Genomic DNA, 72,089 nt, shown 5'->3' with positions numbered 1-72,089 from the left:
TTTGCGGAGAAGCCTGTGAACACGGCCGACGGGGAACTGCAGTCCCGCCCTGGAAGAGCGACTCTTCCCAGATATTACATTTGGCCCGGATCCGTTTTAAGCCCCTTGCCTCCGTTTCTATCTTAGAGACGTTTTCTGATTGTGAACCAGATCCGTGCCAGATAGAGGTTTCAGCTTAAACATTCTAACTGCCATCAGTTCAGTATTTATATCATTTTACAGATCTGGCCCAGATCACTTTTCCCATAGGTAACCGAAAGACATTAGCTGTGTCTGACACTGATTTGGTCCAGATCTGCAGTATGAATCTGAGCCGATAGCCTACTGTTTTCACATAGGCTACACTGGTGTGGCCCGAATCTGTGATACATATCTGAGCCGACTGCATTTAAAAAAGGGCTAAAAACTGCTCTGGCCCATATCTGCAAAACGGATTTGAGCCAACACTGTTTTGACAGAGACTACCTGATGTGGATGCAAATACTTTTCTCAAACTGTGTGAAGAACTCCGTGGAATAAACATTTTCAAAACAACATGGTTAGCCTACCTAGTCTGCATTTTTTTTTTTCTATCTAGAGCATGAGATAAATGCATTGTCATAAGCTGAGCAATATTGTCAGTGTTTAAAAACTATACAGCAACATTTTGTGATGCTATAAGGTCCGTTACAGCACACACTGTAAAAAAAAGTGTAATTTTACAGGTAATTGTCTGTATTTGTTTACAGATTTTTACCGTTTTGTCATTATTACAGCAAATATCTGTAAAATAAAAGGCTGTAATTTAAAGGTCCACTGTTAAATTTGCAGGTAATAGAGTGCCGAAGTTAAGACGTCATTTTGTAGGACAACCCGGAAGTTAGCGGCGCATGGTTCCCTCGATCGAAAAGCAATGCATTTTCCCCATAGACTTTTGGAAAATCGCAAAAAATAAGATCTGTGTTCAACAAAGAGTTGTGACCCTAACACGTTTTGTCTATCAAGATAATCTTTACAAGTTAATCCAAAATTTATACATTTTGAAGCCTAAATAAAGCCGTCAGATATAAAATGCTAACGGTAGGCTATAAACGGACTACAGCACACCATGGTTGCGGATCAACGTCATCATCAAGCTTCCTCAAACTTTATTTAAAAAACACGCTCGCTCATTATGATCTGCGCTGTGTATGAACCTATTTTTTATGGTATGAACACTTATCCACTTTTTCATGAGAAATATTGCCCATTCGTTTTTTCCAAAAATGTTAGAAACTAATTGTGTTTATGCGTGCCTCTCTGAGATTTTTTTTAATCTTTTGTTAATGTTTTATTTATTTGTTTATTATTTTGTTAGTTTATATAAACCTTAATATTATTTTCTTTGTGATTAAGATTATTATGCCTTATCATTGTGCCCCAAATAAACTTTAAAGATTATCTTTCACTGTATTATGTTTGATTGTATGTTTGCATACCATTTGCTAATTCGCCAGGAAAAAAACGCGCTTTTACCATCTCAGAAGCACTAACGTTATGGCCGTATCAATTTCCAATCTTATGTCCTTTATAGAAAAACCATAGATCGAGGAGAGAACCACTATAAATCTGGACATGAACAGTGCAGCTTAGATGCTGGTTTACTTGCCGGTATATTAAGGGCCAGCATGAGGGACAAGGTTAATCGAGTCTCGGTAAGTAAAACTAGGGAGAGATAGAGGAGTTATAATAGTGTTCTATGTATTTAAGATAACTATATAAATAATCTCTGAACAAGCATAACACAGTTAAATTCCAAAAATTTAATATAATAGTTGTAGGCCTATATAATTATATATGTTGAATTTAAAGAGAATTGTCCAATAGCAAATGCTTATTATATATATTATAATTAAACCATATATGTTCCCTAAATAAACCATATATACTCATTTTGTTAACATTTTCTATATATTTTTACCTGGTAATCCACAAGCCCCAATGTGAGAGCCAGTGTAGTAAATTTTTATCTCACATTCACATTACTGTGAGCTGACTGGAGTGTAGTTACAATAGTATACAAGTAGTATACAATAGTTTAACATTTTATTTGTGTATTTGTCAGACAGGCAACTTACAGTGCATTAAGGCTATACATATCAGCGTGTTCTCTGGGAATGAGCCAAAAGCCAAGTTCACAAATATCAGGGTGCAGGACCCACCCTTTCTATAATTATATCCAAACAAGTTACAATAAAAGTCAATAAACCAGGTATTATTTTTGAATATTTTAATTAAACACATTTCTCAACGTAACGTTAGCGGATCTAATCTATTAAACAGTGGCAAAGTAAACAAGCTTTTAGATATTTTAAGAGAAAGACAAGGTATTTTAGCTGTTGATTTGGTTATGAAAAACGTTTATTCTTGCTACTGCTAGCCTTTTTTACTCCATCTGGCACGAACCCAGAGTCTCCGCTGGGTAACATCGGACGGAAAACGGTAAAACGAGATTTCATTTTCATTCGATGACTTGTGGTTGCATTTCGGGACAAAACAAAAACAACGTTATGTACATTAACTGAAAGGTAAACTTCTAAGAACGCGAAGCTGAACGTGAAGCTGAAACGCGGGCTCGTGAGAGATTTCATGTTTGTCATGATGACGTCTAAGTCCCCGCCAAAAGATGTAGTCCCTTTTAGCAACTTGTTAGCAACCACCGTTTTTAAGACACAAAGTTTAAAAAAATCACAAGCAGCTATTACTGGTGTGTTTTATGTCAAAGATCAAAAAGTGAAAATATTTAGAGGCTTTGTTAACCACAGACCTTATTTCAGGCGATTTAGCAAAAACCCATTCAAAAAACCCATAGACTTTAGGGCGAGGGAACCAGTGCTAAAATGCTAACTCACTTCCGCGTTTTGGCCTACAAAGTGACGTCATAACTTCGGCACTCTATTGCTTGTATTTTGGTTTTACATCAATTTTTACGTTTTTTAAAAGGAACTTGTCTGTATTTTTACAGAGTTATGTGTAATTTTACAGAAATTATTAGGTAATATTTTACAGATTTTTTTCTGTGAAATTAGAAAACAAAGTAAAGAAGGTATAACTGCGGAAATCAGCATCTATTCAATATGTTTTCCTTACAGATTATTAAGCATGTGGGGGTTAAAGTGAGTTTTTTTAAGGTTAAATAATAGTATTTGTACAGTACCCTACATAGGCTACAGTAGGCCTGTATTGAATTATTTTTTATTTCACATTTTATTTTATAGGCCTACTCATTTTGATCATTATTTCATTGTCTTATTCTCCCATAATTTCATGTATATTTTATGAATATTTTTCCAAATCTCCGTTGCTGCACATTCAGGGCTTTGTGTGTGTGTGTGTGTGTGTGTGTGAGTGCGCGCGCGCGATGACGCAGATTCAAATTCGCCGCCATTACTTTTCCGCTGTTTACTCCCGCCCACAAAGGTTAACGTTAGCTGATCAGTCCAGTTTGGGAAAGCGGGAGATTTGAATTCAGTCTACTCTCGTGAAGTGGATTGTGAGATCAACAGTGGTTCAAAGCAATCGTATTCGTCAAGAGCAGCCGTGAGCAGGAGTTCTGTGTTTGTCAGTCAGTCCGTTTGGATTCTTTGGAAATAACGCCCTTTTCAGTGAGCCTTGTTCGTCACAGCGGACATCATGCCAACCGATCACCGGCTGAGGTAAGAGTCTCATTTACTAGCAGTTAGATGTGAACGATATTTTATATTACATTTGTGTTACGTTTACGGTTTTCAAGCTAACGTTAGCATTCTTAAATTATGTTCAGTTAACTGGCGAGAGCTGGAGGGCAAAACACTGATAATGTAGCATCATGCGTCTTTACGTTTTCCATCTGTTTTAAGAAAGATCAGTTGAACCCACATCTCAAAAGACCTAAAACAAGCTTTCGTAGACTTGTTATACATATCAAAGTCCGTTTAATTGTGTATAAAATCGTTGTTAATACGCGATAGTATGTGTCAGTAAATCACTCTTAAATGGCGGGACATTGAGGGAAGAGTGGGTTGAGTTAAATGATTGTTGCACCTGACCATTGATGAGCGTAAAGGAAGAGAGTGATTAAAAAGAGGGGCACAGCGAAGCGTGCGGGGTTCTGAGAAGCGGTGTGTTTTTACTAACGCCGAGCTGCACTCAAGGTTGGGGGGTGGGTGCCGTTCGCACGCTGTTTAGGGCTGCCGGCGGCGAAGATAGTGTAGCGGGCTAAACTGTAGATAAGGCCGGGTAATAGGAGTGCGTTGGGCGCCGCAGCTTTTCAGAAGGGGGGTGCTCCGTTTCCGCTATTGCTCGGAGGCCTCACGAGCGCTGTATTGGTGTTTGCTTTTTCCCCTTGACCAAACAGCGCCAAAGCCTAGACCCGGGGGGAGGGTCTCGGCTCCCGGGAGAGTTAAGTAGCCTATCAAACTTTATATGTGTGTGTGTGTGTGTGTGTGTGTGTTTGTGATTTTAAATCTAGCAGTATAACCATATCATGATGGGTGGGAGGGTTAGAATGAACTAAGTTCGTATGTTGCAGTCTGATGGCGTCTTGGGTGTTAGGTGCACGTGCCTTGCGAATGTGTGCCGTGTCTTGCGGTGGTGATGTGTTTTATAGCTTTTGTATATTTATTGTGTGTATACTAGCTTTTAGATAGTCTATTTATTTGCGGTTTCCTCTGTGTAGCATGCTCCATTGTGGTGTTGTTCGCCCAGGCTACTTAACATAGGTATTTGGGACATTTAGAACCTGACCCAGTCTCTGAAATGTTCGGTAACTGAATGAATTGTTAAATAAAGATTATTGTTTCTAATCCCGTGGTGCTGCTTGCTTTATAGAGTAGATTTCTCTAGCCACAACATTAGCCCCTGAATCAAGGTTTATTACAATAGCATGGGCAATTACGTCAGAATCAAGACTGAACGCTAGCACAGCTGATCAAACGGCGAGCACGGCGGCTGACGTAATGTCTCGTTCCCGCCTCTCAGGGAACCGAGGTTACGATAGTAACCGGAGACGTTCCCTTTCAAGGCGGTCACTTCGACATTACGTCACTGACGTATATGGGAACTGTATAGAATCCCGCCGTGAGCGCAGTGAAGATAAGCCCTGAACGGGGTCAAGCTACACTCCCACGAGAGACAACAGTTCTAAGCCAGCAGCGCCGCTAGGAGCACTCGAACTGATGGCGAAACTAGACCAAGAAACGTCTGTTCCGACCTACCAAGTTGCATATCCAATGCAATGAAGCGAAGGCTGCACTGGAGGGCAGCATAACACCATAAGCACTCAAGCACAAGAGTTAACACAGTGTCGACGGCAATAGCGGTGACAGCTGCATAACCTTATAGCCATACACAGAGTTAACAGAACATTGAAAACTACTGTGTAATGCGGAAACAGCTATGTAACATTATAGTCATAACACAGAGTTAGCAGCAATGGTAACTGCATAATGCAGACTACTGCACAGCTGGTGGTAACAGTTCATGAGTCCATTAATAAAACTCACCGAACCCACGACGCTATAGGCAGTGCATAAAACTTGAACCCCTGGCGAACGTGTTCTGAGAAGACAGCCAGCATACCTATATCCCGTAGGCATTAAACCACATGAAAAGCGTTGAATTCAGTGAGAAGTCTCAGTCCCTAGTACCATCCACCAAGCACACAAACAGCTAGTCAGACTGCTGCCTGGTGGTCCACGTACATCTGCAAAGCCCTAACAGGGCCAACAGCACTCTGAGCATCAGCATCATGTGAGGCTGACGGCTCAGCAGATAAGGCGGGCAGGGATAAATCTGTGCTCTGAACGGTGTAAGCGTCTTCGGAACGCAGTTTGGTATCGGACGGAGAGTGACGCTGCAGTCACTAGGTCCGAGACAACGTAACATCATTCACATAGAATGAGCGTAGGTCTCCAAGTGCTTCGCTGGGGCGAGAGCAGGTGGAAAGGTCCTTCTCAAGGAGATCTCTCAGCACTTATTTGTGTCAAGTGTCTTGCTCAACTAAGGACCCAGCAGCGGACACACAAGAAGGTTCCACAGCTTGGGGCTGGGGTGACAATCGTGCTGATCGCCTGTATTAGCAAGACCTTCTTGAGGGGGATTGTCATGGGGGAGCCCCATAACTCTCTCAGGTCCGTGAACCGGGGATGATAGGCCAGCAAGGGGGTCACGAGGAAACTGACACTCCCTTGTAGAACATAGTCCGATGTTCTATAGCCGATGTACAGAAGTGCAATTTAACACATAGCTGAATGTACATAAACACAGTGCCATTGGCCGTAGCGACAACAACTGTGAATATAGACCCTTTTACAGTTGGTAAACATGGTGACGTATTTGTGTGGGCGGGGCTTAGCTGGAGGCAGAAAGATCCCTCTGGCCGCTTCACTAACGCTAGTTTGCAAGTTTTGTTAGCTTGTTTTTTAACAATGACTGGAGAAAATCCGATTTTGTCTTAATGTGCAAGGTCACTCACTGTCCAGGACCGCGATTGTTATTTGCAAAAGTTAATTTTAACGGACGGAACCAGATGACCGTACACGCTCAGTCAATGGACGATCTGACAGGATTAACGTTAAAGCTACCTCCGGTTGAGTGGCCTGACTTCTACACCTACCCGATAGAGAAACCGAGGGTAAAGAGATACTGAGGGCATATATATATATTTAGATGCCTATAACTATGTGCTGAATGGTCATGTAAAGGTTCGTGTGGTACGATCCGCAGTTCTGCCTAGCCAGCGCCAAGAAGATGACAATGTAAAGAGTGACACTACGGTGCAATTTTAATGATATGAATATTTTCTAGAAATAAAAATTCCAGATATAGCATACTCATTTTTCATTGATTCTTGCACCCAACAACACAACAAGATGACATTTAATAATAAAAATAATAATTTAAGCTCCTTATTATGTAGCCGAATCTGTGCTGGTTTGTATTGGCCGCCTCCAGTTTTCCGTTTGTTTTGCCTCCAGCTAGCGCCGTGACGTAACTGTGACGTCGGCGCAAAAGGGGTCTATACGCAGTTAGATAATAGCCCCATAATAGCATAGCACCTCAGAAGTACACAAACACAGTCGTAGCCGTAGCTAGAACTGTGAGTATACGAGTTAGTACAGAATAGCCAGTTGCAGTGAAGGAAACAGGGCAACATAACAGCGTAGCACATGTACGTAACAGCATCGGTCGCTGTAGCGCCAACTATACGCAGTAGCTCAATATAGGCACTGAAGGATACGGGGCAACACCGCAGCATGAACACATCCATGTGCAATAATGCAGCGCAGGTCGCCGTATCGACAGAGACTGTGAATATGCACAGTTCGACTGGGATAGCTAGCTGCACTATATACTAGGGGTGTAACGGTACGTGTATTCGTACCGGACCGTTTCGGTACAGGGCTTTCGGTTCGGTGCACGTGTGTACCGAATGACTGAATGCAATATTTTGTGTGCGGAACATAGGTACGTTTTCGTGTTTCCACACGAACATATTAAGTGGCGGAAGTCTCCGCGTTCAGCGCAAATCCCGCCCTGCAGCTGATTCTGATGTTTTACCAGTGTTTTACCCGTCGTCACTGTAACCTAAACCAATGAAATAGACTGCAGGGCGAAAAAAAGCTTTTCCGCTCCGTGTGCGCCGCCGCACTCTCCGTTCCGTGTGTGTGTGTGTGTCGGCCCGCTGCGCTCTCTGCTCAATGTTCGAGTCCGTGTTTGCGCTGCGCGTTCTGCTCTGTCGTTAACGGCCCAAACACTCCAATCATGTACCGATCACGCACTGGAAAAGCAAAGTCTGCTCAAATAAGGTGAAATTTCTCAGTAGTAGACTTCTGTTTGCTGAGCTGATATAGTTATGCTGGCAACAATGGTAAAATGACCTGCTCTGATCACATGCTCTGGTAATAATAGCTTTGTACTATAGCTTTGGACTATATTTTATTTTGATAATTAGTAAAAAAGTGAAGAAAAAAAATCTTAAATTGATTATGTTGATTGATTATTGAAAAATAATAATACATTGATATATTTATGTTTAATATTATTTTAATATAGGGCTATTTTCTGTTCCTTTTTTCCCCGTGTTTCATTTAATTAGGTGATTATAAGTTTAATTATTGATGATTACAAGCTTGGAGGAATTGCAATTAATTACAGCAAATTGTGCAATTAATTAGTTCTTTTTTTTATCGATTCCCAGCCTTCATTTTTAAATATGAGCAGGCCTACAAGCTGGGATTGGTAATGCTGCACTGTAATCATAGTTATTTATTTATATTTTTCATTATATTTTATTATGTGATATTGGTTTGAGACTGAGAGTATTTTATTTAGTGGAGAACTTTGCAGCAGTATTTTATTTCTTATTCTTTTTTTATTTTATATCTATTTTATTATATTTTATTAAAAAGTGTAAACAAATTGTTAAAAAAAGTTTATAGTAATAAACAACCTGCAGTTTAATGTTTGCATTTCTTTCCCTTACTGTACCGAAAATAAACCGAACCGTGACTTTAAAACCGAGGTACGTACCGAACCGTGATTTTTGTGTACACCCCTACTATATACAGGGTAACATGACAGCATAACACAAGTGCGTAAGAATAGTGCATCCATGTATGTATATAACGCAGCGTAAGTCACCGTAGCTGAGATGCACAGTTAGATCAGGATGGCTAGCTGCACTGAAGGAAACAGGGCAGCATTACAGCCTAACACATCCGTGCACGTACATATATCCAGAAACTATGAATATGCACGGTTAGATTAGGATAGCTAGTTTTGCACTGAAGGAACAGGGCAACAAAATAGCAAAAACACGTCCTTGTACGTACATAAGTGCAATGTAGTCGCTGTAGCGACAGAACTGTGAATATGCACAGTTAGATAGGACAGCTGGTTGTTGCACTGAAGGATAGGGGGCAACATAACAGCATAACACATCAGTGCGCACATTTAAAACGTGTGTATAATGCAGCGCAAGTCGTCGAAGCGACCGAAACTGCATGCATATGCGCAGTTCAAACACAATGGTCAGTTACGCTGAGGGCAACATAACAGCATAACGCTTCAGTGTGTATACACAGATGCAGCGCAAGTCGCCGTAGCGACGACTGTGACTATGCACAGATAGATAGGATAGCTAGTTGCACTGAAGGATACAGGGCAACGTGATAACAGTTACATTGATGTGTACAAAGCACAGCGTCAGAGGCATAGCGACATCGACTGTGAATACGTAGTTAATCAGAATAGTCGGTTACACTGAGGATACAGGGCAATATATAACGGCATAAATCATAGACGCATATCAATGTACATAACACAGCGTCAGTGGCAGCGCACAACAACTGTGAATACACAGTAATCAGAGTAGCCAGTTGCACTGAAGGAACAGGGCAATGTATAGCGGCGTAATTGTAACACATATCAGTGCGTAGTGTGTAACACAGCGTCAGTTGCATCGCGCAACAACTGTGAATACGTAGTAGTCAGAATAGCCATTTGCACCGAAGGATACAGGGCAATATACAACGGCAAAATTCATAACACATATCAGTGTGTAGTCTGTACGCGCAACAACTATGAATACATACTGTGTAGTAATCAGAATAGCCATTGCACTGAATGATACAGGGCAATATATAATGGCATAAATCATTATAAGAGTGCGGTGTGTACGTAACACAGCGTCAGTTGCATCGCACAACAACTGTGAATACGTACTGAGTAGTAATCAGAATAGCCATTGCACTGAATGATACAGGGCAATATATAATGGCATAAATCATTACACATAACAGAGTGCGGTATGTACATAACACAGCGTCAGTTGCATCGCGCAACAACCGTGAATGCGTAGTGGTCAGAATAGCCATTGCACTGAAGGATACAGGGCAATATACGGCAAATTCAGAACACATATCAGTGTGTAGTGTGTACGTAAACTAGACATGTGCCAGTATTCGGTAATGCGATAAATCGCGGTAATGAATATGCACGATATTGTTATCGCGGGCACTTCAAAATACCGTGAAAAATAATAGATCAGAATTTATATTTATAGAACGCGCATTAGCTTATTTTCCATCAACCACTTAAACACTGCGTATATGCTGCGCAAAACACGTGCGCACTCTGATGTAAACAATCCCCACATGTAGAAGCACTGTGAGCATGCGGCAGTGCGCACTCTAGTCTAATGTAAACAATCCTCACAAGGAGAAGAAGCATGGCGGAAGGAGGAACGCTGCCGACGATTTATCCATAGACAGTAAAATAAAGGATTTACCCCCCTTCTAAAAGCAGGGCTGTCAACTCTACGCATTCAGCTTGAGACTCACGCAATTTACACTTCTCACACGCTCTCGCGCCACACATCCATTTTCTTACGCAGAGAAAAATCGCGGAGCAAAGGACACTGACACCGACAGACTAGACAGAGCAGGTTACTTTTGATATGGAAAAAAATTCTCAGGTTCTGTCCATTTTATTATGAAATTCAGACGATAAATACCGTTTTGGCGCTTGTAAATGTGACGTGACCGATCGCTGTAACGCCTCAGTTCAAGTAAACCGATCATTTGTTACTTTTTATTTAAAGATACAGTACAACTTACTGAAAGGTATTTATGCCTCATACATAATATCGATCAATCAGTGTTTTTCAACCACGAAAAGAGGTCAATAAAACTGCAGGTGAACAATTATGCTGCCCTACAAAGGCAAAAGACCTTAAGTCGCTAGAGTGTGGAACTGAGAAAAATGACTTTAAAGATTTTTAGTTGTCCCGTCAAATTAATTATAGGTAGGACACTGGAAATCTGGCAAATAGATGTTTTAGTAATGGAAATTATATACATAAAAAAATCTTGAGGTCAAACTTGACTTTTGACCACTATTTTAAAGTTACTGTACTCTGCCTTTGTATTGTCAGCAAAAAGTGAGAAGTCATGCCAAGGCAAAAGGCAGTAACTTCCACATTATCAATATTTGGTTGCTGATCACCATTAACAAAATCATTATAGCAACACCTGTATAAAATTTAGTGATCATGGCATTTATTTTGTATGATTTACAATTATTTATAGCCATCTACTTATTGCTAGCATGGGCTTTGGTTGCATTCTGATGGCATTATTAATACATTTGACATGACAAAATACCTCCATAGATGTATTAGTCCAGCATTGGCTCGACCGTGTTTAGGGCGGGGCTGAAGGCGCCGGCGAAGTTTTGGCACTCTGCCAGCTAGATGCACGAGTGTTTCAACCAGGTCCTGTACCCGAACTGAGTGAGGCGGGGCTTTAATTCTTGGTTGTATTCATCTGATACGGCAATGTGTAACGTTTTTCTGTCAACTCTGCATAATTCTTCGCGATCGATATAGCACGTTTGTCGACGGCGGGTTCAGACCATATCAAATGTTTTGACCGCAACTGTGCAGGACAAAGCTCTGAGGACATCAGAAGTTAGAGGGACTGATAAGCGTACAATCTGGTAGGTAGCATTATCTGATAGAACACCGGCACAGTAACTTCATATTGACGCGCGGCTAAACAAAGGCAGAGTACCGTAACTCCATTTCGAGCGTTCCAAAACAAAGCCAAAGAGCGGTAACTGATGTTACGGTGTTCTGCCTTTGTTTCTCATGGGCTTTTGGAAGTTACTGTTAAGACAATTCATTATTTTCTCGAAAAAACAACGGAATTGATTCAAGATACTTATCCACATGATAAAGGAGGTCTTGAATGTGCCAAAAATATAAATAACTCATTTTCGACCAAAAACGAAGTTACGGTCTTTTGCCTTTGCACGGCAGTATGTCACAGAACGTTACATTTACCTCAGGAAAGCCATTTAATGACCAACACGTTATTGACTAGAAAAAAATAGCTATAGAGAGGACTCAGGAGTATTTTGCTAAATATGTGCACTATATTACATTTGTAGTATATTTTTACTTGTCATAATTGTTATTATAATGAAAACCAAATTATATTTAATTTAATTAAATTTTTAACCTTTAATAATACCAGCTGACAGGACTCTCTGTATGTTTACAGCATTATGTGAGATATATTTTTTCTAGAGAAATATTAACATGTAGGCTATCTACTGTAGCCTACCTAATATTTATCCAAAGAGTCAATATTGAATCAAGATTGAAATCAAATCCCAAGAATTGAATTGAAATCGTGAAAATTGTGTAAAATTCTGTTTAGTTACCAAATGTTTTGACAATCACAATTACACCTATTGTGATGCAAGTTGTTTTTTTCTACATCCCCTCCCAATCCATCCGTTTCTCTTGAGCAATTAAAATATTGTGATAATACCGTATACCGTGATAAAAGCTCAATCAATTAATCGCAGCATGAAAATTTGATACCGGCACATGCCTAACGTAAACACAGCGTCAGTTGCATCGCGCAACAACTGTGAATACATACTGTGTAGTAATCAGAATAGCCATTTGCGCTGAAAAATACAGGGCAATATATAGTGGCATAAATCCTAACACATAACAGTGTGTCGTGTATACGTAACACAGAGTCAGTTGCATCACACAACAACTGTGTCTTCGTAGTAGTCAGAATAGCCATTGCACTGAAGGATACAGGGCAATATACAACGGCAAAATTCATAGCACATATAGTTTGTAGTGTACACATAGGCTAAACACAGCGTTAGTTGCATCGCACAACAACTGTGAATACGTACTGTGTAGCAATCAGAATAGCCATTTGCGCTGAAAAATACAGGGCAATATATAGTGGCATAAATCCTAACACATAACAGTGCGTAGTGTGTAACACAGCGTCAGTTGCATCACACAACAACTGTGTCTTCGTAGTAATCAGATTAGCCAATTGCACTGAAGGATACAGGGCAATATCGCGGCATAAGCATAACACACACATCAGTGTACATAATCACAGCGTCAGTGGCAGCACAACAACTGTGAATGTTGTAATCAGAATAGCCATTTGCACTGAAGGATACAGGGCAAAATATAACGGCACAAATCATAGCACATATAGTGTGCAGTGAGTACATAAACACAGCGTCAGTGGCGAAGCGACAACAACTGTGAATACGTAGTTGAATGGCCAGTTGCCCTGAAGGATACAGGGCAAAATATAACGGCACAAATCATAGCACATAAAGTGAGCAGTGTGTACATAAACACAGCGTCAGTGGCGTAGCGACAACAACTGTGAATATGTAGTTAAATCAGCATGGCCATTTGCACTGAAGGATACAGGGCAACATCAGCTGTAAGCACATCAAAATGTAATGTTACGTAGGCCCAGCGTCAACAGCATAAGCGGTAACGACTGCGCAACAACACTCACTGGATTGCGGCTGTGCACTTCCATTGTCAGAGAGGGGCGGCTAGAGACCTCTATGCTAGAGATCTATAGCATCCGTACTTTCCCTTTTAGACACGGAGCCATGGCCTTTGCCTCGTCTCTCTAGACGCGCGTCTTGCGCACGACTACCAAAGGACGCCGTGGAAGACGGAGTCTTTCTTGAAGTAGCCTGGCTGAGATACCGGGCTAAAGTATTCCTTATCAACAGGGCCTATCGCGTCGAGTCCTTCTAGCGTGCCCGCGAAGAGGACCGGAGTGGCGACGGGCAGCGTACTCGTCCTAGGGCGGGAGAGGGCCCACCAGCGGCCTGCTGGCGGCAGTGGGCCTCATCTCCGCTGATGCCCGGGTTTATTCCCCTGAGGGCGCGCACTGTCCAGCACATGCCCGTCGTGAGTGCGGCCTCGGTTGATCCTTGTTAGGGTAGAGCGAGTCGATAGGACCCGCACATATCTGGCATGTAAGTTAGCAGCCATCGGATGCGGGGAGGAAATATGCTGAGTAACCTCTATTGCAACTTCCACGATGACTTCAGATAAGACTTCTAGCGTGAAGAAAGAGATTCTGACGTAATTGTCGCGCCCATGCTATTTATACTGCCCGCGGACCGGTCATTATTTGCATGTTTCGTGTCAATTGGCCAGCTGTCTCCAGCTGGCGTTAGCCTATAAGATTTCAGTGAAAATGAGGAGGAAGGGAGTTCCCATATACGTCAGTGACGTCGAAGTGACCGCCTTGAAAGGGAACCATAGTTAATTTTCGTAAGGGTTAACATGGCTATCTCAAGACTGGTAAGAAAACGAATTCAGTAAATACTGTACTTGTTGATGATACAGGAAAGCACATGAGACTAGAATATGAACACAACATGATAAACTGCAAATTCTGGCTGCATCTGCTTGCCAACACGTAGCTATAGAATGCATATGTGCATATATTAGGCTTATAAAATAAAAGTTGATAGAATGTTTGTGTTCTGATGAAGAAATTAACGTATCTACATTTTGGATGACCTGGGGTCACCATAGTAGCCTTTTTCATAGGATACTTTTGATCATTGGTTTGAAAATTGCATTGATCCAGATGAACAGACAGTTACACCCCTAACGTTAGGTGTCTTGTCTCAAAACATCACTGTTAGCCTTTCCTGCTCAGCTTCCAGATCATAGTCAGGTTTTGCATTGTCTCAGTGGAACATATTCTTACATGTGTAAATGTAATACTGAGTTGTTAATTTTTTTTTTTTTTTTTTGTGATTTCAGGTCAAGTGGAAAGCAGAATGATCATGGCAAACAAGGTATGGGAAGAAGTAATTTAAAATATCATAATGGCCGAGTCTTCTGATTCCATATGATTGCACTAAAAGTGGCAGAAAATTTAATTAGTTTTATACTATATTTTCCCATATATTAGGGCTGGGTGATATGGCCTAAAAATAAAATCTCAGATTTTATTTTTTTTAATTCGATTTCCGTTTTTTTTCCGATTTTCCCCCCTACTTATTAAGGAAAGCAATAAGTACAAACGGCAGACAACTTAAAGCAAATTTTAGCTGTATTTAAATTTAAAGCAATACAGTGATATTTTTACATGTTCTAAATTATATACTAAGCTTGTATTTCCTATCATTCACGTATCTTGATGTTCAGTGTTTGTTTAAAGCTACACTGTGTAACTTTTTTAGTTGATTCTTAGCAAAAAACACTTAGTTCTTTCAAAAATATATGTGCTCATTAATGTATATTTACTTCTTTCAAGTAATAAAGTATTCTCTTAAGTTTATAATCTGCCATTGAAAGTACATACGGGTGAGGGGTTCGAATGCGGGTCGCCATGTTGCCCCTCCATCTTGAAACTACATTAGCCAAAGTGGGTCATGCCTGTAAATTCAAGCTTCGCCTTTTGCGTTTTTCACTCAGTGACACCGTGACGAATGCGAGGGGGAGATTACTCGCGAGATCTCGAGTGCCGGCAGATTTGAAAGATAGTGTGGTGTGTGTGTGTGTGTGTACTCACATTTGAAAGAGAGAATTAAAACGTCAACGCGACAGGCAAATCAGCAAGACCATAGTCAACATTGGAGTAACTTTTCCCAGATGGAAAGAGCTCATGAGGAGAAGATTTTAAAACGGACGCCGAGGTTGCCTGCTTAATTCATTTGTGTAAATTCGAAGTTTTATAGTTGCTTGTCTAACCATAGCATGGTTGTGCATAACGCCAGAACGACCTATAACTTCATCCTCGCGTCAATGGTGAAAAAGTATTGTTTACCTTGTAACATAAATCTGTGCTGCGACGGATCACAGGTGATGAATAGTTTTAAAGGCACAATTTTTTAAGCTATATAAAAAAAGGACACTGTAAATTTTAGTTATTTTTAATTGCTTTTACTTTGTACACATTGTAATGTTAGCCTAATCTGATTATGCTGGGATAGCCGATTCCAAGGGTGACGTTTACCTCCTGACATCTGTCCTGTAGTTTTATTCATTTTAGACGTATTGTTTATTATTGTCATGGACGAAGTCGATAACTGGAAGCCATGTTAATCTTGGAATAATACGGCCACCGTAGGAGTTAAAACGCCCTCGGAATTGAGAGGAACAGAAACTAATATTCACTGGGTAGTCATATACAATTTCACCGCTAGATGGGGGTAAAAATCACACAGTGTAGCTTTAATGAGTAATACTGTAAATGTGCAGGTATGCCGTACTTGTACGTTTAGTTAATTTAACAGAAATGAACTGTACATTTGCTATTATTAAGTACTTAAATAGAGATTGGTCAAAGTTGTGAAACGATCTGCAAAAATTAAAACTGTAAATATACAAACTTTGTATTTGAATTTATGTACTTACAGGTGCTGGTCATAAAATTAGAATATCATCAAAAAGTTGATTTATTTCAAGAATTCAACTTAACAGGTGAAATTAATATATTATATAGACTCATTACATGCAAATTGGGATATTTCAAGCCTTTATTTGTTATAATTTTGATGATTATGGCTTACAGCTTATGAAACCAAGAAATCAAAATCCCAGAAAATTAGAATATTGCATGAAATCACACAGTAATTACACAATAATATCATGGTTATTGAACCAGGTTTGGGTTATTTTGGCAGTATGGGCCGGTGCAAATCCTGCTGGAAAATGAAGGAAGCATGAAGTGCTCTGAACATGTCCTGGTAGACGGCTGCGTTGACTCTGGATTTAATAAAGCACAGTGGACCAAAGTCCTCTTTTCTGATGAGAGCAAATTTTGCATCTCATTTGGAAACCAAGGTCCCAGAGTGTGGAGGAAGAATGGAGAGGCACACAATCCAAGATGCTTGAAGTCCAGTGTGAAGTTTCCACAGTCTGTGATGGTTTGGGGTGCGATGTCATCGGCTGGTGTTGGTCCACTGTGTTTTCTGAGGTCCAAGGTCAACACAGCTGTCTACCAGGAAGTTTTAGAGCACTTCATGCTTCCTGCTGCTGACCAACTTTATGGAGATGCAGATTTCATTTTCCAACAGGACTTGGCAACTGCACACAGTGCCAAAGCTTCCAGTACCTGGTTTAAGGACCATGGTATCCCTGTTCTTAATTGGCCAGCAAACTCGCCTGACCTTAACCCTATAGAAAATATATGGGGTATTGTGAAGAGGAAGATGCGATACGCCAGACCCAACAATGCAGAAGAGCTGAAGGCCACGATCAGAGCAACCTGGGCTCTCATAACACCTGAGCACTGCCACAGACTGATCGACTCCATGCCACGCCGCATTGCTGCAGTAATTCAGGCAAAAGGAGCCCTAACTAAGTATTGAGTGCTGTACATGCTCATACTTTTCATGTTCATACTTTTCAGTTGGCCATCATTTCTAAAAATCCTTTTTTTGTATTGGTCTAAAGTAATATTCTAATTTTCTGGGATTTTAATTTCTTGGTTTCACAAGCTGTAAGCCATAATCATCAAAATTATAACAAATAAAGGCTTTAAATATCTCAGTTTGCATGTATAATATATTATATAATATATATAGTCTATATAATATATTAGTTTCACCTGTTAAGTTGAATTCTTGAAATAAATCAACTTTTTGATGATATTCTAATTTTATGACCAGCACCTGTATTGCATTTTTATTCATAACTTCATAGTTATTTTACACAGAAAAACTATATATTAAAAGATAATTACTGTAGATAGACAGAGCATTATTATAAAAGAACTTTATGTATGCCTAGGTAGCATAGGTTACTATGATACCCTAACTGACAAAAATGCCGAAAATAAGGCAAAAGGACAATCCAGTGGTGATTTAAGCGGAATCGTAACACATCCGGCGCAGCTCCGGTAGGCGGAATCGTTTCACGCACCTGTTACGCATCTGTAACGGGATGATCAGGCGGTGCTGGATCGGCGCTGGCACATATCCGCAACAACCCCTAAAAACAGACCAGAAACGGCTTTGGCCCGATGTGCGTTTGGACTCAGGAACGAGTCCGTGAGGCGGATGCGGGACAGACCCGGCTCTATCGTTTTGCGGTTGCGGCCCTGTTCCGTTACAGCGTCCAGTGGCTATCTGGGTTGGCCTTAGCGCGAGCCTTTCCCCCGGTTTTACCTCTTCCACTCATTGCGGTTTATGTTTGTTTACGATTTGAGACTGGGGAACAAATACCAAATACAATGCAGTGGCCAGTTGTGAAGTGACTTATAAAAGACAGCGTGACAGTCTCCTATTGGCTGAAATCTGAAAACATTCCCAGCCATTCAGTGATCTTCCCTCTGAACAGAAGAAATTCCAGATCCATTGTTATCTGAAGATTGGAGTGAAAACTTAATAGAAAGGAATCCCAACTCAATGTTTCTTACAGAGGTGGAAGAAAAAGAAATAATAGAAATTGTAAACAATTTTAAATACAAAACATCTACTGATTGCAATTGTTACGCTCCACGCGTGTTTTGTGTTTTGTTTTCATTGATCTGTGCACGTTAGTGTACTTCACACGTGTTGGCTGTTGTGCTCATTATCTCTTCTCTGTCTCTAGCTCACTCGCTCTGCTCGCAGGTTGCTGTGATTGGCCGAGTCGGACGTCAGTCATCATTAAGGCGGCGCTTGAGAGCCAATCGGAGGCCGTCCAGCTGGTTCAAAAGGATGGCGTGTTCATGCTCTCTCTCGATCGCGAACTGAGCTCTTTGTAGTGGAATGAGTTTTCTTTAGTGGACTGAGCTCTTTGTAGTGGAATGAGTTTTCGGTAGTGAATCGAGTTTTTGTCTCTGCCCGCGTCTGAGTTGTGCTAGGTGCTTTGTTCTTTGTACTGTGTTGTCTACCTTTTCATTTGCTCTGATATATCGAGCAACAGCTGATTTAGTGGGAAGAGAACGCATGTCAGTATATCGCGATATACACTGCACACGTAGCAGATGATTGTCTAGACACACTATAAGAAGTGAGCGCCACTTAATGTATTTTCTGTTTTATTAGGTAGTTTAATTAGGGTGGCGGATGCGCTGAAGATTTCGGTTTATTTTCTACATTTTGCTTTGGTTAGATTAGGTTTAGATTAAGGATTGTTTTGTTATATTTTGTTCTTTCCTTTGGCGCTGCTTTTGTTCTTTTCCCATTTATTGTTTGTTTACATTATTGCATTGTAGTACACATTATTGTTGTTACTGGATCTAGTGGCTTTGTCTTTATGTGTGAATAAAGATCCAGTCATTTTTCTCTAAATTTTGTCATGTTCTTCCACCTCATTTCACATCCAGCAGTACGTTCAGGGCCGTCGCTAGTGGAGTGAAAGGTGGTGACAATTATAGGGGCCCCCACTGCCCAGTGGGCCCCACAAAATCCAGCAGCTGTACTATATAGGCCCCTGTTGTATGAATAATTCTAATATTTCTATTAGTTGTATGCCTGAGATTTTTTTTTTTTTTTTTTTTTTTCAAATCTTTTTTTTAATTCTCAAGTATTTCAGCAGACAATTCTTTTACCAAAGAATTTTCACACAAGTAAATTACAAAACAAAGAAATTTAAGAATTACAGAGAATTTCCCCCCACCCCCACCCCACATATCAACAGGAAGGGTATACTTAACATAAGCATCTAAATAGAAATGCATCTACACAACCACTGCATGCATATACATACTCTCACATACCGCACCTACACACATATACATATACATACATATGCACACGCACACATATGTGTACACACACATCCATTTGTACACAAAGTATACATATACACATAAAAAAAAACAATAATAAAAAAAAAAAAAAAAAAAAAAAAAAAAAACTCTATAATGGAATACTTTTGATCACGCTAACCCTCAAGGTACGCTTTATTTTTTTTTTTTTTTTTTTTTTTTAGTTTCTTCTTTCTGCTGGACAACTAACGTTATAAGTGATATATTTTCGTATAGGCTATTATATGTTTGGATTTAGCCTACTGGGCAGTTTATATTAAATGGAAAATGAGGGATTCTAAGAAATAAAATGAAATATTATGCATATAATGATTAACTTTTTTCTTTATTTATATTATTTTTTTTTTATTTTTTTTTTATTATAACTATTCATATGAATTAAGTCCCTGCAATGGAGCAGTTGCTGGGTTGGGAAGGTGATGATATCACCAGTACGTGAAGTGTTTGATCGATCTGCATTTCTTTAGGAAGGCAGACACATAGATCAGGATAGGGTTGCTGTTAATGAAATATCAGGGTAACTTGTTTGGTTTTGATAAGGGTTTTTTGTTTTTTTTATTCTTATTCTTTTTTTTTTTTTTTTTTTTTTTTTTTTTTTTTTTTTTCATTGTTTCTCTGTGTTTACTGTTGTTGAATGGTGATATTTTATTTAACTTGAGTTTGGCTATAGGACCACAATTAAGATATGAATAGCTCTATACAGTATAAATATATGACATGGAATGTTAATGGGTTAAATCAAACTTTGAAAAGGAAAAAAATTCTTAATTTTCTGTATAAGCAGAGTGTTGATTTCATTTTCTTACAAGAGACTCACTTAACAGTAGCAGACCATGTTAAATTAGGGTGCCAATGGAAAGGGCAGATTTTCTTTTCTTCATTTTCTTCTCAAGCAAGAGGGGTTGCTACACTGATTAGTAATAAAGTACAATTTCAACAGGACAGAGTAATTAAAGATAAAGCGGGCCGCTTTGTTATAGTAAGGGGTTATGTAGCCTCAGAACCAATAGTTTTGGTAAATGTTTATGGACCAAATTTTGATGAACCACAATTTTTCTACAACTTGTTCTTGAATTTAAATTACCCCTCCTCCGAACTTATAATTGGTGGTGATCTGAATTTGACCCTGGGTATATTAGATAGATCGGCTACTAATAGGTTTTCACATACAGCTGCAGCTAAGGTATTAATACAAGAAATGGCCTACCATAATCTTATTGATATTTGGAGGGCTCGTAATGAAAATGAAAGGAAATACTCTTTTTACTCTCACAAGTATAATAGCTACTCTAGAATAGACCATTTTTATATATACTCTGGGAAGCAACATCTTGTATCATTTTGTGATTACTTACCAAGAGTAATCACTGACCACTCTCCGCTAGTGATGCTTGTTAAGTATGGACAAACTGCTGGGAAGAAGCGGTGGAGATTCAGTAACTACCTTCTCAATGATTTAGAATATATTGACATTATTAATACCAACATTGAGATCTTTTTAGAACTGAATAAAAACACTGCCTCCATATTAGTTATCTGGGACTGTTTGAAAGCTTTTTTAAGAGGCTTAACTATTTCATATACATCGAGGAAACGTAAACAGAATGAATGGAAATTAAGTTCCTTAGAGCTGGCTATTTCTACTCTGGAAAAAAAACATATAGAAACTCAGGATGATAAATATCTACTACAGTTAAAAACTAAAAGGCTTGAATATGATATTATTATTAGCCATAAAGCAGAGAATGCTCTTTTAAGAACTAAAGCGCAATATTATGAACATGGAGAAAAGTCTGGTTCTTTACTTGCTTGGCAGATTAGAAGGGATGATGCTAGTAAATTAATCCCCTCAATTAAACAAAAAGATGGTTCGATAACTAGGGACCCACAGCTAATTAATACTGCCTTTGCAGAGTTCTATAGGTCCCTATACTCCTCTCAGGGGACTAACCTAGCTTCAATAAAAATGTTCTTAAACTCCCTATCCGTACCTGTTATATCGGAGGAGGATAAGGTAAGCTTAGAAGTTGATATTACTGAGGAGGAGGTTCAAAGGGCACTATGCAGTCTGTCAGGTGGTAAAGCCCCTGGGCAGGATGGATTCCCTATTGATTTTTATAGAAAGTTTCTACCAAAGCTTCTATGTCCCTTGGTAGAAATGTATAAGGAGACTTTATATAATGGGAAATTACCAGATACATTAGAACAAGCACTGATTATCATGTTACCCAAACCAGGGAAGGAAGGTAATCTATGTGGCTCCTATAGACCAATTTCTTTATTAAATACGGACTATAAAATTTTAGCTAAAGTTATTGCAAATAGATTGGCTTCCCTTATACCTGAACTGGTGGCTATGGATCAAACTGGGTTTGTCGTTAACCGTTCTCCTTATGATAATATCCGAAGGTTCTACAATATTACTCATTTCTCAAAAAAAATTAATGTACCTGTCTTAGCTGTCTCTTTGGACGCGGAAAAAGCTTTTGACCGTGTCGAATGGAGTTTTTTATTCTGTGTTCTAGAGAAAATGAATTTTGGTCCTAGATTTATGGCGTTGATTAAAACTCTGTATCAATATCCAAAGGCATCAATTCTTACAAACTTCGATACCTCTTCTCAATTCCCACTTACAAGAGGAACCCGACAAGGGTGTCCCCTCTCGCCTCTTCTTTTTACTTTGGTAATCGAACTGTTAGCTATTGCAATACGATCAAACCCACAGATCCATGGAGTTGTAGTCGGAAATGATGAACATACCATTTCATTATATGCTGATGATATAATGCTTTTTTTAACCAGGCCTGATTCATCTCTCCCTGCACTGGCCGATATATTAGAGGCATATGGTTCTATTTCGGGGTATAAGGTAAACAGTATAAAGAGTGTTATCATGCCTCTTAATTCCTGTGCAGACGTTATGCCTCAATTAAATGTACCATTTTCATGGAATGATACTAGCTTAACATATCTTGGCCTACAAATTTCAAATAAGTTAGACCAGATATTTACGCTAAATTATGTCCCTTTGATGAAGGTGATGGGGCAAGAGTTAGATAGATGGAAAACACTGCCCATCTCACTAATAGGTAGAGTAAACTGTATTAAAATGAGTGTACTCCCCAGGTTTCTTTATTTATTTAGGACTCTCCCTTGTCATGTCCCTCAATTTTTTTTTAAGCACTTAAATAGCTTAATAACAAAATTTCTGTGGCAGGGTAAGCCAGCAAGAATAAAATTGAAAGTCCTCTGTTTGAACCCATGTGAGGGAGGACTCGGTCTCCCTGACTTTTATTTATATTATTTAGCAGCACAATCAATGGTCATATGGGCCTGGCAAATTAATAGACACAACCCCCCATCTTGGAGACAAATAGAGCAACATCAATTAGCAGATATTACTCTTTCTAGCTTGCCTTATATCCCTTATGTGCATACCTTTAAAAGAACTCTTAATAATCCCTTTGTTCTACAGGGGTGTAAAATTTGGTCTGATATTAGGAAAAGGACTAAAAACCTTCAAAAAATATACACAGATACCCCTTTTTACGCTAATCCGACATTACCCAAGATATTAAAAGATGAATTGTGCTTGTTATGGTATAGAAAAGGTATTTGTGTATTTGGTGACCTATTTGACAAAGGGTCATTATTACCCTTTGAACAGTTAAAGTTAAAATTTTCTCTGGAATCCAAGCACTTTTTTAAGTATCTACAGGTTAGAGATTATATTAGAGTTCAGCAAGGAGGTAAATTGTTATCTCTTTACCCTCTGGAATTAGACACCTTTATTGTGGGTAAAGATATAAAGAAATTTGTTTCAACTATGTATAAAATGTTGCTGAAGCTTTCTGTTTGTGGCCCAGTGGGGGCCAAGCTGAAATGGGAGCAAGACCTGGGGGTTGATTTTAAAGAGGAACAATGGGAAGCAATCTGTCAAAAGAGTCAGACATTTTCATTTAACAGTCGTCATAGACTGCAGCAATTTAATTTGATTCATCGAGTGTATTATACACCGCAGCGTCTAAATAAAATGAACTCTGACCTTTCAGCACTATGTCCCCGATGTAAAACACAGACTGGGTCTCTTATTCATATGTTTTGGTCATGCTCCCATTTGGATGACCTTTGGAAAGCTGTTAAAGATACTATTGAAAAAGTTATTGGTTCTGACTTGGCTTTAAATCCAAGACTGGTTCTACTTGGAGATGAATCTATGTTACCTCGATATTCTTTCTACAATATTAGATTTGTTAAAATGGCTTTGATGGCTGTTAACAAGTGTATCGCACTGAAATGGAAAAGTGTTACACCCCCATGCTTCAATATGTGGTTGAATGAAATCATGTCCTATATTCCACCGGAAAGAATCATGTATAATTTGAAAAAGAACTCGATGGCCTTTGACGAGGTATGGGGAAAATTTATTCTTTTAATGAGAAACTCTGACGGTATGCCTGAGATTTAAAGGAAAACCACAAAAACATGCAATTTGGTTAAATAATTTTTCCAAATATTCTCTTACCTCCCTATAAATGGTTTAGTCCGATCTAAAGTATTAATTATTCAGTCAGTGACAAACATCAGATGGACCCAATAAAATTGTAAGTCCCACCCCAGCCATGAACAGAACCAATCAGAGTTGAGGCGGCAGTGTCAGAAGTTAACCATGAACTTGCTGGAAGAGCAGGTCATTGACTGACTGAAGATTTCGGGGAAAAGAAAACATAAATCAGGGAACCAGAAACGCTATGAAAAGAATGAGAGGGAGGCCAGGAGAGTTGATGTATCCCAGTCGATCAAGACGTTCTTAAAGACAGGTTGTATTGTTATTTCGCCGGGAATAAGAAAACTACCGTCTACAGCCTGCCGACGAGGCTATTGTCACTCTTCATTATCGATGCGCACCAAAGTCGACCGAATGAGTACGTGTTCAAAATCCCTGTCTTTTTACACTATTGTAAAATGTATGACTTTATTTTTTTAAATTTGACTGCATTCTTGTCAATTTATAAATGTTTACTTTTTGATTTATGAATTATAACAGACTGTTTCCCTGATGGGGAAAAAAAACATTATTTTGCTGTTACATTTTTAAAATTGGTTTTATTATTATTTAACAATTTATTTTTATTAGTTGTCATTTTTATATAAATTTAACTTTTAAAATAAAGGTTTTACAACAACATCACCTTCTTCTGTTATATGTGGGCCTCCATGCTCATCTATTGTACAGTATATGATATTGGTGGAGGGTGGTGGGGTTCCACATCAATATTTTTTCAGGGGGCCCCTAATCCTCTAGCTACGGCCCGGAGTACGTTAATATGTAAATGTTACGGTACATTCCCTAGACTCTAAAAGTTCGAAACAGCAATGAAGTTGATATGAAAATTGTGAAAAGGGTAACTTTAATTGAGGGGATCTCTAAACCAATAACATATATCTGTAATGGCGAAAGTTGTTCCGTTGTACAAAACTGGGGATAGACACAAGTTCACAAATTACAGGCCTATTTCTTTATTACCACAATTTTCCAATAGATTAGACAAATTTTTAGATAAACAAAAATACTTTCTGACAATCAATACGGATTTAGATCAGATAGTTCAACATGGCATTAATTGATTCAATTGAGGAAATCACAAACGCTTTAGAACACAAACAGTAGCCTATACAGTTGGAGTTTTCATCGATCTTAAAAAAGCTTTTGACACAAACAATCATAACATATTAATTAATAAATTGGAACGGTATGGGATCAGGGGCGTAGTATTGCACTGGGTGAAAAGTTATTTAAGAGATAGGAAACAATTTGTGAAGTTGGGGGAATACGCATCGTCTTGCTTGGACATTACTTGTGGCGTCCCCCAGGGGTCAGTTCTGGGTCCAAAATTATTTCTATTAGGCTATATATAAATGATATATGCAAAGTTACAAAGACAGTAAAACTAGTTCTTTTTGCAGATGATACAAATATTTTTTGTTCTGGGGGGAATTTACAGGAGCTAGTGGAGACTATTACTTCTGCAATGTATAAATTAAAAAGATGGTTTGATAGAAATAAATTTCATGTTCATTTCATGTCCAACTTCATGTTATTTGGTAACTGTAAAGAGAGTATACAAGTCCTGATACAGGTAGATGGGGTGGACATAGAACGGGTTAATGAAAATAAGTTTCTTGGGGTGATAATAGATGACAAAATATGTTGGACATCTCACATAAAATATGTACACAATAAACTTTCAAGAAGTATTTCAATATTGAACAAAGCGAAACATGTTCTGAACTACAAATCACTTCACATTCTTTACTGTGCGCTGATATTACCATATCTAAACTACTGTGCGGAGGTTTGGGGTAATACTTACGGATGCAGACTATTATCTGTATTTATGTTGCAAAAAAGAGCCATAAGGATGATTCATGGTGCCGGTTATAGAGATCACACAAATGTATTATTTTTAAAATCAAAGATATTGAATTATACTGATCTGGTTTATATTCAAACAGCACAAATAATGTATAAAGCAAAAACTAACCTACTCCCTGGCAATATTCAACAACTGTTTTTTAATAGAGAAGGGAGATATAATATTAGGGGTGAGTGCAACTTTAAACAATTATATGTCCGTACAACATTAAAAATGTCCAATATCAACATTAAAAATGTCCAAGTCTGACTCAGTTTAAAAAGCGCTGTAAAAATATGGTATTTGCAAGGTACAGAGAGGAAGAAGGTCATTGATTAGGTGACAGTTCATTTATGTATTTTCATTTTATTTTTATTATTATTATTTTTATGCAATTTATTATTTATGATGTATATAAACATAGGTAAATATGTATGTTTTTTTTGTGTGTGTGTGTGTGTGTGGAGACAAATAGATCAAGATGTTCGGCCAACCGGTTAATTATGACCGCCGCTAGCGTAGCTAGCGAAAGCGGTCATATAGGGATTGTCAAAGTTTTTTTTTTTTTTTTTTCCCGTCACCTTACTGAATTTTTCGTCAACGATACCAGGGACACCGAAACACCGGGGAACATGAAATTTGGTGGGCATGTAGCCCCACTAGACTTCTAAGGAAAAATTTCGTTTGGTCCCCGGGGGCCACTCCCCCCCCGCGCTGGGCCCCCCCAAAACTTAAAAAAATGCAGTTTTTCCTAAATAACTACCTGAACCGTGGCACCGAGGATGAAGAAATTTTTATGGTATGTTGGTCTACTAGACTTTTACGGAAAAATTTCGTTTGGTCCCCGGGGGCCACTTCCCCCCCCGCGCTGGGCCCCCCGTAAATATTTCGTCAACGATACCAGGGACACCGAAGCACCGGGGAACATGAAATTTGGTGGGCATGTAGCCCCACTAGACTTCTACAGAAAAATTTCGTTTGGTCCCCGGGGGCCACTCCCCCCCCGCGCTGGGCCCCCCCAAACCCCAAAAAATGCAGTTTTTCCTAAATAACTACCTGAACCGTGGCACCGAGGATGAAGACATTTTTATGGTATGTTGGTCTACTAGACTTTTACGGAAAAATTTCGTTTGGTCCCCGGAGGCCACTTCCCCCCCCTGCGCTGGGGCCCCCGTAAATTTTTCGTCAATGATACCAGGGACACCGAAACACCGGGGAACATGAAATTTGGTGGGCATGTAGCCCCACTAGACTTCTACGGAAAAATTTCGTTTGGTCCCCGGGGGCCACTCCCCCCCCCCGTGCTGGGCCCCCCTTAACCCAAAAAAATGCAGTTTTTCCTAAATAACTACCTGAACCGTGGCACAGAGGATGAAGAAATTTTTATGGTATGTTGGTCTACTAGACTTTTACGGAAAAATTTTGTTTGGTCCCCGGGGGCCACTTCCCCCCCGCGCTGGGGCCCCCTTAAATTTTTCGTCAACGATACCAGGGACACCGAAACACCGGGGAACATGAAATTTGGTGGGCATGTAGCCCCACTAGACTTCTAAGGAAAAATTTCGTTTGGTCCCCGGGGGCCACTCCCCCCCCCGCGCTGGGCCCCCCCAAACCCAGAAAAATCCAGTTTTTCCTAAATAACTACCTGAACCGTGGCACCGAGGATGAATATATTTGTATGGTATGTTGGTCTACTAGACTTTTACGGAAAAATTTAGTTTGGTCCCCGGGGGCCACTCCCCCCCTGCGCTGGGGCCCCCGTAAATTTTTCGTCAACGATACCAGGGACACCGAAACACCGGGGAACATGAAATTTGGTGGGCATGTAGCCCCACTAGACTTCTAAGGAAAAATTTCGTTTGGTCCCCGGGGGCCACTCCCCCCCCCGTGCTGGGCCCCCCCAAAACCAAAAAAATGCAGTTTTTCCTAAATAACTACCTGAACCGTGGCACCGAGGATGAAGACATTTTTATGGTATGTTGGTCTACTAGACTTTTACGGAAAAATTTCGTTTGGTCCCCGGGGGCCACTTCCCCCCCCGCGCTGGGGCCCCCGTAAATTTTTCGTCAACGATACCAGGGACACCGAAGCACCGGGGAACATGAAATTTGGTGGGCATGTAGCCCCACTACACTTCTACGGAAAAATTTCGTTTGGTCCCCGGGGGCCACTCCCCCCCCGCGCTGGGCCCCCCCAAACCCAAAAAAATGCAGTTTTTCCTAAATAACTACCTGAACCGTGGCACCGAGGATGAAGAAATTTTTATGGTATGTTGGTCTACTAGACTTTTACGGAAAAATTTCGTTTGGTCCCCGGGGGCCACTTCCCCCCCCTGCGCTGGGGCCCCGTAAATTTTTCGTCAACGATACCAGGGACACTGAAACACCGGGGAACATGAAATTTGGTGGGCATGTAGCCCCACTAGACTTCTACGGAAAAATTTTGTTTGGTCCCCGGGGGCCACTCACCCCCCCCCCCCCCCCGCGCTGGGCCCCCCCAAACCCAAAAAAATGCAGTTTTTCTTAAATAACTACCTGAACCGTGGCACCGAGGATGAAGAAATTTTTATGGTATGTTGCTCCTAAGGGCCCACATCAACCTAGCCCATAATCACTCATTTGTGATTTGCGCCCCTCCCATAAAAAATGAAAATGCAATATTATTCTGCTTTAATCGCCCCTATCTTAAGTGGAGATGTTCAGAACTCTACCATATTTCATGTGTATGATTAACTTGACATCCTCTGGGGGTATCCTCTGCTAAGTTTTGTAGAATTTCATCCATGGGGGGGGGGGGGGGGGTATAAAATAAATTCATTTATGTGCACATTTAGTGACTGTACACTCATCGGCCTGTAGATGGTGCTGTTGAGCGAAGGGTTGCTGGTTTAGGATGATACTGTCACACACACACATGCAGGAATACAAACAAACGCAAGCATGCACACACACTGACATCCACACGCACAGACACACACCCATACACACACATACAAATCTACATGCACAGACACACACACACAAACACACACGCGCACACATGTACGCACACATACATACACGCACAGACACACACACACACACACACACAGACACACACATACACAAACACACACACATACACACACACACACACACACACACACACACACACACACACACACAGACAGACATGCACATACTATTACTTTTTTTAGGTATATACATAAACACGCAATACAGCCAAATTACTCCACGTCATTTATTTTTGTGGAAAGCCAGTGCAGGCCTGAGCGGCGGTCATATTTTGTACCGCGATGCGGTACATCTAGTTATAAAAAAGTAGTGGAGAAGGGGTAGGATTGAATAAGCTTATGCTTCTTCCTATTCCTTTTCGGACATTTATAAGTTAAAATTGTTTTCTTGTTTTTTTTTACAAAAATCATATAAATAAATAAAATCATTATTACTATGATTTTTTTTTTTTTGTTGTTGTTGTTGTTGTTGTTGTTTTTTGTAGTTTTGGAGGTTTTTTTTGTAGGGTTTTTTTTTCCGTCTCTTTTACATGTTCGAAATAAAGCTTTTTCATTCATTCATTCATTCATTCATTCATTCATTCATTCATTCATTCATTCATTCATTCAACACCAAACCCCCTTCTGCTGCTGACACTCAAACACGTCACGCTGTAGTATCATTTAATGCCGTCTTCCTTTTAAAGGGGGACTTTATTTTGATAATGTTGATGATAATGATGATGATAATGATAAAAATGTGTGATTACAAGTTAAACTTCGGTCATTAAGCATAATAGCTTTAGTTTAATTTCATAAATATGTAAACTTATGTATAATATGTAAACTTATGTATAATATACATTTAGGTATATTATACATAACTTGTATATACATACATTGTATACATAATTACATACATTGTATACCAGTAACTTTATAGCAGAAGTCACGGTATGTTGTGGGTTGTTTCCAAAAGCAGACGTTCTTATATAGTGGGTCTAACTTTTCAGAGGCCATGGGTGGGAGAAAACTGAAATTAGATTCACAGCAAAACACATCACTTACATTTTCACATGTTGCAGAATCTTCTTTCGGCTCACTGAAGATGTAGTCACTTTAGCAGCTGCTTGTAGAGCGAATATAACTGTTAAAGTCTTTAGTTTAAGAGGTCTTGATAAAAAGTTATAAACCTTCTGATTAAATCTTTTTTTTTTTTGGACGAAATTGATCGACTCAGCAGCCAATCAGCGTTCAGGCGAACATCTCCAACCCACAGTCTTTCAGCTGAACCTATGTATTATAATATAATTACATGCACATAATGTGTGGTTTCACCATAGACAGTAAAAGAAATGGACACAGCGACCCCATTGGATTCAACGGAGAAAAATTAAGTCAATTAGAAGCTCTCACTTCCTGATGGTCGCGCAACGACGTGAGCAACCCGTCTGTCTTCTAGTAGCTGTGCCAAGAGAAATCTGAATCATTCCCTTCAGAAACTTGCAGAGACAGAGAGTGTGAGTAGGAGCTGTCCATGAGCTAGGAGCAGGAGCAGCTTTTGCTAAGTATTCTGATTAATTATTTTGTCATTTTGCCTCCACGTCCCCCCGATTGCCCGCGAGCTTCTCCTCCTGTCCATACGGTAATTTCTCTACTGTGCGACAGAGAGTCACGTGGTTATGACGCAATCGTTAGCCTATTTTTACAAAAACTGCTTCTACGGGGGCCATAATGTAAGCTACAAGGTAATGGAGCCTTTTATACATTTTCGTGTTTCTTTAAAAATAAATAATGGACAAATGGAGTCTTTAAACGCCTCAGATGTAAAGTTATTCGCTGTCAAAGTGACACCAAAATGAATGGGAGTCAATGGAATGCTAACAGCAGGTGAGGGTCCGCTAATCAATGGCGGCGCCAGGGGGAAGCTTCAGTTTTTTCTGAAACATTACCCCCCTGGGTTTCACTGGTGTTGTGTGTCAATGCAAAGTAAGTAGTCCTACATTATATTTGATCCTTTTAGCAATTATATGTACTTGACTTGTCTAATATATAGTTTTGCCGTTATTGTGCCTTGGCTTGTAAGGCTAATGATAGGAGATCGTAACGTCTTTAGAATGATGTTGTATTGTAGCCTATATATTATTGTCATGCTTTGATGTTTATATTGATGTGTGTGTGTGTGTGTGTGTGTGTGTGTGTGTGTGTGTGTGTGTGTGTGTGTGTGTGTGTGTGTGTGTGTGTGTGTGTGTGTGTGTGTATTGATGATGTATATTTCATCTGTGTTTTGGTGTAATTTAATTGCAAAAGTATTTGTTCTTGAGGTACATTATACAGTTGTAAACAACTTAATGCGCATGAAGCCCAGACAGATTCACAGACAGAAAAACTGTTTATGGTTTACTCTAATGTATGACACAGCAAGTTTGTTTCTCTTTAATTATTAATCTCATGTCTGTATTTCTTTAAATATTCATCATGTGTCTATTTTAAAACACTTATTAGTCTGTGTAAGTGGCCACTGGAGGCCGCTAGAGGTAATGCATTCACAGTCAGGTCATTCATGTGACTGGGTTGGAGGCTGTGAGTCCAGGATCCTGTATGGCTGATCAACAGTTTGCTCTTGCCTGATTTCTCTCATCTCAGAAGCTCAGGGTCATATTTCAGAGACCTTCAAGCTAGCGGCTAATTCAGGAAAGCAGCAAGTCTAAAGTTTGCACCCTTGGTGAGCGGAGTGAGGTGTGTATTATTTGGCTCCATGTGTAAGAGACTGAAAGGCTTTAAGGATGTAAAATGTCTATATTGACTGTTACTGGAAATTGTTTTGTTGTGTATCTTGTACCAGGAAAGCTGCATGTGTTAAGTGAGAAAATTGTTGTTTTATGTCTTGTTATTTTTAATGTGCATTGCACATATCCACAAAAGCATGATGATGCACTGTAAAAGAGGTGATGATTTATTTGTAAATTTGTGTCATGCCAAAGGTTCATTAACAAGCTATTTGTGTGTTTACTTCTAGTTTTCACGGTTCTCATGCTGATTCTAGAAGAATAAAAAATGATTGCACCCATTAGAGACTCTCTGCCATTATTAATGCCATTAAGCCAAGGACTGCTACATTATGTTTATACCTACCTACATTTTCTTTTTTTCCCTTCTTCTTTTATTATTATTATTATTATTATTATTTATGGGAAAAACCACATATATATAGGCTATACCCCCATAAGGGAAACTGCTAATATCTGAGATATGTGGTGACAAAAAAACGGGTTATTCTCAAATATCTACTGACCAAGTCTCTTTCCGGACACCCGGAAGTTTCAAACTTAACCGGCAATTTACTTAAAGACGATTGTGCTTTCAACAGCCAACCTATTTCTTCAGGCCTAATAATAGAGTTGAGCTCATAGTCGTGGTTTGACTTCTGCTCTGTTTCTGCTCTGTGGTTTTAACCAGAGTAGTGGAAACTTTTATGAATGTTCTGCATCTTTAGTTTCATAAACCTCAAAATATCATCACAAGATCAAAGATTCAAAGAATTCTGTGTCATTTTCATTGACTTCCCTTTTTTAGAAATCCAACACCATGTTAATTCTTCTCTAAAAGGAGGGCAGTGAGAAAGGGTTGTTTAGAAGTGATGAGAGATGTCACTTCTTAACTGCCCTTTACCACTACTATCCTTTTAGAGAATACATAAACATGGCTTTAACCCTCTAATGGCATGAATTTTTATTTTGTGAGGGAAAAAAGTTCACTTGGGGGTCCCTGATAATATATTCAACATAAAATGTGTCCAACCAATCACAAACATCAAACAATCAAATAAACAAAAAAAGTGGCTGCTCCTAATATCTGGAATAGTCTACCAATTCATGTAAGGAAAGCTCAGACTATTGAAACATTCAAGTCCCTGCTTAAGACGCATTACTATGCTTTGGCCTTCAATTCTAGTTGAGCTTTGATATCTTGACCTGTTGGTTAATTTGTTTGTACTTTATGTGATATTGTATGTATAATTTTTATTTGTATTTTTCTTGTGAAGCACGTTGGTCAATTATGATTGTTTTTAAATGTGCTATATAAATAAATTGAACTGAACTGAACTGAACAAACTACTACTAATTGTATATAATACCTCATGTATAAATGTTTCTCACATTTCATATACATATATAAACAAAATACACATGCACATGCATACACACATTACTTTACTGACTGACCCCTGACCCCCTAACTGACCCCTGACCTCCCAACTGTCTCTCAAGCCTGATTCAGGGATCCTCTCTTCCTGACTCTCCTCAAGCTCACTGTCAGAGGGATTGACCCGATCATGTTCCTTCCGCCCATAAAATATTCTTGTGTCCAATTCCTGTAAGTATGAACACTGACTATTGGTGCGTTCAAGTCATGTCAGAAAGATGGTATTTACGAGTTGAACGCACATGAACTGCACCACAAAGTCGTAATTACGAGTGGGAAGCAATGGCGGAAACAAATTGTTTTCAATCATAAATGTATTTCTGAATACTGACAGTATACAATGTAGTTTGTATGCATTATGTGTATTGTTAAAGAAGAAGAGATATAACGTTTACTACTACTACTACTGCTGCTGCTGCTGCTGCTTCTACTACTACTACTACTACTGCTGCTGCTGCTGCTGCTGCTGCTACTACTACTACTACTACTGCTGCTGCTGCTGCTGCTGCTGCTACTACTACTACTACTGCTGCTGCTGCTGCTGCTGCTACTACTGCTGCTGCTGCTTCTACTACTACTACTACTACTGCTGCTGCTGCTGCTACTACTACTACTACTACTGCTGCTGCTGCTGCTGCTGCTGCTACTACTACTACTACTACTGCTGCTGCTGCTGCTGCTACTACTGCTGCTGCTGCTTCTACTACTACAACTACTACTGCTGCTGCAACTACTACTACTGCTGCTGCTGCAACTACTACTACTGCTGCTGCTGCAACTACTACTGCTGCTGCTGCTACTACTACAACTACTGCTGCTGCTGCTGCTGCTACTACTACTGCTGCTGCTGCTGCTGCTACTACTACTGCTGCTGCTGCTGCTGCTACTAATGCTGCTGCTGCTACTACTACTGCTGCTGCTGCTGCTGCTGCTACTACTACTACTGCTGCTGCTGCTGCTACTACTGCGACTGCTGCTGCTGCTGCTGCTGCTACTACTACTACTGCTGCTACTACTACTACTACTGCTGCTGCTACTACTACTACTGCTGCTGCTGCTACTACTACTGCTGCTGCTGCTGCTACTACTGCGACTGCTGCTGCTGCTGCTGCTGCTACTACTACTACTGCTGCTACTACTACTACTGCTACTGCTGCTGCTGCTGCTGCTGCTGCTACTACTACTACTGCTGCTGCTACTGCTGCTGCTACTGCTGCTGCTACTACTGCTGCTGCTGCTGCTACTACTACTACTACTACTACTACTGTTACTGCTGCTGCTGTTACTACTACTACTGCTGCTGCTGCTGCTGCTGCTGCCGCTACTACTACTACTGCTGCTGCTGCTGCTACTACTACTACTGCTGCTGCTGCTGCTGCTGCTACTACTACTACTACTACTACTACTACTACTACTACTACTACTATTATTAATAATAATAATAATAATAATAATAATAATAATAATAATAATAATAGCTAGATTAAAAAGTTTGTTGAGACAAACTTTAAGTTGGCTTGAGAAAGTTTGGACCAGAACGTTTGGAAAAAAATAAATTAGTTTGAAGTTTAAATTTTAAATTAGTTTAAATTAGTTCAAGTTTAAATGAAAGTTTAAATTAGGTGGTTGCTAGGATGTTCTGGGTGGTTGCTATGGTGTTGCTAGGCAGCTGCTAGGGTATTCTGAGTGGTTGCTAGGGCGTTGATAGGTGGTTGCTTGGGTGTTCTGGGTGGTTGCTGTGCTGTTAGGCAGTTGCTAGGGTGTTCTGGGTGGTTGCCATGGTGTTGCTAGGCAGTTGCTAGGGTATTCTAAATGGTTGCTAGGTGGTTGCTAGGGTTTTCTGGGTGGTTTTTAGGCAGTTGCTAGGGTATTCTGGGTGGTTGCTGTGCTGTTAGGCGGTTGCTAGGGTGTTCTGGGTGGTTGCTATGGTGTTGCTAGGTGCTTGCTAAGGAAATTTGGGTGGTTGCTAGGGCGTTCCTGGCGGTTGCCAGGGTGTTGCTAGGCGGTTATACACACACATACATACACTAACTCACTCACTCACACACACACACACACACACACACACACACACACACACACACACACACAGACACGCACACACACAAGCTCACTAACTCACACACACACACAAACACACGCTCACACTCATTTCACCGAACAGACGAGTCAGCTGATATTATATATCTTTTTATTATTATTATTATTATTAAAACAAATAAAATAAATAAGGAGCAGTGTGAGGTCCAAAAAGGTAGTTTGCTGCCTGAGAGCAACATCATGCCATCTTGTTGTGGACAATTATCAGTTCATTTGTACATATGAGTTCATATTGAGTCTCTTATAATTTGAAATGAATATAGTAAAAGATAAGTGAAATATTTTATAATGAATATCTTTGTTTACTTTCTTAGAAACAATCACACTGGGCTTTAAATGTTGAAAATTGCAGCAAATTATGTGAAATAGGATGAAAACACTTTCATGATGTAGATTTTTATCTCATATTACAGAAAGAACGATTTTAATGTAACCCTTTTCGTCTGTGTGCTCCCCCAAATGTCTCTGCGTTGTGTTTGAATGATGGTTGAATGAGGAGGACACCAAGTTCGTGGTCGTCACAGCAGTGAAGCTTTATTCATTAGGCTGTATTTATTTGCATCAGCCACTCTGCAGCACACGGCGACATCTTTTCACAAGGAAAATAGAACTAAATTAAACAACAGCTCCACCCATGCGAGGAAGGGCTGACACAGTGAAACACTCGTAGAACACAGCTCTCCCCCAAGGCCGGGAGAAACATCTTACATCTTCCCCACATTAATAAAATAAAAAAGGATGGAAAATATGCAGATTCTGCCAGATTTGAATGACATTAGATTACTTGTTTATTCAATCCTCATGTAAAACAAGCTTTATTAAACAAACAAGCTATTTCAAATGCATCCACTTTATTAGCAACAGGGATTGTGATGTTGACTGCAGATCGCTGGTCGACAGCTTGTGTGTTTCAGGGTCCTAATGTTCTCCAGATTCAGGGTCTGTTAACACACATTAAGGAAACTTTGTTAAAGGTCAGGACTCATTTTCCAAAAGGGCCTATTAACTTTATTAACTTACTACTACTAACCCTAACCCTAACTTAAAGAAGCTCTGGCCTTTTGTGATTCTGTTTCTCCAACCATTTCTTCAGTTCCATCGAGTCGAGGCCTGTTATACTGAGAGCCGAAGCGCTGAGGAACAGAAAACTCCTTTGACCAGCAGCATTTGAGTTTTTATGGAACAACACTTTATGATATAAAAGGCTGTATATTTCATTCACTGATATGTTGTAGAGTTACATTAGACACACATTAGATGTCATGTGGTGATTTCACTTTAATCACTGTCTGTCTTCTGTGTGTGACTGTGTGAACGAACACAATAACAGTGAGAACAATCTCCATCAGAACTGATCTGGAAAATATGATTTTCAAGTAGATGAACAGAGCTGTGACAACTTGAATAAATTAGTAGCTAAATATCTTAGACTGGATCTCTCTTTTCTTTATCTGTGTATTTCTGTGTAGAGTTTTGTCTCCTCCTCCCTCGTCTCTTCTTTCAAACACAGGAAGTGTGTGTTTTAACACTCAGCGCTGTTAACACAGTCTATTAATGTGACAGTATGGGCTCCTGTGCACTGCCTCTCATCTGTGAGTATTTGATCATATTCTTTACTATCTTCTGTTTTCTGTTCCTAATGCATTGTATTCAGCTGAAGATGGGATATAATAATGATTGTTGTGTATGAATCCACAGTCTCACTGCTTATTGTATTATTTATTGATCAGATCATATGTGATGATGTTACGTGTTGATCAGATAAAGAGGTTTATGATGCATTTATCTGTGTGATGATGCGTGTGAAAGATGGAGGCAATGTGTGCATGTATTTTTGCTTTGATGTTGTAACATTTTTCTTCCTATTTCACGTAGTTGAGATAACCCATACAGAAAAAAAAAATATTGAAATATATTTTAAAGTGTCAAAAATATATGTGGCATATATTCCAAATACACTGAAATATATTTGCATTGTTGTTCACTTATATTTATCATTTTGAAATATATTCTGAAATATAACAAAAATATATGATGTTAAGTGTGAAATACATTTACATTTATAACATGTAATGTAAAATATATGACAAAATATATGGTCATAAAATGTTTAGCTTGCTAAAGAAGGGTCGAAAATGTATTTTTATCATAGTAATTCCTCTACTTTTCCCCTATACACAACAGTAGGCTACCATATTTCACTACTGTATTATGACACACAGCTATAATAAATACTGTACTTACATTTAAATGACTGCAATGTAAAATGACAGATAGTTGCTTTCCTAGGACTATTAGGCCATATTAGGTGGCACGTACCTAACACTAAGTGCAATTATTAGATTTATTGTTGTGTTTTATTGACATCTTTCCTGAAGTCATTTAAATATTGAAAATATGCACAATATTTATGATGCAAGTATAACAGTGACACTCCAACTGTGAAGTGTTTGTTTGTGAAAATGTTAACTTTTTAAATTTCAAAATATATTTCAACTGAAACAATTTGCAAAAGTTAAAACATATATGAACATATATGTTGTTAGTAAATATATTGACATATAAATATATTCACATAGGCTATTTAACTAAAATATATTTATTGGGCCAATTTCGAATATTTGCATATATTCCAAAACTATATTTCAAATATATTTCTTTTGTGTATGGGATCAGATGTATTTGTGTTGATGTGAGTTAGTGTTGAATGATGCTGTATCTTTAAATGATCTCTCCATCAGAGACTCAGAGAGTTTGAGAGACCGAACACACACTCATCTTCTCTATCACTTCTCTTTCTCTCTGACTCTCTCTCATTGAGAAATAACTGCAAAATTAATTTGGACAATTAAATTTCATTGTCATTCTATGGACAAACAGTTTATCAAACAAAGTAGAGCTTTTCTCAGAGCTAACTTCTCTTTTCTGAGACACGTTTCAGTTTTTTTTTAACCAGTTCGCCTGAACTTCATATTTAGTTGTTGTGTGAAGTCAGTTCACACGTGTGTCAGAATAACCACAGGTTTCCAGAACAAGTTCATGACGTCGACATATGAACATGTTCCACCAATGCTTGACAATCAGGAAGTATCTCAGACTTTTGTTGTCCTTTTAATCATATTTATTTATTCATATTTTGCAAAGCTAATACATTTTATTTTGACAAATGTCTTGATTGAAAACTGTGCTTGAGCTTTATTTATTTAAATAGCAAATATATTGATACATGTTTAATGTGGTTTAAGGGCTTTTTCACACTAGTTTGTTTGAGAGACTGCGAGCGGTCAACACATTAACATACTGTGGTCAGAATATGGTTTGTTTTTGGGTCCTTTTAGGAGGAACTGAGATCATTTAGTGTTGACATATGAATTATTTCTGATGAGGCTCTTGAAGTGCTGAAACACACGAGGTGTGAAAATACTCTTAGACCAGAAGCACGAGGTCACTTGCAGCAGCTTTTCTTTCTGGTTGTGGTTAATTTCAGCTGTAGGCTAACACTATATCCACATTATTTTACTATAAAGTCACAATTAGGGGTGTGCATGAATATTCAAAACTGTTATTACTTTTCAAAAAAGAAAACACAAACATACAAAAAAGGAAAATTCGAAGTGAATCCTTGATAATTACCAAGCACCAAAAAAATTAAATTAAAAGTAAATTAAAGTGTACTATATGTGAAACACTAAGTGTCCAAATTATTTTTGCAGCCACTATAAAGTCACAATGAAGCTGATGGTGCTGACGTCAAACAGGAAGTGATGTCGTGTGTCTCAAGCACTTTGTCCTGATTTGGTTCTGAAGCTTGTTTTGCTCCAGTGAAGAATCAGTGATGTGAAAAAAATAAAAATACAAAACTTAAAAAAACAAACACAAAACAAGAGAACAAGAAGAACTATGAAGACAGTTACAGAAATACACTATCACATTTATTGATGAGTATAATGTCATATAATGTTGTATGTTGTGAAGCTCAGTGGTTCAAACTTCTGCTTTATTGTTGAGCATCAGTGAATCAGTGAATCAAACAGTGAATCAGTGAATCGACTCTCGTATCAGTTCACGAGTCCTGTGACGTCATCGTGTGTGACGATGTTAAATGGTCACTTTGTAAAGATGAGATGAGAGTAATGGCGGCAGATGTGTTGGGTGGTTTGTCAGGCTCCACTCCAATACTTTCTACTAACTCCTTTTTTCAAATAGTTACTGGTTTAAGAACAAAACAAAGAAACCAGTTAAATAATAATTATAGAGATGAAGGAAATGTTTGCGTACTTCTTCTGTTGTTGCCACTTGGACAACACCTAAGCGCAAACAAACAGTTGTCCCAGGCTGACAACCATCAGTCAGTAAATACGAATGGATTACCGAGATTAAACTTCTTTGGACATGGATACTTTGTCATCTACTCGATCACCAAACAATCTGATCACCCCCGTCGCGGCATGCCGAGCAAACAAAACATTGCCATTTGCTCGAACATCAAACAAATTGAGCTCACCTGTTGGCGCAGTCATTTTCGTGAATAATAACCGGTTATTCTAGTAATTTTACGGAGGAAAAAACATACAGACATCACTCGGTATTCTGTTGGACCGGAACCACCTTTATTAGCATATATCCATTTATGGAAAGCAGGTCACATTCACGTGACACAAGCGAGCAGTATGAGGGCACACATTACAAACTTTAACATCCCCACTTGTCCTCATACTGTTTAGATTATCATTATAACAACATAACACATGAACAGTCTTGTATTTCTCTTGTGCTACATTTACATGCCAAACATAAGACTTTTGAACTTTTCAAGTTTAAACTTTGTTACTGGTTTAGTCATAACATCAGCCACCATTTCTTCAGTGGGGCAATACTCAATTGTCACTTTACCATCACTGAGTGCTGATCGAATGAAATGATACTTTATATCTACATGCTTGCATCTTTGTCGACACACTGGGTTCTTTGACAGAGCAATAGCACCTTGGTTATCTTCAAAGATTTGTACTGGCTCAAACAGACAACCATTTTCCATGCCATTCAACAACTGTACAAGATACATGCTTTCCTGTGTGGCTGCTGCTAGTGCCATGTATTCAGCTTCACATGTAGACAAAGCAACTGTGGACTGTTTCTTTGACTTCCAGGAAATTAGAGGACCATTTTGAGTAAGACTAAAACAGTATCCTGTCGTACTCCGCCTGTCATTTAGATCTGATGCCCAATCAGCATCACTGTATGCCACAAGTTTGAGATTTTCCTCTCTTTTCTTGTAACATAGTTCATGATCAATTGTACCTTTTAAGTACCTCATCACGTTTCACTGTAGACCAGTGTTGTTCATTTGGATCAGACAGATATTGCGACAATTTACTGATAATCCAACTTAGATCAGGTCTGGTACATGTCATCAGATAGATTAAACTACCCACTGCCTCACGATACCTTTCAGGATCAACAGGATCATCATCACTGTTGTAGTCAAGCTTTTGCTCACATGGTGTTGACCTGGGTTTACAGTCTGACATATTGAATCTCTCTAGTACCTTTAAAATGTACCTTTTCTGATTCATTTTTACGTACCCTTCAGTCTGATGAAAATCAATTCCTAGAAAATATTTTAATTTTCCCAGATCTTTCATTTTGAATCTCGCTGTCAGCATCTCTTTCACACAATTCAGTGAATCATTGTTACTAGCAGCAATGATCAGATCATCAACCCAGATAACAACAATCACTCTCTCCTTTTCAGTATGTTTACTGTACACACAGTGGTCAGCTGAATTCTGAACAAAATCATTTTCACTGAGGTAGTCGTGTAAAATTTTGTTCCAATTTCTACCTGACTGTTTTAGCCCATACAGTGACTTGTTCAGTTTACAGACTAGTTTCTCACCTATATCTGACTTCACTTCAAATCCTTCTGGCTGTTCCATGTAAATCTCAAAGTCAATTGGGGCATGCAGATAGGCCGTTTTTACATCCATCTGGTGGAGTTCAAGATCATTTTGTGCTGCTATTTGCATCAAGGCACGTACTGAAGTGATATTTGCTGTTGGTGAGAAAGTCTCTTTGTAATCTACCCCCATCACTTGACTATAGCCTTTAGCAACATATCTGGCCTTGTACGTTTCAGTCTCATCTGCATTGTTTTTGACAGCATAGACCCATCTACCCCCCACTGCATGTTTACCTTCAGGTAGCGTAGTTAGAGTAAATGTGTCATTTTCCTCAAGGGAATTAATTTCCTCTTTCATGGCCCTAGCCCACATCTGTGACTCACTTGAACTCATAGCATCCTTGAATGTTTGTGGTACACCACACACTCTGTAACAGAAGTCCACATTAGTCAGAATCTGGTCATCACATTCCACATCAGAAACATAATCAGACAAATATTGAGGAGCTCTCCTGTTTCTCTGAGGATAACGCATACTGTGATCAACTACCTCTGTCTGAGCACATTGCTGATTTTTAGTCTCATTTTATGGTTTATGAGTCTCTTCTGGGATCTGATCAGTCACATTTTCTTTTGACTGGGAGGATACATATCTTTGCCCATGGAAATCATCATCTGACATTGAAATGTCAGTCTGTGTCTGGTGTTCTGTAACACACTTTGTTACAAATCTCACAAGCCTGTGCTTGAGAACTTTTCCTGTGTCTGGATAATAGACCAGGTATGCAGGGCTGTTTTTGTCATACCCTACAAAGATCCCTTTTTCACATCGTGCATCTAATTTCTTTTTGTCCTGCTTGTATGCATAACATGCTGAACCAAAAACTCTCATTTTTGAAAGATCAGGTTTTCTCCCTGTCAGTGCATAGTATGGGGTTTGCCGTATTCTGCCATTGTAGCACCTGTTGCGAATTACTGCAGCAGTCATTACAGCATACGTCCACAACATCTTGGGTAGATTGCTCTCTAAGATCATACATCTTGCCATTTCAAATAGCGTTCTCCAATTTCTCTCAGCAGTCCCATTTTGATGGGGTGAGTAAGGTGCTGAGGTCTCATGTCGAATACAGTTCTTACTTAATAGAGACTGAAACTCTTTTGCCATAAATTCTGTGCCATTGTCTGATCTAACACACTTTATAGTCCCATAAGGGGCTGAATCAGCGAGGAACTTTTCAGTAGCTTTCACAGTGTCACTCTTAGCTTTTAGAAAATACACGAACACTGAACCCGAGTAGTCATCAGTAAATGCTAGTGCATACTTGAAACCGTCTTTAGCTACTGGGTCGATAGGACCAGCTAGATCTGTGTGCACTAGTTCAAGTGCAGCCTTAGCTCGTGTGTCAGGTTCCCTGTTTCTGCCCTGAACAAATTTACCTTGTGTGCAAACCTCACAGTTTAGGTTAGATTTGTCAGTCTTATTCTTACCCTTGATTTTCATTCCCTCAACTACATCTTGCAATTTGGAAACATCATCATAATTGCAGTGGCCGAGGATCTGATGCCAGGTTTGAATGTCATAACATCCGTTACAACTATCATTGTCCTCGTTGACAGTGTTCAGATAGTACAGTCTGTTGTATTCTTGAATGTGAAATTTAGTACCGCTCTTGTGAATGAGTTCATCACATCCTTGTTGAAAGTTGATCGAAGCTCCATTCGTCGTTGCAGCTTTAACAGAAAAGATGTCCTGCGGGTACGATGGAATGTACAACGCGCTCCTCAGCGTCGTCTTCACCTGTTGTCCCTCGTTGTCAATCAGACACACCTCCGCATCTCCTCGTTTCAACGCCACTCCGCTCGCTCTGGTCCCGTCAGCCAACTCAATGTAGTGTTTCTCCGGCTGGAATTTGTCATCAAACTTTTTGAATTTTTCAATGTCTGTAATAATGTGCGATGTCGCACCAGTGTCGACCATTAGTCCCTTTCGTTGCACACTGTAGAATTGGCAGTCACTCGCTCTAAAGACAAATGTGTGTTCGTCGTTGTCCTCTTTGTCAGCGGCTTGTTTAACATTGTCTCTCTTTTTGCGTCTGCAATTTTCATCTTTGTGCGTCGAGCTTTTACAGTAATTGCACCACAGTCTTTTGTGATTTTGGTTCGGGCAAGCACGGGCCTTGTGCCCCTTTTGACCGCAGTTATAGCACGTAAAGTCAGAGTCTGCTGACGTTAGTCGTTCTCTTCCCCTCTGTTGCGGAGCTGAGGCACTCGCTCTCATCACGTTATCATCACTCGCGCTGGTGTGGAACTTTTCCGTACTTTCAAAACTCCTCAGCTTGGTTTTGAACTCTGCAAACGTTATGTTTTCATCACTTTGTGTGATATGGATGGCGAACGGTTTAAACGAGTCTGGCAAACCTTTCAAAATCATCGCAATTAACAGTCCATCACTGAGACTCTCTTCGGCATTTCTCAGAGCTGTGATTGCGGTTTCTGCTCGAATAATATAATCCGTGATGCTCTCATTTGCCATTTTCTGCAGCGACGTTAACTCTGTGTACAGGCTGATTATTCGCGGTTTTCCTTTACCAGCATAATAACCTCTCAAAATCTGCAGAGCTTTCCTACCGTCGTCCGCTGCATCTCTCATTACAAGAGACAAACTTTTGTCATCCAAGTATTGAATAAGCTCAGCATATGCTTCCTCGTTTTTATCGTCATCATCCTCTTCCTCATCACGCGCGGGAGGCTCTGATAAAATGGTGTCCTTTAGGCCTAGCAAACGCAGGTGGCCTAGAAATTTTGTCTCCCAAAGTTCGTAACTTTTCTCATCTCCGTCGAAATACAATCTACTCCATCGGTTACCTACTTCTCTTCTGGGCCCATAACCTGTTGGCGCAGTCATTTTCGTGAATAATAACCGGTTATTCTAGTAATTTTACGGAGGAAAAAACATACAGACATCACTCGGTATTCTGTTGGACCGGAACCACCTTTATTAGCATATATCCATTTATGGAAAGCAGGTCACATTCACGTGACACAAGCGAGCAGTATGAGGGCACACATTACAAACTTTAACATCACCCATCGCGGCACGCTGAGAAAGCGGGATTACCAGAGAGGATGCAATTGGCGTGATTTCGGTGTTCTCTTGACTTTGATTTTGCTGTCTGGGGACGTACAATTGAATGCAGGCCCATTTGCTGTTGGCCTTTGCCCGGAGGGTGCACCGGCGGGTGGATTGCGCGTGCAGCGGCTGACCTCCGGACGGACGTCTTCCCCGAGGTAACAGGAATTCCATACGGAGACAGTATCCAATCCACAGGCGTAACTATCGGTAAGCAGGGTAAACGGTTGCTTACGGGCCCGGACCAATCAGGGGCCCGCCCGCGTTACTGGAAGATATTGATTGACAGCCGGGTCCCCCTATCGCATTTGACTACTTTTAGTCTGATCGCATTTTATTTTTTTGCGAATAGATTTGAATAAATAATGACAACAACATATTTGACTGATCATTAAATAAATGTTTGAAACGAACAATGATGAATTTGGTGTAATTTGTTTCCAATTGGGACTGAGGAATCCCCGGGTGAACATGCGCATTGCGTGCAAAACAGTAAAAAACGTTGAACTTGAGACCGATATGGAGTCGTCAAATTTTAAACACAAAAGTGGCTTTCAAAAGCGCAAACGAAAAGAGGAATTTGATAAATTAATTAATAAATTAACAAAAATAGGAATAGGAAGCTTCTTTAAAAAGATGACACAGGGGGAGATCGAGATTGAGATAGAGCAAGAGAGTGAAGCGAGTAAAACACCTGAAACGACCGTTGGTATATGATATCTTAAGGATATGATCGACAACTTCGCACAGAGGAAAGCCTGGAAAATGCAGCTATAATGTAAGCGAGCATCTCTTTTTATGTATTTGGACCTAGGCCTATGTGTATATAGCAGTGACAGTAACAGTAACATTGTGTTATTATGGGGGGAGTACTAGGCCTATTCTATGTTAGAGACACTCTGAAATGTAATGAAATCAAACTGGATACACCATTAGAATGTTTGGCTTTAAATGTTGAATTATCCCCTAAGATGAATTTTAACATTAGTGCTGTATAACCCACCATCACATGATGTCTCATTTTATGAGAATTTAGACAAAATTTTTAAATATGTAAATACTCGCACCGAATCTGTTTTTCTTGGTGATTTTAATATTAACTGGCTAGAGAAAAAAACTAAAGAGACTGTTGTCAAAACACAGTCTTCATCAGATGATTAAAGGTCCAACAAGGATCACACGAGCGAGTAAAACTATGATAGATCTGATAGTTACTAACAGACCACAGAGAATCATTAGAACTTATAATTTACTAACAGGGCTCTCTGATCACAATATGACCATGGTTGTACGGAAACTCACTAAACAGTGTTTACCCAAATTTACGAACGAAAGTAAACAAGGGAACTTGGGTATACCCAAAAATAAGTTGACACAAGTTAAAAATGATTTAGATCATTTAGATTGGATTTGGAATAATGTTTTACAATCGAATGATTTAGAAAATTGTTGTAACTCTCTGATGAAAAACCTTACAAATCTGGTTGTGAAATATAGTAAGACATTCAAAGGCACGCAACGAAAAGCCTCCTTACCATGGCTGAACAATGTGAACCACAACATACTCTTGAATAAACTTACCACCTTCAACTTCTCTGAACATGCTATCGGCTGGTTTGCATCATATCGGCTGGAGCATAGAGAGCAACGTGTTAAAATAAACACCGAACTCTCAACATCATTACAATCCACAATGGGTATTCCACAGGGCTCCATTTTGGGGCCTCTGCTCTTTAGTCTATATATAAATGACTTACCTACATGCTGTCAGCCAGCCAACTGCCAAATGTATGCTGACGATACAGTAATTTATGCTTCAGCTAGGACACCAACTATAGTAGCAGTGACCAAGGAAATGGAGGGTAGGCTATATCCCAATGGCTTAAAGAAAATCATCCGACGCTTAACGTCAAAAAGACGGTATCTATGTGCTTCTCAATTAGAGGAAAAGCTAAATGTACTATTAAAATAGATCAAGAAGCCGTTGAGGAATTTAAAATTTTAGGTATTATTCTGGATTCCCAACTCAAATTCAATATACACATTAACAAACTCTGTAAGACTGTTCGGACAAACCTAAACTGTTTTAGAATGATTAGGCATCATATACCTGTCAAAGCAGATTTGCTGTTTTTTCATGCTATGATACTTTCTCATTTATCTTATTGTGTTACTGTATGGGGCCAAGCCTCTCAGACAACAGTCAAACCCATCATGTCATTATACAAACAAGCACTGAAAATAATGGATCAGAAACCAATTATGTGGCATCACTGTTTGATTGTACAGAAATACAAGCTTTTAAATTTTGACAGTTTTATTAAGTTCTCTTTTCTTAAGCTGATTTTTAAATGCACAAATAATCTAGCTCCAGCCGTACTCTGTCCTTTTGTGACAAAAATAAACACAAGGAGAGTTGCCACTAGGAGAGCAGCCGGTGGCAACTGCATAGCAGAGGGGCGCAAAACCACTTTTGGCCAGTCAAGTTTTTCGGAATGATTTACCAACGGAAATAAAAACAGAAACCGACCTGAAAACATCTAATAGAAAGGTGAAACACTGGCTGAAAGAAAATCAAATATGTGGACATTGAGTCATTTTTGTTGTAATGTATTGTCTGTGCTGGATGTGATGTGTTGTTTTGTGTAATGTGGTCGGGATTGTGTAAAATTGTTAATGTTAGTGTTTATAAGGTTTATATTTTTGCATGATTGTGTAATTTACACTATGTAGTTTTTTACAAATTATATATTTGGTATATGTTTTTAGAAAGGCCTGACCAGGGACTGGGGTTGCAAATTAGCCTATTGGCTAGAAATCTTTTATGCAACACATTTACACATTTTGTTATGGCTTTGCCTATGATAATTATGTATGTAATAATGTGCGCTGCATTGTCCCTGATAAATAAATAATACAAAAAAAAAAAATGCTGGACAATAATCCATCAGTTCTCCTGAATGAGCATCACAAAAGAAATACACTTTCAGTTCATGTAGAATAAACTCTAGACATGTTTCAGTGTGTGATTTACATTGTGTTGAATGAATGGAAAAGCTTCATATCTGTTTCTTCTGCTTTTAGTGCTGATGTCCCTCGTTCACTCTGGACTCGGTCAAGGTACTGTCCGTTACTGCAGTACATTTTAGTTTATAACTAATGTGAATTGTGTTGTAGTCGTTTATTTGTCTTCATGTCTACATCAGGATCCCTCATATGTCTGTTTGCTGATGTTTTATGTCCATGTTTTGCATATTTCACAGAATCATCTGACTGTAGTTCCTTATGCTGCAAAACATTACAGAAATCTGCTATTTATTCAATCAAACAGTCTTCAGTTGTAAAGTAGTTCAGTCAGACATTGATTTCAAAAGATCATAATCCACTGTATAAAACAGAAATGAGTTTTGCACAGTGAGTTTTATTTGCATGTTTCTGAGTTTTTGCTGCAATATTAATTATTGACTGTGTGCCATTGAGATCTTGAGCACCAATGCTTTATTCACTCAGTGTGGTTTGGTTGGAAGGGCTGGAAGAGAAAAGGGCTTGAGAACAGACAGACAGAAGTTAGTCAGTTCAGTTCAGTTCTTTAAACACTCAGACTGTAAACAGCATCATCTACTGGTCAGAACTGGAAGATCAATAATACAAGGACATGCAGACTGGATACAAATATCAGCTTCATTTAGTTTTTACCAACACATACATTTTTGACGTAATCATTACAATTTACAAGCAAACTAGATTTTTAATTTAAGTGTTTTTCTCCTGATGAAGTTTTGAGTTCATGACAGAGATCTTGATACTGTGATGCTTTTCAATATTTACTTCTGTGTTTCTCAGGAAAACCTGTAATGAAGGTGAAGCCAGATCAGCCTGTGTTCATAGGAGAGAGAGTCACTCTCACATGTGACATACAGGGAGGAGGAGACATTCAGAGATACAGCTGGATTAGAGATGGAGACACTGTCTATCCATATACTCCAACAGCAGAGTTCAGTTTCACAGCTGATGTGTCTCTCAGTGGTAAATACAGTTGTAGAGGAGAGACATCATACTCATGGACAGACTTCAGTGATGCTGTTACACTGACTGTATCAGGTGAGTCTTCATATTCACATCTGTTTATTGATTATTTAAAGTAATATTTCAACACTTACATTCTTCAGCCACATCTTTTCTCCTAATAGGACTGAAGTCATTCAGTAACTGCACACATCTTGTGTGTGTGTGTGTGTGTGTGTGTGTGTGTGTGTGTGTGTGTGTGTGTGTCTGTGTGTGTGTGTTGCATGTTTTGTGGAGGTTTTGGTGTATTATAAAATCATGCAAATTGTGACTTTCCAGTGTTATAGGCGTCTCGATCTTTAATTTATGTGTGTCTCCGTCTTTGATTTAGTCACTGTCACTATGGTTACAGGAGATATTCATGAGTATCATGAGAATAGAAAAGGACTCGAGCGAGTTCAGTTCTGATGAGTTTTGGACTGAAGTCAGAGAGAATGACGTGATTTACAGATTATTAGTGTTGAAGTCAAAACCACGAACCCAGACCAGAGTGTTTTCACAGATTACACATTTTTGTTCTAAGAACATTTTAAAACATTTTGTTTTGGTGATGGAAACTTTAAAGTGTCCATTTTTCTCAGTGCTAGTGGAGGTTTTTTTTTTTTTTTTTTGGAAGGTTAGCAGCATGATGTTCCTAATTTGTATTAACAACTCAAAAGTCCTCCTCAAAAAACCTTTACTAATTAATCCAACAGGGAAAGTTATAGTGACGTGATACACAGCAAAATCCTCAGTGTTGAAAGAAATGTCTAAATGGGTCCAAGAGTGTTATAGATGAAGAAACTACAGTTTTTGTGCTAATTTTGAGAACATTATTAAAGATCAGATAACATTGAACAAATATTTTATTAAAGTTACTGGAATTTTTGTTCATAACTTTGAGAGATCCTTAACGTTAGCCAAAGTTATGATAACGTTCCCCGTTAGCTGGTTATGGTTGTGGTAAAAGTATATTCATCATAAAAGCTCAACACAAAATGCACACATCCAGCGGGCAAAACAAACTCAGTGAGGATCTCAACCACAGAAACTGCCAAAGGGAAGAGAAAGCTGCACACCACAGCTCCAATAATAGAAACATGTATCTCATGTTCTCAATGGCCATTAGACTCAACACTTCACCTGTGCTGAAAACATGAAATACATATATTTACATTATTTTTTAAACTTTGTTACAAACTGTGGTTTGCCAACTTTCTCTTCCTTTTTGCAAAAGTATATTTATCATCATATGACCAAGACCAGTGTAATGTATTTCTGTCACAGAATGGCTCCATGAACTAAATCCCTCTGGAAACCGTTGGTCAAATGCTTTGCTCAAAGACACAATAGTGATGGTTAAAATTCATTCACTGCAGGGTTTATACCAGCAACATTCCCATTTACAACCAGTGTTAACAACCGAAGGTCCTTCTGAACAATCAGTTTTATTCCCTGAAAGAGATGTTTGAGTCTTTATGTTTCTGTGTTTCTTCTCAGATTTACCCACATCTACAGTGACTGTGACACCAGACAGACCTGTATTCACTGGAGAAACAGTCAATCTGAAGTGTGTGATAAACTCTGATCACAGTGACTGGAGATATGAGTGGTTTAAAGACAGTGTAATATTACAGAAGTCTGATTATCGTTACACTGTAAACAGAGACACTCTCACTATCAGAGGAGCTACTGAGTCTGATCAGGGTTGGTACTGGTGTAAAGGACAGATAGATGGAAGACCAAACTCATCAACATCAAGATCTGCTGTTTCTCTCTCTGTGAAGGGTGAGTTCAACATCATTGTCCTCATAAACTCTCTCTCCTATTTATGATCACAAATACAATTGAGCCTCAGATCGTTCACACTAATAATGCGGTTCTCACTCCTCTTTTGAAGGGTTAATTCTGCTTAATTCTCTCACAGATTGACGTGTTCTTGTGTTCAAAACAGATTGAGAAAGACAGAACTGAACGCAGAGCTCTTAAAACCTACTGTAATAGTTAAAGTATTTAAACACCATCATAAAAACACTGCGCTCATTATACATGATATTAACTAAAATACTTCCAAAAACATATTATTGTATTTAATTTATTAAATTGCTGCCTGCACTTACTGGAAATCTGTGAATCTTTGCACAAATGCTGTGCTTCAGACTGACTGAGCGATACAGTTCATCTCTATTTTGAGGCTTTCAATCTGTTTAATTCTTTGTGTTCAAACTTGAAGGAGCAAAACTGAATGAAACTGAATGCAGAGATCTGAAAATACATGTTAAAGCTGAAGTATTTTACTTGAAGTGTGATCTTATAACGGATAAAGACGTCTGTCTGACGCATGTGAACACAGACCTGAGAAACAGCTGAAAAATTACAGTGTTATTGGCCGCGTTATTTAAAAGTATTTGTACATATTTCCATAGATATATTTCTGTGCACTTACTGAAGTTTTTATACAAATGCAGCTTTTCTTTGATTTTCAGGTGATCCTGTCGTCGTTCTGTCTCTGATTATGAATGTTGAAATTTTGTGTTGGATGAAATTAATCTTAGTTAATATATTAAAAAAATCTAAAGAAGAAAAATATACAGATTTGGAACGACATGAGGGAGATTAAATTATGACAGTATTATTATTTTCAGGTGAGATAATGAAAGTTAATTATTATTAATATAAATAATATATTATTTTTAATATATTTATAATGTGCTGATTGCTATAATAATGAGATGGTGAACTTTTAGAGTTCAAAAAGGACACAAAAACACCATAAATTTATCATAAAATAAGTCCAATTACTCAGAAATCATGACTAAGAAGAGTATTTTAGTCTCCATCATCCTGTCCAGAAACACAGTTTAGAAATAAAACACACAGTCTCTGTTTACTGACAGTTTACAGTCATCTCTGATCACTGATGTTCTGCAGAAGAAAATAAACTAAATAAGCTCTAAAAGTTCTCAGAGGAATTTGAATGAAACTATTTAGTTGACATTAAATATTGACATATTTGTCTTTCTTCTCAGGTTTACCCACATCTACAGTGACTGTGACACCAGACAGTCGTGTATTCACTGGAGAAACAGTCAATCTGAAGTGTGAGATAGAGACTTACAGTGACTGGATCTGGAGAACTGAGCGGACATATAGTCCAAATTACTGGTCAGATCCCTGGAGATCTGAGTGGTATAAAGGCAGTGTAAAGTTACAGACGTCTGATCGTTACACTGTAAACAGAGGCACTCTCACTATCAGAGGAGCTACTGAGTCTGATCAGGGTCAGTACTGGTGTAAAGGACAGAGAGATAGAAGACCAAACTCTTCAACATCAAGCTCTCTTTATCTCTCTGTGAAGGGTGAGTTCAACATCATTGTCCTCATAAAAACTTTCACTACAATCTTTCCACTGATGTCTGTGAGAATGGGATGCGCTCGACAATCTTGTGCGTCTCGTAAGAGCAATATAGACGTGACTATATTTCGTTTAATATTCCAATAATTAGACATTTACTTCAGATGACATTCTATTGTATTTTATTTATTTTTTTAACCAGCTTTTGTATCCCCATTATACTCTCTGTTGTCAGGTTCTTTGGACAAAAACACTGAACACACTGTACACACTCTACACACACTGCATTGTATCGGTTGTTGGTATTGGAGCATTTTTATGAGTATGAATATGAGAGCGCAGTATCGGCCGACACCAAATAAATGTTCAGTGATATCATCCAAAGATTTTTTCACTATATTGTTGATATGACAACTAGTAAATACACTAAGGCCACATCCACACCAAACCAGAGTTTTCCCAATCCAATCTTTTTTCCCTCGTTCTAAAAAAAAAAATACCATAAACACGACGTCCTCTAAAGAAATATTTGCGTACGCACGAAACCGACTCAAAACGCTGTAGTTCACATTCCAGACCAGTGTGTGGCGCTGTAATTCTGCCACAGAGATACACTAAAACGGAGAAGACTTGGAGCATGTGCATAAACCTTGTGTGCTGTATACAATAATAATAGGCTCAGTAGTTTCTTCTTTATTTTATTTATTTATTTATTTATTTTTACTAATAGCTTTATTGAACAATATAAACAACCATAAATGGCCTGGCACAAAATATAAAATGACTTAATCAGACAACAGACAAGCATCATAAGAAATAAAATATAAAGAAAAAATATAAAGAAATAAAACAAAAATACATTCAAGTGAATAGTAAATAAAGAAATAAGAAATAAGAGGCTCAGCAGCTTCTGCAACACGAACACGTGGGGTGATGACATCATCGTTTCACAAAATACACGGATTGGCTGTACACACGAAAACGCAAGTGTGTCGCTTTCAGATTTATCCACTCTGGGACCCGGTTTAAAAAAATAGCGGTTTCAGGCTCGCAAAAGGCCGGATCCGTAAGATTTACGTAGGCTATACAGATGAACGCGTCTCCGTGTGTACGGGCTCTAAGTTTCGTCATGCTGGCATGTGTGGAAAGTTTTAAACCGTGTGTATTACAACTAGCTCTGCGTTAGTTTGTGCGTTAGTTTGTGCCTCGCTCACCCCATCCTCCAGACATGTTCCAGACATGTTCAGACATGTTCAGTTCATTCATGAGCTGCTGCCCTTCAGATTATCCCCTTCCGGAACAAAAATATATGGGAATATACTGCAAAATATAATGCAATATATTACATAATACATGTCCATATATGGGAAACTAGTGCTTATATTTTTCAATACACTGCAATATATGCATTGACCATATGGTGATATATTAATACCAGTAGCGGGCGCTGCATTTCACACCAAACCTTCAGTGGTGTCCCAGCTGAATCAATCCACCTCTTAATACACTTTTAATAGTGTATCGCACTGACTCTATAATGGTTGTGAAATTGCTGTTTTATTTTGCACCGGCAGTTATAGGGTTAATGCGGTGAGTTCGGAGAAGGCCGGATAGTATGGAAGCTTATGGGTAGCAATATTCAATTTGAAATGCAATATGTAAAATGGCAATGCATTTCTGTATTTAAATTTTAATTTTCCCATACATTTGTGCAACGTTTGGTGCAAAATGAAAATGAAAATTCAATTATAAAATTTACATTTGCCATTTCATACACTAGTTTTAATATGTACATTGAATACATATTTTAATGCTTTTAATAAGTTGCAAAATTAATATTAAAGGGGACGTATCATGCTAAATCCACTTTTTTAGCCCTTAAATGCATTTTGTTGTATAATTGGAGTGTTTAGAAGTACAGAAAATTTGAAATTATTCTCTTCAGGTGCTTCGTTGATATCTTTATATTCTGTTTTGGTCATATTTTTCAACCTGTTCCGATTTTGCTGTTATCTATGACGTTTTTTGAACTATTACGTCACAGTATTTGCAGCGGAACTGCCACATAAGGAAATTGACTTCCGGCCCACCACTTCGAGCAATCCGCCATTTTTATTTCTCGCTGCAGTTTTGTAGTCCAAGCTAAAGGATGCAGAAGTTACGAGAGGGTAAGTTAAAATGTTCGGTTGTTGGATGTAGTAACCCACACGCTTCATTACACCGTCTAATCTAGATGAACTGCCGCGCTTGTGACAGGGCCATAGACTGTAACAAATAGGACAGGGCACATGTTTAACTGAAAGAACGAGCAGAGAGAGAGAGACCCCGGTCGCGCGCGCACACTCTCTCTCTTCGGAGCAAGGCGAAAGTGTAAACAAGACTTTACCGTCTCCAAACTAGACGCTGTCTTGCTCTCTCTCCCTCGCACATATTAATCAAAATAAATCGACACGGTGGTAAAAGGTCGGAAGACCAAAGTTTCATGTGTAAATACAGTAACACACCATTGCGATACATCCATATGAAGACGTTGTTCTGCAGGTTCGTCGTCTTCATTTTCATCTCGCTCCGGCTCCAACTCTGGCTCGAACATGTAAGGCTGGCTGGACAAGTCTTCCATTGTTGACATTTTGTTAATAACGTGTGAATAAAACGTTTCTGTGCCACTAGATAATCTTATCTCTGCTATCAAACTACAAAAATGGCCGAACGGGGTGGAGTTGAACCGAGTGTCACCGCTACAACCTGGGGAGGGGGCGGGGTATGAAGTGTCTCAATTGTATTTAAAGAGACCGCACCAAAACGAGTTGCTCTCAGACGCACATCAGAAAAGGGGTAGAAAAGGGGCCTGTGGAGCTATAATAATGAGGAATTCAGACCCAAGCATTGCAGTTCCGCTTTATATAGACTACAAATGTATGATTTATATGTAAAAAGGAACAATTTAAAAGCATGATATGTCTCCTTTAAAATGTATTGCAGAAATGATTAGATATGTTTAACATGTTCAAGCAAAAACTGTGGCAAAATTGTAATTTAAATGTTATTTTTTCTTAATTGCATTTACACTCACAGTTAAGACACTTGCGATTGTATTTCCATTAAGTGTCACGCAATGAATATAGCAAAATTCAATGTGCAATTTGAAAATGCATTCTGAGCCGATCACGTGCCCGTTCCGCCCTGTCACTCACTGCGTGAAGGCAGGGCAACAGGTAAACATACGCCGCTATGGTGCGTATTTTGAGGTGTTGGAAGGAAATTGGCCCCGCCACCAACCCAATGCATTGTCATTTTGCATATTACATTTCAAATTGAATATTGCTACCCATAAGCTTCCATAGAATAGAGAAACGAGCGAGTGAGTTTGGCTTGAGTGTTTGTGTTCAGTTGTTCTGTTGTTCTTCAGACATTACAATAGTATTAATGTTTGGAAATAAATAAATAAATAAATTAAGAAGAATATCATATTCAGCTCTGAAAAAAAAAAACGGGGAGAAAAATAAGCATTATACTCACCCAAACTACTGATTATTTTTACATATTTTTTAGATACTAGTATTGATTAGGCCAGTGATTCTCAACCGGTGGGCCGTGGGCCTCGGAGTGCCATCTGGTGGGCTGTGTAGGCAGTGGTAGACTACCCCCAAATTAATTTTTATTTTATTTTTTAATTGACAAATCTTGTTATTTTCTAATTATCTGATTGTTCTTATGTATTTATATGATCCAAAACACTCAAGTTAAGTTAAGATGCATTATTTAAAAGCTCATTTATGTTTAAATATCACAACACCAATCACGTCACAACGTCAGATTGACCGCTTGTTCGATCAGATGCGGTAACATTACTTTACTGTAATATGGATCGTGTTCTGAAAAGCAGATGTGGGAGTGCAAGCAAAAGCTTCGAAGTGTGTGGTGAGAAAATACAACGCTGAATAGGCTACATTAGGCTTTATAAGGGCAGGTACTGAGACTAATATATATTACAAAAGTTTATGGTTTATCAGTTTATGGCGACCAATATTTTAATTTTTAATGCGTTAAATACACGTGAAATATGCGTTAAATACGTGTTGTTTGCGCGTGACAAATCAGTGCGTTAAATACACGTTTAATACATGTGAAATATACCTGTTATACCTGTCCTGACCAACAAGCTCTAATTCTAATCCTGTAAGTCTTAAATACTTATATATAAAGTCTTAAATACCATATTAAATACTTTAAGTCTTTAAATTCATTGAAATTGATAATATCACCTGTGTACCTACTGTTTGTCTGATGAGTGCCCAATCTCTGAACAAAAAGGTTTCAATAAGCGCCGCCTGCTTGCGACAGCTGTAAATGTTAGCAGAACAAAAGCTCATGTTGTTTTCCAAAGACAGATATTGATAACAATGATCTGTATCTTAATCCTGCATTGATTACTTACCTCCAATGTAACTGATTTTCCCACACAAATGTCAATGTTTTGATGTTAAAGTCCGCGTGAACCGGAAGTTGCAAACGACTTTTCTCCAGTGTTGTGACATATTTCCCAGTGAAAAGGAATATTGAATAGAGGGCAGGGTTTTACTCTAGCGCTCCTCCTCTCCATCTCTCACTCATAACAGACTGACGGTTTGAGGGGAGTGGTTAAGCGTTTCCCAAACCAAGCTGTCAAACCTACATCATTAGAGAAGGAACGCCATTCCAGACCGGAAGTAACTTTTCAGACTTTGATTAAAGATTATGACGGCAAACAATTTTTTTCTGTGTATTAACTTGCACGGATTAATTTTTCACCACAAGACTAGTAATATGCGCTAACAAAGTAAATAAGGTCAATTTTGATTTCAGTTGGACTGTAAAGCTAGAATTTCCACTAATGTGTTTATTTACAAAAAGGCATGAGTGGAGAAAAACAAGGCAATTTTATTTTTATCAAAATTTTCATAAAACTGCTATTTAAATATATTATTTCTATAGGCTATACCAAAAAAATACAAAAAAGGATAAAATAAATAGGCTGAATAAGCTGATCTATAGCATGTAAACGGTGGTAGCCTCGTCTATGAACGGTACACCCCCCTAAGCTCACAGAAATGGTTAGACCCAAGTCTTCAGCAGCCAATGACACTGACCCGTTCAAACTCATTTTTCCTGTGTATTTCACGCGTTTTTTAAATACGTGTTAAATATGCGTTGTAGACGTGTTAAAATTCACGTGTTTTTGGCCCTTTTGGCTTTCCATAGTCCGATAGTCTGGTGTTAAATCCCCTTAAGCTGAAGGCGCAGTGTGTTGAATGTGGAGAAAGTTTGTCAAATGAGGCGCTAAAACCATCAAAGCTGCAGAGACATTTGAACTCAAAACACCCGAGCTGTGTTGGGAAGCCAAAAGAATATTGTTTTAAACATGTTAATATCGCTAATTGTATTTGATAAATTATACTTACAGTATGTAAACTGGGGTGAATGAACTTTGTTGAACATTTCTGCTAATGAATAGAGAGAATGTTCCCCTCTTGTGTGTCTGACCTGTTGTTACAGGTGTGTTAGCCTGTTATTGTTACTGAGTAAACCTGACAAGTCTTTTTATATAAGGCCAGTTTTCAGCTATAGCTGACTTGAGTTACAGTGGCATAACAGATTAACAGCAGAGTATATCATTGCACTTTCTGAATTCTCTGTTATTCTGTGTTCATACTATCATATTTGGAAAGGTGATCCTCAGAATGTTTTTAATCAGTCATTAATGGGCCATGAGTTGCAGAAGGTTGAGAACCGCTGTATTAGATTACATTTAGTACTAGTGCTTATTCTTGAGCTACTAGTGTGAGCAAGTGTTCACCTCTCTGTGGTGGAGTTTGAGAGGGATTGACTCATGACGGTCAAGGGAACACTGTGGTGACTAGTACAGATTACTGGTCTGGATTGGTTCAGATTACTAATCTGGATTGCTCAGATAATCCACGGTATATGAAAACCCACAGAAGAATACTGACTGTCATGGGGAAATCTCACAGTCAAAATAAGATACACCGGTGTTTTGCCAGATGAGAAGTTTATTTACTATTTTAATTCATTTTACTCTAATTCATTTTATAACTGTATCATTTATCTCTTTTAATTCCTTTTATAACTGTTTTAATCTCCCCTGCTTTTATTTCGTGATTATTTTTATTCATCTCTATGTAAAGCACTTTGAATTGCCATGGTGTATGAAATGTGCTGTATAAATAAACCTGCCTTGCCTAGTACTCATTCTTTAGCTAGTGCTTATTAGGTACTAGTGCACGTGATAGTATGTCACAAAGTTGCACGGGTAAATATATCTACAATATTGTATTACACATGCAAATGACATCTATGAAAAGTTTCAGTCAGGATTCAGGCCGCATCATAGCACTGAAACTGCGCTCGTTAAAATCACAAATGATTTACTTTTAGCTTCTGACCAAGGCTGTATCTCAATAGTTTTACTTGATCTAAGTGCTGCGTTCGATACTATAGATCATACAATACTCTTAGATCGACTACAAAATTATACTGGTGTTCATGGACAAGCATTAAGCTGGTTCAGATCATACTTATCTGACCGCTACCCTTTTGTCTATTTAAATGAAGAAAAATCGATTATAACTTCAGTAAACTATGGAGTGCCACAGGGATCTCACATTTAGCTCCAAAACTCTGGAATAGTCTTCCTGATACTGTTCGTTGCTCAGACTCGCTCTCCCAGTTTAAAACTAGATTAAAGACGCATCTCTTCAGCCAGGCATTCATATAACATTCTTAATCTTACAGTTCAAACTACAATCCGGCCTCTAGTTCATAAATGCCAGAGGAGAACTGGCCCCCGACTGAGCCTGGGTTCTCCCAAGGTTTTTTTTTCTCCATTAGGTCACCTGATGGAGTTTTAGGACACCATTAGGTCACTTGATGGAGTTTTTCGGTTCCTTGCCACTGTTGCCTTTGGCTTGCTCAGTTGGGGATATTTTGGGGATATTTAATTTTATTTTATCAATCAATAAATTTCACTAGAAACAAACCTTGTTGTATTATTTTAATTTAATACTGTGAAGCTGCTTTGATACAATCTGTATTGTGAAAAGCGCTATACAAATATACTTGACTTGACTTGACATGCAGTACCATATCTGATCACATATACATCTACAGTGCTATGCATAAGTTTAGACACCCATACTAAAGTTGATTAAAAAGAGGAATAAAAAATCATATTTTGGAAATTGAACGTAATGCCTTAATTAAAAAAAATTAGGAAAAATCCAACCTTTAAGGACACCAATTTTCTTTGTGAATGAATAATGTATCGTAAATAAATAAATATTCTTCCTTAAAATACAGGGTGCATAAGTTTGGACACCCCTATGTTAAATTCCCATAGAGCCAGGCAGATTTTTATTTTTAAAGGCCAGTTACTTCATGGATCCAGGATACTATGCTGCCGTGCAAAGGCAAAAGACCGTAACTTCGTTTTTGGTCGAAAATGAGTTATTTATATTTTTGGCACATTCAAGACCTCCTTTATCATGTGGATAAGTATCTTGAATCAATTCCGTTGTTTTTTCGAGAAAATAATGAATTGTCTTAACAGTAACTTCCAAAAGCCCATGAGAAACAAAGGCAGAACACCGTAACATCAGTTACCGCTCTTTGGCTTTGTTTTGGAACGCTCGAAATGGAGTTACGGTACTCTGCCTTTGTTTAGCCGCGCGTCAATATGAAGTTACTGTGCCGGTGTTCTATCAGATAATGCTACCTACCAGATTGTACGCTTATCAGTCCCTCTAACTTCTGATGTCCTCAGAGCTTTGTCCTGCACAGTTGCGGTCAGAACATTTGATATGGTCTGAACCCGCCGTCGACAAACGTGCTATATCGATCGCGAAGAATTATGCAGAGTTGACAGAAAAACGTTACACATTGCCGTATCAGATGAATACAACCAAGAATTAAAGCCCCGCCTCACTCAGTTCGGGTACAGGACCTGGTTGAAACACTCGTGCATCTAGCTGGCAGAGTGCCAAAACTTCGCCGGCGCCTTCAGCCCCGCCCTAAACACGGTCGAGCCAATGCTGGACTAATACATCTATGGAGGTATTTTGTCATGTCAAATGTATTAATAATGCCATCAGAATGCAACCAAAGCCCATGCTAGCAATAAGTAGATGGCTATAAATAATTGTAAATCATACAAAATAAATGCCATGATCACTAAATTTTATACAGGTGTTGCTATAATGATTTTGTTAATGGTGATCAGCAACCAAATATTGATAATGTGGAAGTTACTGCCTTTTGCCTTGGCATGACTTCTCACTTTTTGCTGACAATACAAAGGCAGAGTACAGTAACTTTAAAATAGTGGTCAAAAGTCAAGTTTGACCTCAAGATTTTTTTATGTATATAATTTCCATTACTAAAACATCTATTTGCCAGATTTCCAGTGTCCTACCTATAATTAATTTGACGGGACAACTAAAAATCTTTAAAGTCAATTTTCTCAGTTCCACACTCTAGCGACTTAAGGTCTTTTGCCTTTGTAGGGCAGAATGCATCCTGATAAAGTTCCCTTGGCCTTTGGAATTAAAACAGCCCCACATCATCACATAGCCTTCACCATACCTAGAGATTGGCATGGTTTTATTTCAGTTAGCCTAATAGCTAGTTTGATTTGCATTGAGAGTTGATCTTATGGAAAGTACTCCATGCCAATCTCTAATATCTCTGTATATTGAGAATAATAGAGGGCCTAACACAGATCCCTGCGACACTCCATAGTTTACTGGAGTTATGACAGATTTTTCTCCATTCAAATAGACAAAATTGGAGCGGTCAGATAAGTATGATCTGAACCAGCTTAATGCTTGTCCATGAACACCAGTATAATTTTGTAGTCGATCTAAGAGTATTGTGTGATCTAGAGTATATCAACCTAAAATTTGGAACACAACTTGGCTTTGATTTTCTTGCAGTTTTGAAGTAAAACATGTTTTGTAAAAATATATATTTTATATAAATAATATTTTTTACATTATACATTTTCATAAACTCAAACTTCTATAACTTTTTTTTCTGTTTCACTTTTATGATTTTCACTTCTACAATAATCTTCCAAATGTCTTCTTTAAAACAAGAGCAGTCATAGGTCTATATTCCTAATCATTCTTGATTTACAACTATTTAAGTTTGGATAGTGATGTTCATGTCTATGTGATAAAGAGGGGTGACAGTGAAGGGGTAATGTGGAGCTCAACTCTTTTCTTATTCACTTCTATATCAGCCACATCTGTTCCAATAAGAGGACTGAAGCAATTATTTAAATTATTTAAAAATGCTCATTTATCTGACTCTTGAGGCTCTGAATCTGTTGTTGTTCTCCTGCAGATCTAAAGCCGAAGCCTGAACTCACATCAGATCCTGCAGGAGCTGCACTGACTGGAAACACAGTGACTTTGACCTGTCGCATGGATCCGTCCACTGGAAACTGGGACTCTTACTGGTACAAACACACACTGAACCCTGAGACAGAGAAGACAGAAACAAACTCCTACAGCCTGAAGATTGATTCAGTGTCTGATGGAGGCCAGTACTGGTGTAGAGCTGGAAGAGGGAAACCAGTCTATTACACACAATACAGTGATGCACTGTGGGTAAATGTTACAGGTGAGAGAGACTAACTAAAAATATCCGATTTTTACCCCCCAGCACATTGAATATCAAGATTTCAACTCTATAATAAAATAAAATATACTACATTATCATTAAGTATTGGATTATATAATAACACTTATATTTTATAATAACCCTTTTCTATGTGAATATAATGTAATTTATTCCTGTGATCAAAGCTGAATGATCCTTCAGAAATCACTCTAATATGATGATATAATGCTCAAGAAACATTTATGATTATTATCAATGTTGAAAACAGTTGTGCTGCTTCATATTTATGTGGAAAACATTTATTTTTTCTTTGATGAATAGAAAGTTTGAATAACAATTTATTTGAAATATAAAACTTTTGTAACATTATAAATGTCTTTTTTGATCAATGCATTTGATAATGCATCCTTACTGAATAAAAATATCAGTTTCTCAGATTAACGGTAGTGAACATTTTGACCCTCCAGATCTTATTAATAATTGAAGTATGGCTCTGATTAACACAGCCTGTATCGTCACTACATCTGTTGATGTATCTCTTGTGTTTGTAGACGGTGAGGTGATTCTGGAGAGTTCTGTTGATCCTGTGATTGAGGGAGAGACTCTGACTCTACACTGTTTACATCGATCTACAAACTCCCCGATCCTCAGCGCTGATTTCTATAAAGACGGATCACTGATCCAGAATCAGACGACAGGAGAGATGAGCATCACTACTGTCTCAAAGTCACATGAGGGTTTCTACTACTGTAAAACAGAGAGAGGACAGTCACCCCACAGCTGGATCTCAGTCAGTGAAGTCTTTAACGGTGAGATGATGCCACACCATTATTATATACTATTATATATTATAGTCTCTGGCTCATATTTCTGCTGGAGCAAAATCAGTTATTGACATCAGTGTTTATTGTTTCACATAAACGAAAGCATAACCATCAAATCACATGCAAAATATACTTGTCATGTACTGGTCGGAGACACGAAGGTTGAGGATCCAAACACAGTATTAGTGATGTTACGTTCTGTGCCGAGGCTTCGGAGTGCGTGTCGAGAAATCCCGGAAGCTTTCAGTGAAGCTCGTATCGAGGCTTGTATCGCTTTCGACCAATGACGTCATTGATGACTGGTTCAGGAAGCGGTTCAATCTTGGCACAATATTTTGACAGATATATAAACTCATGGTTTAAACCCAGCCACTTTCCAGTTTTAGAATAATAATATTGGCCCTTCTGCGTATTATGACCAAATAATTGATTCACACACATTTGGAAACCCCTTTTTTGTTCAAGCCAATACATTTATAGAAACAAGAATAAGCCACCTTTTTCTTGCTTCTATTAGGAGTTGAAGTGTCTTTTGCATCAAAAATACACGGCCAGTCCGTTAAAGTTGCGCATTTTCACAAACACAAAAAGGCAAAAACACGAAACATCTTTGAAATTCTTTCGGCCAAATCTTCCAAACCGCGCTCAAGTATGTAATGTCTCCAATTCCTGAGGAATCTTACATGTTTTAAATCTGTATAATATCTTCCTTATATTCCGATTTAGACAATTTCCTCATATTTGACAGCCAGACGGTGAGATAACTGCTTCTCCTTCCTCTCTTCAATCCCTTTAGCTAAAACAGCATATACTTGTATGAATACATGAGGAGGAGTGGCTTTAAAGCTAACTTAAAGTAAAATATACAAGGACAACTTTGAGTAAATGCAGTACAGGATAACTTCAAGTAAATTCTTGAATAATACAGCACTACACATAAAACAGAATAAAAGATGAGAATAATAATAATACAAATTGAAAACATTAAATTGGCTCTTACAACATTTATTACACAGTTATGTAATACAATCATTATATACCATCATAAAATACACATTGTATTCATATAAATAGATTAGTCTATGTGGGAATATATATTTTTTAAATTATTTCTAAGCCTTAACTGGCGCAAAATACAGTGTATCACAGACAGGGCAGGACTCAAAACTCTTCAGATCGCATTATTTAGTGGAACATTAATAGAAACTGTCATCCGCTGAAAAGAAAATGAGGCGTGAACATGAGAATTAAAAGTAGCGATTTCAAATTAATCAGAGCAGACGCGATTCAATTAGTGTATCCTTCTTATATGTAAAATTATTAAAAATACCAGTTTATGCAGTTTAATTATGGCCTCTAAGATCGCAGCCGGAAACTATTAGCCCCGGCTTATAGCCCTCGCTCGTACTGGCTCGACAGTGGAAAAGCAGCTAATAATTTCTGACTGGCATATAACTGCACAAATAAAACAAACATTAATGTGTAAAGGCAGAGACCAGTCAAGCTCAATGGTAAGTCCGGCCTTGATCACAGATCACATCAGGTCACCTGTAATGGATCTGCTTGTTTTACACTCTTTGACCACCAGGTGGTGTGAGCAAATGAAGCCTCGAGAAATGAACCCTTTAGTGAACCACTGGGCTGAAAAGCTTCAATGTTTCATGAGGCTTCATCTCACCACTGTAAGAAATTGTAGTCTGCCTCGACCCAGATTGCACTCCTGAATATATTTTAGAATGAGCTCATCCCCAAAATGGCTTAATTATCATAGAGATTACGGCAGTCAAGTTATATTGTTTCTTGACCATTTGGGTTGATCACATCCTGAGCAAATGGTAGTCAGTTGTAGAATGGGACTGGGTGTGGGACACAGAGAACCTTCTCAGACAATGGGGTGTCACAACTTCATTAACATACAGACCACAGCTGTCACAACAGGAGCAACTTCATTTACATTAAGAGTTGTAAACTGTAACAGGATAAAAGTTTTAAGATTTGGACGTTCTGGGTTCATTCTGACGCCGGTGAACCCAAGGTGCTTTGTGTCCCTTGCCACTGCTATACTGTAAAAAACTTCATTTTTGAGATCTTCGATGTCCACATCATTTTTTCTTACACCACCACTACTCAGTGGTTCAGGAAGCCTCATTTTGCCATCACTACAAACAATAACCGAGTTAAGAGCTGAGGCGAACAGAGAAATCCAACTGAACAAGCAGAGAATCAGGAAACAAAGTTTTAGAAATGCAGTCAAGACATATGCAACACTTAGCGATGAATGACTGAATTGACCAGGCTTATAAAGGGTGAGCTAACAAGGTTAATGAGACACAGCTGAAAACAATGAGTGCTGATGAGTTCGGGCAAAGGATTATGGGTAATGAAGTCCATGACAGAGTGGCACTGGTCTGGGATTGAGTGTCCTCTGGTGTTTATCAAGGGCTCTCCAGCTGGTGATCCTGACAATACTGAGATTTAGTGAAATAAACACCTTATAAACAACATCCCGCAACTTTTCATTAATTATTAATTATTTTTGTTTTTTATTTATTTACTCACCCTTATATCATCCAAACATGTATAACTTTATTCTTCTGTGGAACATAAAATAAGTTATTTGGAAAAATGTATCTGTGTTTTTGTCCATACAATGTAACTGAAAAAAATCCTATATTATTATAGTAAGGATAGTATGATCTCTGTAAAATATCAGTCTTTGAATGCAAGATATTTAAAGTGTACCTAAAATATACTTGCAATAGTTTCACTTTAGCACAATCAGATATACTTAAATTTAGAAATCTATTTTTTGTTCCACACAAGAAAGAAATTCAAAATGAATGTCAGTAAATTTCAGCAGATTATGAATATTTAAATGAACTATTCCTTTAATACAGAGCTCTGAAAGGGAAATGGTGGTGGAATAAGATGAGACAGGAGGAAAAATATTTTTGTTTTATATTCACTCACAAAACTTTGTTGCAGAATAATGTTCTTGTGTTTCTGTTTCTCAGGTCAGATTTCTGTCCTCAAAATCCTCAGTTTTCTTCTGGCCGCTTCTCCGTATCTGCTAGCGACAGTCGTGCTGCTTTACAAATGTTACAGAGCGAGAGGTAACACTTCTGTCTGACACACACACACACACACACAACTCTCTCTCTCTCTCCTCTCACTGAGAGATCTGCCTTTACTGCCTGTCTTTTATATTATATAAATCTATATTTTAAACAGATAATGGACATTCATGAAAGCAATAACTGCAGTGGGGAAAAAAAAAAAAACATAAGACATGTCCGTTTAAATGTTGAAAATGTTTTTTGTGTGTATTTCACAGTTTCAACTGAAGATCAAAGTCAGTTCACCGTAAGAGAGGAAGAAACTCCAACCTGATATTAATGAGCTGCAATAAACGAGCCTGACCAAATACTTTTTTTTGAAAACGCAAACTTTTAAAAACGTGTTTCAAAGTGCAAGTTTTTGAAAACGAGACCCTTATCATCTCCGTGTAAATACAAAAAATGTGAATTTGTGAAAACAGTGACATCATGCACATGCGTAGGCTATTGCGTGTTTAGTATATAAGCTTTTTTAAATGAAAGGTTCCTTACAACAGACTCAAGGATGATATATGTTTTCGAAGCCCTTGTGTTCAAAGGTTTTGACATTTTCTTAAAGGAAGTAAAATTGACTTTATATCAGAGGAGAACATTCTAAGATTGGGATTACAGTGAATGTTTCTGGCTTTGTGAAGGTGAAATTTTCCCAGAAGACAAAGTAATAATACAGTATTATCAAGATTAACATCCTTAGAATGGAAATCGGACAAAAACATCATAGATTATGTAATTTGTGTCTATAGGCCTGTGCGCTCAGCTCGAGTGAACTATAGTAAAATAATGTGTGTATGCACAGTCCCGTTGTCTTCATTTACAAAGTCACATCGCCAACTACTTGTCTGGCATGCGTAATACAGCGTTATTAGTCTTTTTTACGGAATCCGTGTGAACAGGGATATTTTTGATAACGTTGTCATCTGTACAAAGAAAAAAAAACGTTTCTGTTTTTAGCACATCGTGTTCATGTAAACGTACCCTTGTTCTCCAGAGTGCAGTGGAAATCCTCCAGTAGGTGGCGGCAAATCACTGTCTTAATGAGGGAGTCATTGAACCTCATTCAAATTAGGGCTGCACAATTAAAGCTCCAATATGTAGGAATTTTGTAATAAAATTTCCGAAAATAACTTGGACAGTGTGATATATTTCCTCCAGTTGTGTACTTAAAATATCTCAAAAGTCTCCAAAGATTTTTTATTTCAGAGAAATTCCGATTTTAAATAACTGGCCGTCCCGGAAAAGAAATGTCGCGCCTCAGTGACGCAATGTCCGCTCTATCCTTTTTTTCCGACCATGTGATAGGATATTCCACCACACCGGATTTTTTTTGTTTTTTTTTTACAACAACTTTATTGAGTTTTTTTTTTTTTCTTATCACAATAAACAATAAAGACGTCTGACAAAGAATAAAAAAGAATAAAATAAAAAATATGACCCACCACACCGGAATATCACGGTCAAACGCGGAAGTGGTGGTTATAGCGTTATTGCCATAGACTGTATGGTTATAGCTGTTATGGATCACGATTACTCTTTGGCGAGTATTGAAGTGCCAACAAAACGGAAGCGTCCATATTCGGATACACGCGGAGTCACGGACTGTGTGACAAACGGAGGAATAAAACCCGGATAAATATCGCCAGGCGTTTTCGAGATGGAGAGAGCTGCGCGACTATCTTGGACTTGACAGAGACTCTGCTCTCGCGAGTGTATTGATAGACAGGTAAGACATGCAACTGTCAATAATAGCACTTATAAACAAAGTTATATTGCTCTTTGTACTTCGGTAAGGCTTTTTATCACGTGTGGTGACCGAGATTATGGCAGTACAATTAAATACAATCGGATATGTTGTTAAAAAATATATTTAGTCATTACTTGCAAATGTTCGTTCAAATTTACTTTTAGATATTGGTTTGAACACGTTAAACAACACGGCATTAACCATAAAAACGTAAAACTGCACAACATAAACCAAACAAATCATTTGACAAATAGCTGTATGTTGTAACGGGATAATATAGCATAACATTTTACGTTCCTTGCAGTTCATTAATTATGATGACATAAAATAATACGATCAGACATACAGGTAATACAAAAACGAATAAATTACCTCATCCGTGATCATGATTCATTAATTCCATTTAGATACATTGCTATGGTGAAAACGCATTAAAAACGACATCTCCCATCGTCACCTCCTTCATAGCGTCATCAAGCTTCGCCTTTGTTATTGTTGGAAACTGCGCCCTCTTGTGGTCACATACAAAAGTTACATAGTGGAGCTTTAATCGCGATTATGAAATCGCAAAGGCTGCGATTATTTTTTTTATGCTGTTACGGCTGGCTCATATACCGCAACATAAAAGAGGCAAACAACCAAATGCTTTAACAAAAAAACAATTTATTAACAAATCAAGCAAAACCAGTATTAAACAATCAAAAGAAACCGACGTCTAGGGGAAAAACACACGCGTGTGGTTACTAAATAAACAATATCTGACACTAAAAATAAATATGATAAAACAAAGATACAAAAGAAATAATGTGAGCGAAGTGAGCAAGCTCTCACTCCAAGTCACAGGTCTTTATACCGATGGTGAGTTAATTAGGGATTGAATACACCTGTTGCCCAACTAACGTCTGCACTGTGTAGCAGAGCCAGTAGGGGTAAACAGGCAGGCGTAACACCTCCCCCACAAAATGTATTCCTCTAAGGAATGCAAAAAAAAAAAAACCAACAACAACAAATTCTCCACGATTGATCCCACTCCACTTGGTTCCTAATTCCTGCTTCCTGGGCCCTAGGAAACAGGATAGAAAGAGAAGAGAGAAAGGGAAAAAGGAGAAACAACAATATATATCCTCATGCTCGAGATAGGGCATCAGCGATGACATTTTCACTGCCCCGGATGTGTTTAATGTCAAGGGAAAATGGTTGTAAGAAGAGACTCCACCGCATTAACCTCTGATTACGATCCTTCATTCGGTGTAAAAACACCAAAGGATTATGGTCGGTATAAACCACGATTGGACTTGCAGACGATCCCAGATAGATTTCAAAATGTTGGATGGCCAAAACAAGAGCAAGTGTCTCCTTTTCCACAACAGAGTAAACCCGCTGATGGACATTGAATTTTTTTGAAAAATAACAGACTGGATGTTCTACTCCATCCTGACTTCTCTGTAGGAGAACAGCTCCGGCTCCAGTATCGCTGGCATCGACAGCTAAACAAAAAGGCTGAGAAAAATCTGGCGCAACAAGCACAGGAGCACTAGCCAACAGTGCTTTGGCTCCATCAAATGCCTGTTGGGTAACAGTGGTCCAATTAAAGGATACTTTCGTACTTATAAGATCGGTCAAGGGTGCTACAATAGAGGCAAAGTTTGGGCAAAACCCACGATAATATCCGGCCATTCCTAGAAACCTACGCAATTCTTTGCGATTTGTAGGCACTGGAAAAGCACAGATGGACTCAATCTTAGCTTCAATGGGGCGAACATGTCCATTTCCTACTATTTTACCTAAATAGGTAACAGTAGCTTTTCCAAATTCGCATTTTGCCAAATTTAAAGTTAAAGAAGCCTCAGTCAAACGAACAAATAACTCCCTTATTTGGACTAGGTGATCTGACCAAGATGAACTATACAAAACCACATCGTCCAAATAAGCATCACAGTCAGATAAACCAGACAACACCTTATTTATAAGGCGCTGGAAGGTGGCTGGAGCATTTCGAACCCCAAATGGCATAACACGGTACTGGAGAAAGTCGTCAGGTGTCACAAATGCAGACAGTTCCTTTGCTCTAACAGTCAGTGGAACCTGCCAGTACCCTTTTAAAAGGTCAAATTTGCTCACAAACTTCGCAGACCCCACTCTATCCACACAATCATCTATGCGGGGTAAAGGATAGCAGTCCGGCTTAGTGATAGAATTAAGCTTGCGATAGTCTGTACAAAATCTGTAGGATCCATCTGGCTTATTTACAAGGAGACAAGGTGAACTCCAAGCACTAAAGCTGGACTCAGCCAAATTATGATCTAATAAGTAAGTCACCTCCTTTTTCAACAAGTCCCGTTTCACAGGGTTTACCCTATACGCATGCTGCTTAATTGGTGAAGCAGAACCCACATCAATATCATGTTCAATCACTGTAGTGCAAGTAGGCACATCAGAAAACAAGTGAGGAAAGGACTCCACTAACTGAAGAATGTCGTTTTTCTCAGAGGGAGATAGATGGGGTAAATGATGGGCCAATTTTGAATACATCTCAGAGTTATTCAATCGTCCTTCGACAACTCCTCGTGAAGGAAAATGAACGCAATCATCCCCCATACAATTCAAGGAGGAACTCTCTGAAAAGGAAGTTCCCTCCCCACTCAAATGTGAAGAATCATCTGACACAGTGGTTACTAACCCCACAGAAGATGCAGAAGGAAAATAAGGCTTCAAAAGATTTATGTGGCAAACCTGTACTCCCTTGCGTCGTTCTGGGGTTTTCAAAAGATAATTCTGTCCAGAAAGGCATTTGAGGACTGGATAAGGACCTGCAAAACGGGCTTGAAAAGGATTACTTACAAGTGGCAACAAAGCTAGTACTTGGTCTCCAACCTGAAATTTCCGAGCCACTGCTTGTTTGTTAAACAACCTCTCCATCTTACACTGTGACTTTCCCAGTTTCCTCTGAGCAATTGCTCGAGCCTCATGCAGCCGATATCGAAAACCACTCACAAAGTCCAAAACATTTTGGGAGGGTTCAGAAGGAATCCAGTTATCAGCTAAAACCGCAGTGGGACCACGAACTTCATGACCGAATACCAGATCATTCGGACTAAATCCATTTTTATGTTACGGCTGGCTCATATACCGCAACATAAAAGAGGCAAACAACCAAATGCTTTAACAAAAAAACAATTTATTAACAAATCAAGCAAAACCAGTATTAAACAATCAAAAGAAACCGACGTCTAGGGGAAAAACACACGCGTGTGGTTACTAAATAAACAATATCTGACACTAAAAATAAATATGATAAAACAAAGATACAAAAGAAATAATGTGAGCGAAGTGAGCAAGCTCTCACTCCAAGTCACAGGTCTTTATACCGATGGTGAGTTAATTAGGGATTGAATACACCTGTTGCCCAACTAACGTCTGCACTGTGTAGCAGAGCCAGTAGGGGTAAACAGGCAGGCGTAACAATGCGCACCTTGTCATTGATGTATGGCTCTGTAAACACTGTGAGTTTGAGTCACTTATAACGTGCATTTGAAAAAGCAACACGCGTCAAACATCTTTCAAACATGAGAAGCATTTATGAACCTCTTGTCCAACAACAGACAACATTTAATAACATGCTTTTACTCCAAACTCACTTCATAACGACAGTTGAGCTCCTCCTTCTGTGAGATGATGTGATTCTTACACAGAATAAGGCAGTTGTGTGTTTATTAGTCATGTTTAATCAAAGCATTTCAATCTTCTGTTTATTGAACAGACAGTATGATGCCCGATAGGGATTTCCTGGAATGATGTGTGTTATTGTATGACTACTTCATTTTTGCCGTGTGTGTGAGATGCCCTCTAGTGTTCAGGTGTTTGTGTGTGTGTGTGAGACGCCCTCTAGTGTTCAGGTGTTTGTGTGTGTGTGTGAGACGCCCTCTAGTGTTCAGGTGTGTGTGTGTGTGTGTGTGTGTGTGTGTGTGTGTGTGTGTGTGTGTGTGTGTGTGTGTGTGTGTGTGTGTGTGTGTGTGTGTGTGTGTGAGATGCCCTCTGGCGTTCAGATGGAGCAGCATTTACTACATTTACTACCGATCAGCCGTTCTGCACTGACAAACTGCGCATAAAATAATCGCAGCCTTTGCCAAATCAAGTGTGGTTTCAAGCGATTAATCGTGCAGATTTAAGAGATTATTTCATTACGTGTTGCTCAGACGAGCAACTGTTCTCATGTGGCTTTGTTTAAAACTATTTTCATTTAGCAAAAAAACAGACAATATGTGTCTATAATGTATGTATATTAACTTGTTTATTTAACCGTTCTATAACAATATCACACTTGCAATATGGTTTTCCAGGAAAAACGGCACTCTTGCTCTTTACTCTTATTGCTTGCCTATATCATAAATAAAAATATGGAACTCATATAAAAATAATATTAAACTTATATAAAATTCAGGCATTCCCCAATGTATTGATTTTGTTATAACATTTTTGTGTTCATAAACCTGTGAAAACCATTGTTGTCTTAACCATAAACTGTAAATAAAAATGTTGTGTATGTGTGTTGTTGTGTATGTTCTTCCAATAGCTTACAATGATATCATGTTGCTTGTTCTAGATCACTCGTCTCAGTAATTAGTAAACATGCCAGTTTTATTCTGTATCAAATGTTCTGTATAAACAAATTACTAAATAAACAAGTGTGGATTTTAACTGATTTTGGATTTTGCTCTGATCTAGGATCAGTCAAATGAAATACAATAAACGTACAAATAAATATTACAAATTAAAAAACGATCGGAAATGTCGTCTAATTTTCTAATACTATTATTTGATGACAACAATACATTTGGAAAACAAAATACAACCATTTCTGCTTTTTTTCTTTTAAACAAAAAACCAAGCTGCACCCTTTTTTAAATTTCATCATTCATTCCGAAATAGGCCTAATGAATGAACGAAAAAGTACACTGACCAAATTACATGTAGGTTCACAAGTCAACGTTTGTGAACAACTGAAAAATCA

The 72,089-nt window shown here is 38.6% G+C and overlaps 2 protein-coding genes across 2 annotated transcripts in view; one reads left to right on the top strand and one right to left on the bottom strand.

The window, feature by feature from the left end:
* LOC308687132 (histone H2A-like) overlaps positions 1 to 17,998 on the bottom strand; it is a gene marked incomplete at both ends in the record, with an annotated part of 18,274 nt that extends 276 nt beyond the window's left edge. The window contains 2 exons of the mRNA XM_081359396.1: positions 1 to 61; positions 17,931 to 17,998. The exon at positions 1 to 61 is cut by the window's left edge and continues 276 nt beyond it. Of these exons, the coding sequence (XP_081215522.1) occupies positions 1 to 61; positions 17,931 to 17,998 (129 nt within the window). The remainder of the gene's footprint in view (positions 62 to 17,930) is intronic.
* An 18,824-nt stretch (positions 17,999 to 36,822) lies between these two features.
* LOC308687131 (Fc receptor-like protein 2) lies at positions 36,823 to 67,838 on the top strand. The gene is made up of 9 exons (XM_081359395.1): positions 36,823 to 36,880; positions 47,405 to 47,440; positions 48,164 to 48,421; positions 49,865 to 50,152; positions 51,394 to 51,723; positions 61,119 to 61,397; positions 61,949 to 62,206; positions 65,236 to 65,334; positions 65,556 to 67,838. The coding sequence occupies exons 1-9, from the start codon at positions 36,853 to 36,855 to the stop codon at positions 65,609 to 65,611; spliced, it is 1,632 nt and encodes a 543-aa protein (XP_081215521.1). The 5' UTR covers positions 36,823 to 36,852; the 3' UTR covers positions 65,612 to 67,838.
* The last annotated feature ends 4,251 nt before the right edge of the window (positions 67,839 to 72,089 follow it).

Source organism: Scardinius erythrophthalmus (genome assembly GCF_964197995.2).
Source record: "Scardinius erythrophthalmus genome assembly, chromosome: 2".
Taxonomy (NCBI): Eukaryota; Metazoa; Chordata; class Actinopteri; order Cypriniformes; family Leuciscidae; genus Scardinius; species Scardinius erythrophthalmus.
Note: the sequence above shows the minus strand (reverse complement) of the source record. Positions and strands in the feature narration are given on the sequence as shown.

Coding starts and splice junctions, on each gene's coding strand:
- LOC308687131 (XM_081359395.1), top strand. CDS start 36,853: ATGGGCTCCTGTGCACTGCCTCTCATCT. Junction 48,422..49,864: donor TGTTACACTGACTGTATCAG/GTGAGTCTTCAT, acceptor GTTTCTTCTCAG/ATTTACCCACATCTACAGTG. Junction 50,153..51,393: donor TGTTTCTCTCTCTGTGAAGG/GTGAGTTCAACA, acceptor CTTTCTTCTCAG/GTTTACCCACATCTACAGTG.